General features: G+C 41.9%; 4 protein-coding genes and 1 long non-coding RNA gene across 8 annotated transcripts in view; 3 read left to right on the top strand and 2 right to left on the bottom strand.

Annotated features, from left to right (window-relative positions):
• The first annotated feature begins 12,754 nt into the window (after positions 1 to 12,754).
• On the top strand, positions 12,755 to 15,970 carry LOC115796316 (uncharacterized). Its single transcript, XR_004021297.1, has 3 exons — positions 12,755 to 12,876; positions 15,116 to 15,199; positions 15,351 to 15,970. It is a non-coding gene; the product is annotated as an uncharacterized LOC115796316 (long non-coding RNA).
• On the bottom strand, positions 15,298 to 36,164 carry LOC115796315 (uncharacterized). 4 transcript variants are annotated; one of them, XM_030752655.1, is made up of 9 exons: positions 36,099 to 36,164; positions 33,915 to 33,958; positions 33,624 to 33,813; positions 33,433 to 33,538; positions 32,828 to 33,039; positions 32,495 to 32,697; positions 31,596 to 31,755; positions 30,756 to 30,899; positions 15,298 to 15,425 (listed from the first exon to the last, which is right to left on the bottom strand). In XM_030752655.1, the coding sequence occupies exons 3-9, from the start codon at positions 33,808 to 33,810 to the stop codon at positions 15,361 to 15,363; spliced, it is 1,077 nt and encodes a 358-aa protein (XP_030608515.1). In that variant the 5' UTR covers positions 33,811 to 33,813; positions 33,915 to 33,958; positions 36,099 to 36,164; the 3' UTR covers positions 15,298 to 15,360. The 4 variants fall into 4 exon arrangements, with proteins under 4 accessions (XP_030608515.1, XP_030608519.1, XP_030608518.1 ...); XM_030752656.1 differs by lacking the exon at positions 15,298 to 15,425 and adding an exon at positions 29,755 to 29,874; XM_030752659.1 differs by lacking the exon at positions 33,624 to 33,813 and having other exon boundaries at positions 36,099 to 36,154.
• Positions 36,165 to 40,543: 4,379 nt separating this feature from the next.
• LOC115796493 (histone-lysine N-methyltransferase, H3 lysine-79 specific-like) lies at positions 40,544 to 42,217 on the top strand. The gene is made up of 2 exons (XM_030752922.1): positions 40,544 to 40,683; positions 41,152 to 42,217. Exon 2 carries the CDS (start codon positions 41,157 to 41,159, stop codon positions 42,174 to 42,176), a length of 1,020 nt encoding a protein of 339 aa, XP_030608782.1. The 5' UTR covers positions 40,544 to 40,683; positions 41,152 to 41,156; the 3' UTR covers positions 42,177 to 42,217.
• A 12,390-nt stretch (positions 42,218 to 54,607) lies between these two features.
• Positions 54,608 to 57,228, bottom strand: LOC115795778 (small ubiquitin-related modifier 3). Its single transcript, XM_030751853.1, has one exon. It carries the CDS (start codon positions 57,135 to 57,137, stop codon positions 56,853 to 56,855), a length of 285 nt encoding a protein of 94 aa, XP_030607713.1. The 5' UTR covers positions 57,138 to 57,228; the 3' UTR covers positions 54,608 to 56,852.
• Positions 57,229 to 58,816: 1,588 nt separating this feature from the next.
• Positions 58,817 to 71,302, top strand: part of klhl20 (kelch-like family member 20) — a 22,102-nt gene continuing 9,616 nt past the window's right edge. The window contains exons 1-7 of the mRNA XM_030752227.1: positions 58,817 to 58,946; positions 61,999 to 62,062; positions 64,667 to 64,924; positions 65,038 to 65,146; positions 65,845 to 66,051; positions 70,747 to 70,905; positions 71,115 to 71,209. Coding sequence (XP_030608087.1) covers positions 62,040 to 62,062; positions 64,667 to 64,924; positions 65,038 to 65,146; positions 65,845 to 66,051; positions 70,747 to 70,905; positions 71,115 to 71,209 — 851 coding nt within the window. The 5' untranslated portion in view covers positions 58,817 to 58,946; positions 61,999 to 62,039. The remainder of the gene's footprint in view (positions 58,947 to 61,998; positions 62,063 to 64,666; positions 64,925 to 65,037; positions 65,147 to 65,844; positions 66,052 to 70,746; positions 70,906 to 71,114; positions 71,210 to 71,302) is intronic.

Below are 71,302 nucleotides of genomic sequence, written 5' to 3'. Positions count from 1 at the left end.
AGTACAGGGCAATCCACATTCTGAAAAGCAAACAGTGATAGAAACCATCAGGGGTTGGTGATTTGGGGCTTTTAATGATTTCTTTGAACTGTTCTTTTTCCAGGTTGAAATGTTTGTACAGCATACATCTTTAATGACTTAACAAAAAATAAGAATTTGGTGCATATGTTGGACTTTATTTTGTATTTTCTCTGATTCACACAGGGTCAAAAGTATACACACAGGTTCCAACATATATACTGTTATGTCCGGCGGGCCTAGGGGACAAGGGAGCAACATACGCTTTAAAAAGAGGAAAACACCACACAGCTAAAACCAGCCCAACACTCTCCAAACTGGAGATGCTACCTGTCCCGGTAAGGGGCTAAAAGTGTGAATAGCGCTAAACGGACACAACTCTCAAAGAAAACCCATTTCTCCGGATCCCTGGACCACGTCTGTTGTCGGCCAACAGATAAGCCACCCTCCCACAGGGAGTAACGCAACCCTCACACGAGCACTTGTCCGCTGCACCTGGCCCTCGCCACGCTTTTTCCTCTCACCCTTTCCACGTCTCGCATCCACCTCTTTATACCAGGTGTCCTTAATCGGAAGTGGACACACCTTGTGTTTGGCCCGGGCTGGGAAGAGAGAGAGAGACTGCGATCCCACGCACACAACACGGCACGCAGCCGTAACAATAGACACTTACTTACATCTTTTAATAAGTGGTGCTGAAGGTTTTACAATAGGCCTGTTAACTTCTTGTTAGTGATCATGATTGACTACAACTGTTAATTTCCCTTTGCCAGCATAAAAAGGATTTGTTTGTGAGCAATCATTGGACTGACCAATGCTTGAAAAGGTCTCGTGGAGCCATTAATAAACAACTGCAAATTCCAAAATCAGTTCAAACAATGTGCTCTTTGCAGGATGCACCAGCTTATTTGGATGTGTCCCCACTTTGCCATGGTCTGGAAGAAGACCCATAATGTCACCCTGAGGAACCACCCCAGGAATCACCAAGCCTCAAACATGCTGTGAACTGGAAACTGCTGGAACACCAGCGTCACTATTCACAGTGAAGTGAGTTTAACATCGTCATGGACTGAGAGGGTGCCCCTGCTCCAAAACTGACACCTTCAAGCTCCACTGATATTTGCAGCTGCCCACATGGTCAAGCCAAATCCCTTCTGGAGAAAGGCTTTATGGTAAGACATGACACAGATTGAGCTATTTGGCCACAATGAGGTATGTTTGAAAGCCTCACCTTTACTCCTCCAAACATAAAAACACTGTACCAACTGTTAAGCATGGTGTTAGCATATTGCTATGGGGCTGAATTGCTGCTAGTGGTACTGGCACAACGTGGATGGAATGATGAATGGGAGAACTACCTCCAAATAGATCAGCTTCACCTCAAGTCAACAGCTAGACAGTTGCAACTTGAACATAATTGGGTGTTCCAACAGGACAATGACCCCCAAACACACATCAAAAATGACTTTGTAATGGATAAAGCAGCTAATATTAAACATCTGGAATAGCCTTCCCAAAGCCCCGACCTCAACCCTAATGAAAATTTGTGGACTACACTTAAAAGTCAGGTCAGTGCTAGGAAACCAACCAGTTTACATGAACTCTACAATTCTGCCAAGAGGTCTGGTCAAATATCCATCCAGGATTATGCCAGAAGCTTTTTGATGGATAACAAAAGCATCTGGTCGAGGTGCAAGGTGCTAAGGGACATTTAACCAAATATTACTGGGGGTGTATGAATAATTGAGCCTGTGTGTATAATTTTGACGCTGTGAATCAGAGAAAATAAAAAACTAAATTTAAGCTTAAAGTCCTTGATGAAGTATGTTGTACAATCCACCCTAGAAAAAAGTTCAAAGAAATCACTAAAAGTCCCAAACTGCCATGATACCCATGCCCATGATGAGTGTTTGTAAACTTCTGACCTCCACTGTACCTCCAAATCTACCCTTCAGGAACATTTAAATACAGAAACTTAAGTTTTATTCTTTTCCATATAAAAATTTGATGAATTTCAAATCCAAATGTTCAGACTTATCTGAAGATTTATGCAAATTAGCACACTTTTGTAGGCTAATACCTCATTTGCATATGTAAATATACAATTTTAGAAAACCTGTAATACTAGCACAGGTATTACAGGTAAAACAGGAAGTGCACTTTCCTAATGTGCTTTCGGCCTTTAAATGGAATAAAGGCATCAAATCTATGAGTTGACTGAAAAAAATGTTTTGTATTGTCTTTGGAAACATTTTTCTTACCTTCAGATGGGCTGCTGAACCTTTAGCTGGTGTTAGCGTCTCTCTGTGTTTACGCTCCTCATCGGTAGCTAAAATGTTTTTCTGGGTCAAAATCTGGAGGCTGACTTGAGCAGTTTGTGTATCTTATTAAAGCCCGTGTGGCTCATTGTCGTGTTGGAATAAAGTATAGTTTGGATCGCAGAACACTTCTTAGCTTTTCAGCTCTTTTGAACATTTTTATTTTAGATTACTGGTAAATTTCAACCTACCCTTTGGCTTCTTGCTGCTGATCAGAGGCAGATATTATCATATCTAATAATTTATTCTTATTACCTCCTAATTAGGCCTTGTCTTGTTACAGTGTCACTATAGAAACAATAAAATGTCCTGTGTTTGTACTGGTATTTTAACTGAGTGTAGCAGGGCTGCCACTATAGAACCGCCAGCACATGGACAAGACCACTATGTTCTTAGTACTGTATGTTCGCTTATTTCACAAACTTCTGTATTGGTCACTGGTTGTATGTAACCAGTGACCAATACAGAAGTGTGTTGGTCACTGGTTGTATGTAACTACCCGACCAGCTCCAGCAGGTACCTCTCTGCTGTCAGCTTCGGCCTCCTTCTCCTCCCTTCTCGTCCTGGTGTGCTGCTGTGCATATATGGGGAGAGACATATTGATGCTGACCAGCTGACCAGCTGTTATGAGCCCTGCCACCACAGTGTGTTTTTGCTGCAGCATATGTGGGGATTTTTCTTTAAGCCACCTGTGAAGATAATAATGCCCGAGTGACACTATTGTGTTCAGTTTTATCACCTTTCCTGCTCTGGCTACCACAGCCTTCATCTGCTCAGAGATGTACATCCTGTCAGACACTCGTGTCAGCAGATTGTATCTGTCAGTCCCTATGCACACAGATTTCTGGTAAAATATAGCCAGCACTGAAACTAGAGATGTCCAGATGCTGAGAGTGAGAGGCAGGTGACAGACAGGCAAGAAGGATGAAAGGCAGATCAGATATGTTGCTTCTGGTGGTGAGTTTGCTGTGCTGGATTAAAGCTGAAGGTGAGTCACTGTAAATGAGGAAAAAAAAAGGCAATGGCCAATTTAGTTATAAGCAACCATTGTTTAGTCTCTATCAATGTTATATAAACTAAACTAAAAACTGAAACTAGCAAACGTAATATTTAAGCTAATTTATTTTGTAAATGCACATTGTCAGTCTCATACAGATCTAGAAGAAACTGTTTAAATATGTACCTTTTACTGCTGGTCCAATAGTTGGCCTTAGGGGCTACATTCATATAAATTGTACTTGTGGGTGCAGAGATGGGCCCTGTTTCTGAGAGAGAAGTACTAACTAACTAAAATCTACTGACAGGACTCATTCCCTCAGTGCTGAACAAATGAAACTGCAGTCAAACTGCTCTACAAAGCTGAGGCAAACTGATGGACACAGTGTAGGTTTTAACAGGGCATTTTAGATCAATCTTTGTGTGTGTAGGTGTTTGCAGTCAAGCTGGAGTGAATACTTCAGGAGACATGAAGATATCACCCGGAGAAGCCTTCAATCTGAGTTGTACTTTCACATGTTTAACAACGCGCCACGTTGCACAGCTGTGGAGGGTAACAAACCTCAGATATTATTATACTTTTAGGATTATACTTTGACATAGTGTAGTAAAATGTTGGAATTAGCAATGTGATGCATAAGCTGCTGATCTCATTATCTGAAACCTTCATATGAAAGGCTGACATTGTAACATGGGTGTGACCTTTCTCGGGTTAAAGTAACTGCAGTACCTGTTTTCATCTTTTAGGACAAAGAGGTCCTTGTTAATATTTCCTCCTCTCAGCCTGATGTGACCCTGGCCCTGAATGTCAAGTCTTTTACAAAGGCAGACACTGGTCTGTACCAGTGCAAGACTGACCCACCCAACACAATTAGCCCATATTTTAGTATTACGATGACAGGTAAGGAGTGTGTGTGTGTGTGTGTGTGTGTGTGTGTGTGTGTGTGTGTGTGTGTGTGTGTGTGTGTGTGTGTGTGTGTGTGTGTGTGTGTGTGTGCGTGCGTGTGTGTGTGTGTGGTTATCTTAATTCATCATCCACTGCATTTTATCTCATTGTGAAATTTCCAGATGACACTTTCATTTTTCGTGTTGACCCCGCGCTTCCTCTTAAACCTCACGGCCTTAAAAGGAAAAGGTCTCAGTCAGGGAGACTATGCTGTAGTCACGCGAGACTTTGTGAATCTCGGCAGTATCGTTAATGGCGGCGTGACTCTATCAGCAAACATTTGCGTGATTAGCCTTTTTTTTTTTTCGCCAATTTATAACTAGACAGGCTTAAAACTAAAAAAATATAGGTAGTTTCTTAGCCTAACTTTATTAAATTATCTAAATTAAATTATCTAAATTATTTTCAACAATCTGGAGGACGGTGAAGAGGACCTGGATAGTTTGCTGCGGTACATCGACGGGTGTTTTGAGCGAGTGGTCATGGGGAAAACAGACAAGACGCCGACTCCCTCCACCAGCAAAGCAACGCCGTCCACAAAAAGAAGCCGCCCAGAAGATTCCCCAGAGGCAACTTCGCCACCCACCACCAATATTGTGGACATTCTGGAGTCCATTAATAACAAATTGTCCAGCTTTGACGCCCGCTTGGCCCTGGTTGAAATCCTTCACAAGGAGTTTCAGGCCCTGCGGGAGTCAGTCGAGTTCAGCCAGCATCAGGTGGAAACACTGGCTGCTGAAAACGCTGTCCTCAGAGAGTCGGTGAATTCCCTCACCGAGGAAACGACCCGGCTCTCAGAAGAAAATAAGAAAATTAAAGAATCGATTATCGAGCTTCAGGCCCGCAGCATGAGAGAAAATCTTGTGTTTTCAGGTATCCCGGAGAAGGCAGAGGAGGACCCGGAGGCTACAGTGAAGGAATTTATCCAAACTCACCTGAAGCTCCCGGAGGACGCCGTGAAGACCATCGCCTTCCATAGAGTCCACCGCCTGGGAGGGAAGCGACCCGGAGCACGCAGACCCAGACCGATAGTGGCCAAATTCGAACACTTCAAAGAAAAAGAGCTGGTGAAGAGCCGCGGCCGGGAGCTGAGAGGGACGGACTTCAGCGTCAACGACCAGTTTCCAAAGGAGATTCTGGAGCGACGCAAGGCCCTATTCCCCATCCGGAAGAAGTTCATGCAGGGAGGCTCCCGGGCTGTCATCGCCGTGGACAAACTGTATGTAAACGGACAGCTTTACCGAGACAAAAACACCACGCCATGGCTCAGCTGATCGATCAGGTGATCTGTGTCCATATTAACGTTCTTTTCTGAGTTTTTTTTTCAACCATCTAAACAGTACCATTAAATAGTCTAAATCTGTCTAAGTAGTACCATTAACGCCGACGAGTCAGCATAGTACCGTGATCGTTTGTTTGTTTGTTTGTTCTGTTTTGTTTTCCCCTCATCTAATTTCATTCTTATGTCACTTAGGTCACTTTTTACACGTCTTTTTTCTTTCTGCACTCAGCAATATGTTTACGTCACTTACAATGCTACAGTTTACTACACTAACATACAGCGCAGATGCACACACACCAACATACAGCGCACATACACACGCACACATCAATATAAAGGGCACACGCCAACATACAGAACATATGTACACACACACACACATCCTTAGTGAGCACACAACAGTCCATCAGTTAGTTTAAATATGAGCACACTCAGATTTGTCTCATGGAATGTGCACGGGGCTGGTTCGAGGGAAAAGAGACTAAAAATTTTTAATCGGTTAAAAGACTTAAAAGCAGATGTTGTTTTTCTACAGGAGACACATGTGTCCAAAACATCTGTGCTCACTCTTTCCTCTCCACAGTTCCCTCACACGTACTCAGCCTGCTATAACTCCAAACAAAGAGGTGTAGCTATATTGATTAACAAGAAGATAAACTTTAACATTAGCAACAGTACAATAGACCCTGAAGGTAGATTTATAATACTTAATTTATCTATACAGAATACAGATTTATGTATTGCTAGTATATATGGACCAAATGTTGATGACCCCTCCTTCTTTCATGCTTTGTTCACTTCACTCTCAGATCACTCTGACACCACACTTGTAATAGGAGGAGACTTCAACCTGGTACTTAATGCAGATATTGACAGGCTCAGTACAGCAGTGAGTCAGAGGAACTGGCAGTCTGCAGACATTCTTAAACAGTACATGAAGGATTTTGGACTTTGCGATGCTTGGCGTTCACATCACCCTACTTTGAGAGATTATAGTTATTTCTCACCAGTACACAAATCTCATTCCCGCTTAGATTACTTTTTAGTTAGCAGCTCCATAATGATGGATATCACAGACACTCAGATTCACCCTATCACTATTAGCGATCATGCACCGGTGTCTATGTCTCTGACACAGAAAAGAGTCACACCACCAATCAGGAACTGGAGATTTAATACATCATTACTTAAAGAAGAAGATTTTATTAATTATTTCAAAAAGGAATGGTCAGCATACTTAGAATATAATGATATTCCAGGAATATCACCATGTGTTCTTTGGGAAGCAGGAAAGGCAGTAATGCGGGGCAAAATAATATCTTACTGCTCGCATAGGAAAAATAAAGAAAAAGCACTTGTGTTAGAATTAGAACAAAAAATTAAATCTTTAGAAACTGCTTATGCCGCTTCACCACAAGAACATACAATTATCAGCCTGAGGAAACTGAAACTGGAGCTAAATGAAATAATTGATAAAAGGACACAATTTATGTTGCAGAGGCTGCGTTTGGAAAACTTTGAGCATGGAAATAAATCTGGAAAATTCCTGGCCAAGCAATTAAAACTGAATAAAGAAAAAACAGCTATTTTTTCTATTAAAGACTCGACTGGTATTATTACTCATGACCCACAACAAATAAATAACTCTTTCAGAGACTTCTATGAAGCCTTATATTCACCACAGATTAACCCATCTGATACTGAAATTGAAGAATTTCTTAATAATATAAATCTACCAAAACTAAATGACAGCCAGGCTGCAGCTCTGGATTTACCTCTTTCATTGTCTGAACTTAGTGAAGCCCTACAGCATCTCCCAAATAATAAAGCCCCAGGCCCAGATGGTTTTCCAGCCGAGTTTTATAAAGAATTTTGGTCTGAGCTAGCTCCCATTTTTTTCAGAATGGTAACTCAGATTCAGAATGACCACATCTTATCTCCAACCTTAAACTCTGCTAACATTAGCCTGCTTCTTAAACCAGGCAAAGACCCCACACTCCCATCCAGCTACAGGCCAATCTCTCTCATTAATGTAGATCTTAAAATAATTTGCAAAGCCCTTGCCAAAAGATTAGAAAATATTACTCCATTTATTATACATCCAGATCAAACAGGCTTTATCAAGGGTCGGCACTCAGCCAATAATACACGTCGACTGATAAATATAATAGACTATTGTTCTATTAACAAATTAGAGACGACAATCGTGTCTTTAGATGCAGAGAAGGCATTTGATCGGGTAAATTGGAAATTCTTACTAGCAGTTCTGCAAAAATTTGGATTCGGTTCATCCTTTATAAACTGGATCAGAACACTACACAGCTCTCCGAATGCGCGTGTTAGGACAAATGATCTCATTTCACAAAGTTTCAGTCTGCAGAGGGGCACTAGGCAGGGCTGCCCACTCTCTCCCTCTCTTTTTGTAATTTTCATTGAGCCGCTAGCAGCAGCAATCCGTCAAAATGCAAATATTAAAGGGATTCAAACTGAAAATATGGACCATAAACTTAGCCTTTATGCTGATGATGTATTACTTTTCCTTGGGAATTCACAAGGCTCTCTTTTGAAGACTATCACACTGATAGAGTAATCAGATATAGATGAGAACTTATCTATCAATTGGAGTAAATCAACAGTTTTGCCTCTGAATTGTAATTTCCAGAGAACCTCTAGGACCCCACTAAAGTCAGGAAATATTAGATATTTAGGCATAAATTTTTCCGCCAGGCTCTCAGACTTGGTACGATTAAATCATATCCCCTTATTAAAAACAATAGAGGATGATCTCACACGTTGGAACAGTTTACCTATATCACTCATGGGGAGAGTTGCTGCCATTAAAATGATGGTTTTACCAAAAATTAATTATCTATTTTCATTGATCCCTAATAAACCTTCTATTCCTTGGTTCAAGTCACTAGATTCAAACATCTCAAAATTTTTATGGAAAAACAAACCGTCAAGAATAAGCTTAAAAACTTTACAAAAGCCAAAACACAGTGGAGGTCTAGAATTACCAAACTTTTATTACTATTTCTTAAGCAGTAGATTGCAGTATATTTCAAAGTGGATCAAATCCAATTCATTAGACAACCCATGGCTGGATCTAGAACAGGCGTTTTGTGGAAAAATAAAAATCTCAGATTTACCTTTCATTAGTTCCAGTATTAAACATCATAACTGCTATAAAGTCCTTAGTATAAATACCTCTCTGACAGCCTGGTGGGAATTTTTAAAAATAACTAAGTCTTCACTCATCCCCTGTAAACTAACACCCATTTGGAACAATCCAGATATTTGTCAGAAAAAGAAAATGCTGAATTTTCCGTTATGGCGTGATAAGGGTATAAATAACTTAGAACATATTATCCAAGATGGAAATTTTATCACGTTCCAAGAACTTATATCAAAATATAGAATTGGCAACGGTAGATTTCTGGAATATCAACAAGTTAAGTCCGTCCTACAGGGAAGATTTAACCTTAATCAATTGAATCTAGAAATGCCTACTTGGGTAACAGAATTTCTTAACCTCTGTACCCCAAAATTGTTATCAAAATTATATAAATTATTAATAAAAACTGATGATTCAGTTTCCCTCCCAATTACAAAATGGGAGCGTGATCTTTCTGTCAACCTGGATCAAAATTTATGGACAGAAATATGTTTAAATATCTTCAAAATGACTAAAAGACCCCAAATACAACTTGTACAATATAAGATTCTCCATAGAACATACTACACTGGACAAAGGATGTTCCAAATGGGCCTTACACACTCAAACATATGCACCCACTGTACAAGCAATTCAGAGGATAATCATCTACACGCTCTGTGGTCTTGTGTACCAGTTCAGAGATTTTGGCAGAGGATTTGTGAAGATCTATCCACATGGTTTAGCTGTCATATCCCAACTTCCCCCAGACTATGCATCTTAGGTGATGTCAGTGAATTAATTATGGAGTTAAATATATCACACATAGTTCTTACTGCCTTGTGCATCGCTAAGAAGATGATCCTCATGAACTGGAAGACAAAAAATAAACTATGTATTACTCAGTACAGAAATTTATTAGTAGATCATGTTAGTTTAGAGAGAATGTCTGCTTCTTCTAAAAACAAATTGGAGGAATTTGACTCTCTTTGGTTCCCACTGCTCAGCTCCATTACTTAGTGGGGGTGGTGGGCTGCGGGCTCTGCTCCTGATGTGCTTTGTGGGGGGGTGGGGGGGGACTCCGGGGGCCTGGGTAGCTGGTAGCCTCCTGAGGCTGGGGTCCTGGGGCGACCTTCTGGTGATGTCTGTGTGCCTGTCCTGGTTGATGGTGGTGGGGGCTTGGATGGTGCTGCCTTCGGTCCTGGGGTGTGGGCGGGGTGCTTGGGGGGGTGGTGCCGGCCCTCGGTCGGTTGGCTGGTCTTCCCTGTGTGGCTTGGGGCTGGGGTCTGGGGCCCCGGCACTGGGGCCGCGCCGGCTCCCGGTGGGCCCCCCCGGGCGCGGGGGGGGCCTCCGCTGTCCCGGCCGCGCCGCCGGGTGGGGTGGGTTGGCCTGACGTCGGGATGTCCGGTCTACGCTTTTGGGGCCCTGGGGTGCCTGCATTGCGGGGGGGTGGGGTGGGGGATGGGGCCGCGGTGGGGTGGTTGGGGGGGACTGGGCACTGCATTTCCATGCCCAGGCCAGTATGTCCTGTCGCCTGTTTGTGTCTATTGTTGAGTGAATGGGCATCTAGGAGGAGCGGGCCGCCCTCTGCGGTGGGGGCGAGGGCGCCAACCTCGGGTGCTGCAGTGCTCCGGGATGCTGTCACCGCGGCCCCGGGCTCACCTCCCCCTGCCCTGTGCTGGGGTGTGGGAGGTCGGGGTGCCTATTGAGCCAGCGGCCAGCTGGCTCTCTTCTTCCAGGATTTTTCCTGGTCATATGCCCCCCCCCCCCTCCCCCTCCCCATACACAAACACACACACACACACACACAGAATACACATCACTCACAGATGTAGGATGGAGAGGCCACGTGGAGAGCTGCACCACCACTTGCCTCTCCGTTTTAATTGCACTTTAGTCATTATAACTCACAACACATACACACTTACACCCTGATACACATAGGACCTTTGGGGCAGGCATGTTACTCAGAGGTTGATGAGATGGGCCGCTGAGGTGGCCCCACTCGGATCCTCGTCACTGTCTGTCTCCAAATTTTATTTGCACTTTAGACATGGAGGGTTTTGGGGGGGCAGTGTGGGCAAGCGCTGACGACCAACAGTTGGCGCTTGTGGCATAACTGTCCCCTCAATTTTAACTGCACCCTATACACCTCATTCACTCACAAACATTAACACATAGACCTACAAGTTGGGGAGGAGGAGGGGTGGATGGGTCATCTTACACCCCGATTTCTTGCGTCTCGCCCGGGGTAGGGGTCGGGTGGTTCCTTGGGGACCGGGCTGGTGGCGTCCTGGGGTCGCTGTTGGCCCTGGGGTGGTTTCCACTTGCCCCGCCTTCAGAGGGTGGGTAGCTATGGATGAATGTGTGTCTTTGTGTATTTGTCACCGTCTCCGTGAGTATGGGTGGGTGAGTGAATGTGTATGTATGGCATATCTGTGTGTGGGTAAGTATGTATGGGCATGTATGAGTATCTGTGTATAAATGTGTACACGGGTGTCTGGGTGTGTTTGTATGTATGGCTGGACCTGGGTCTGGGCCTTGTGCCTTGCCTCCTGGCCACTCCTTGCTGGTTGCCTCCTCCCCCCTACCCCCCTGGGATGGGGGTGCCTCGGGGTTCCTGGGTGGGGCTGGGTGTTCTGGCGTGGGTACTGGCCTGCCCCCCTTGGGGGTGCGGTGCGGGGCTGCGTTGGCTTCTTCGGCGTGGGGGGGGGCTCTGTGGAGGGTCGGGCGGTCCTTGGGTGCCGTGGGCCCGGGAGCCCTGCCGCCGGCCAGTGCAGGGGGCTGGCCGCTGGGGGGGGGCTGGCTTCTCATCGCCTTGGGTTCCCTGGAGCCCTCGCTCCTCGACTGGGGGGGCTCCGTCTGAGACCACCCTCTCCCGTCTGCTGGGGTAGGTGTGCGGTTGTCTTTGGACTGAGTGGCCGGGGGTCTTCCTGGCTCTTGGTGGGCTGCTGGTGGCCTGGGGTTCCGGGGGCTTTCCGTACCTGCCTCTGGCTTCTGATGGGTGGAGCTGCAGCGTTTTGCCCTCATTGGTAAGTACGTTCCATGACACAGACACAAACATGACACAGACACAAACGCCCACTCAATCACAACTCAACAAAATTGTTGGTGTGCGTAACATGCTTTGTTAGTTTTGTTTTTCACACACAAATTTATTTTTGCAAGTATTGATAGTATTTTTTATATGTTAAAGTGATGAAGTATCTGATTAATAGACTTGTGCTCTTTCCCCTTTTTTTTTTTTTTTTTTTTTGCTCCCTTTCTCTCTCCCTTTTTCTTCTCTTTATTTTCCTCTTCTTCAGCCTGTCAGCTCTGGCTGTTACATAGTATGTGGAAAAATAACTCAGATAAATAAAATAAAGGGTTAAAACAACAACAAGAAGAGCCTATTGAGAACCTATAGAGCTCATCTTGAAATAGCAAATATGTTTGGCACAACAACGCATTCAGATCACAGTTCTGCTTGCAAGATCTACCAGACATGACAGGCTAAAAAAAAAAAAAAAAAAAAAAAAAAAAAAAAAAAAAAAAGGAAAAGGTCTAAATCAGATTACACACTTTTCCGCAGGTCTGTTTGCCCGTCTTAGTCAGACGTGCAGCGCTGTGTGATATAAAGTATCGGAGCGCAACAGTGGCGCGCATATACACGCACACACGCATGGTAGAGCATGTAAGCACGGTGGTAGTTTACATACATTAGTTAGCTATAACTGATCACATGCTCAAAGGTTAGTCTGTCTTCATGCATCCATCTGTGTACAGCTTCAGCTCCACCTCTGCCTGTCTGACCATCTTTCCCAGTGGGATGGTGCCCTCTAGCTCACGCTCTCATTGCTCCTCTTTTTTTTTTTTTTCTTGCAGAATATGTGAACTTGTAGCATCCAGGGGTATTATAAATATTATATTTACCCTTTTTCTTAAACGGTCGTAACAGTTTGAGTTTCATACAAGTTCCTACAAATATTTCACTATAAAAGCCTTGTTAAGCGTTTTTGACCAGATCCTAGAGCTTTTAAGTTGAAAAGATCCAGGAAATGTTGAGTTTGTATAAAGCAGAAGTCATTCTTTTTTAAAGGCTAATGGATTGTCTTTACGTGTCTGACTATTACAGAAGGAAAACCAGAAGGAGAGCCATCCTCAGCGGCTGATGTGAATGCAGGTCAGTGACGTTGAGATGACTCGCACTGTTCTGACTGCGCTCCTAATTTTGGTTCGCTGTTTGAGTTGCTCCAAAACCCCATTTATTTATACTCATTAACATTTCTTTCAAAGTTACTTCATGGAAGAGTTAACGGGGCAAATTAGCGTGAAGACGCGAATGCAATGATTGGAGTAGAAAGTAGAAAATTCTCATTTATTCAATTATATGGACAAAGGTGCGAGCGCTTTATTTCCAAAACGACGCTCATTCTGTCTACAACAGCGCAGATTAGCGGGTCAAAAACAAGCAGACCTGATGAGGGAGCGAGTAATCTACTAACAAAATGAACACGTATACGCACTGGATTTGCGCATGGGTACAAAACATTTGAAGGAGAGTCAATATGCGGTATATGAGGGCAAACTCGTTTGTCAGAAATTGGGCTGTGCGGTGGTGTTGGTGTTACAGCCATTCACGAGAGACAAGATTCACCCAGAAAATGGCTTCTTTATTAGCGGTTCGCTGTATGACCACCCAGGAACTGCGCGCAGTGGCTGGATCTCTGAACAGCTGGATGTAGGGGAACAGCCGGACCACACCGTAAATGAGCGCATTACTGTTTTTCTCCTGCAGGCAGGATTTGTTCATGCTAATGTTGTTTAGGTCCAGAAAATGTGTTTCTCTGTTCTAAACACGCAGTGTGAGGACTCACGGAAGAGTTAGAGGACAGAGCCAAAGCTATGGCACTGCGCGCACGGTCCATCCACTCGCGCCAGTTAGATAATATTTCCCCCTCCAATTCCAAATAAATGAACTCGACTGTCGCAGCCACGTCACCCTGTTTTTGTTTTCAGTGTTAAATCCAGTGTAAATTTGCAGTAAATTACACGTTGCAAACCTCAATAAATCATATTTGCATTTAAACACAATACTTTACTAAATACTTTAACCTCCAAATCTTTTGCAACTTTTAACCCTTCATTTTGGTTTATTGGCTGTCATTCATTAAATACTTTTGAGCGACATTTGAATTGTAACCAGATTAGCTGAATGTGAATATTTGATTTCTTCACGTGGAGAAAAAAAAAAAAAACCTTGGTTTGAGGCGCCCAGGTTGGGAGATTATGGGTCTTCTCTTGAACCAAAGCTGGCAACAAATGACCTGATTACTTCATGTATTCATGTGGGAAATGTTTCTATTTTCCACACGTGACACCCAAAAGAAGTGTGCAGCTGATTAGCGTTACAGTAACACTATCATGAACATGAGCCCGTAGATGGCATGTGATAGGCTGGTCGGTGTAGTTTGGTAGAAAGAAAAAAAAATCCTCCATGAAGCTGCTCACTAAGAGGCTTCAGGAGAGTCAGATTTAGCTCCTGTTAGCTCAGGTCAAAGTAATTATGGATCTATGAGAGTGTACTATAATAAACAAAGCCTCGAACAGGTTTTAAGCTGAAGTTAGCGAGCAGTGGGTCCAACAGGGGGCAACTCTGTCAGAAAACAAGCTTGGTTATACAGATGTGGGGAAAATGACCCCCAGCTCTCTTGATCTATGACCTCAGTAAACACCTTGCTAATGAGTTAATGGCCTTAAATCCAATGGAAAGTTCATGTGGTAAATGGAAGTCCTATTTAGAGGAAAAACGGAGGCAATCTGTGGCTGAATTGATCCAAATATCGATAGTATCGATTCCAACACCGATATTAGTACTGAATCAGTACTAGCGTGATAGGATTGATACTGTAGTTCCTCTCCTGTACCTTCAGTATGCTGCTCCTGTTTCATCAAATAATAGGCATGACTGTGCAAACAGCGCTCCTCTCACATCGTGCACACACACTCTGCTCCCTCCCCTCCTCTGCTCTGCCCTGAGCAGATGTGTAGGCTGCAGTGAGTGAGAGCAAAATATTTAGCCCACTGAAACATGTTAATTATTTAATTGGAACTGTAAAACATAAACTTCAAAAATGAACTATGAAAATGTCAGACTATAATAACCTTTTACTGCTGTCGAGTTAGGTGAATTTCATTCATATAGTAGAACAACAGAAGTTGACCTAAAGTGTTTACCACATGCATTCATATTCCAGCTTTCCCAATAAAACTGTAAAAATGTGACTAATTAACTCATTAACAGTGGAAGCAAAGAACAGCCATTTAGTGGTCATTAAAACGTATTCAGATTCAGCATAGATATTGTGTTTTTATTAGGCTCTCATAATCATTCATTGTTTGATTAACTCTACTGTATCCAGATAACTTCACGAGGAAAGCGCCTTCCTCGACCACAGCCAGTTACCTGAAGTGTAACTGCACGCAGCAGACCCACAGTGCAGCAGGTCAGAGCTCACAAAGGCTTTATCTGTTTGTGCTTATTTGTTTTTGCTGGTTGTGGTCACCTTGTGTCCTTTTGTGTGCTCTGAACAGTCAACAGTGCTAAATCCAATGCATTTCTTACTCAGGATTTCTCTGCCTTTGTTTCTTCTGTAGGTCTGAATGGTCAGATGTGGTTCTGGATGCTTCTGGGAAAAACTATCATCCTCCTCCTGAGCTTGGCCTCCCTGGCTGTGAAATACAAGACAGGATGAGAAAAGAAGGACCCGTATATCTCTGCACAGCAGTGCATTGTTTGAATAATTCACAGTTCTTTTTTTTTGCACCATTTAGTCTGCAAATAACATCATTATTTGTTCAAAAACCATAAATAAAACATGAGAAAAGTGTTTTTAAAACAATTTGATGCATTGAAACAGTAAACGATTTACTTTGTGTGTGTGTCAGAGAAATCTGTGCCAGCTGTGTATCCACTGACAGAACTCCAGTAACTCATCAATAGTTTGCTCCAAAGTTGCATAACCGACACCAGATGCTGTTAACCTCTTCAGTGGGGGGATTTTAAATGCATTTTCTTCTTCTCCACTTCATTATGTCTTAAATATTATTGTCTGGACATAGAGAAGGTTAATTGCTTGTCGACCATGTTGTCAACATGTTCTTGTGTACTGGAGCACCAGTTCAGCAGGTGACCCATGGATAAGACTAATGCAGACGCTTTTTACTGCATGTCTTTCTTCCAGTTTTCCACTGTCCTATCACTAAATAAAGGCTAAAAGCCCCCAACAAAGTATATTTAAAAAAAAACCCCATGGTGTTGTGTATTTGCTTTAGATGTTATTTTGACAAAAATGTAGAGAAAGCTTGTTTAAACAGAAGGTTATTAAGATCATGAGATGACATGTTGGTATCTTGCAGTTAGCACAAGGGCCTAAAACAAAATAAATGTCAAATGTGTTCTCCATCAAATGTAGCACAGTTGGCTGAGTTCAGGCCTATTATTCAATTCAATTTAAATTTTATTTATATAGTACCAAATCACAACAAGCAGTAGCCTGAAGATGCTTTATATTGTAAGGTAAAGACCATACGATGATTACAGAGAAAGCCCAACAGTCAAAATGACCCCCTGTGAGCAAGCATTTGGTGACAGTGAGAAGGAAAAACCCCCTTTAACAGGAAGAACTGTGGAAGAGAGCCAGAGATTATAATATCTAATGATTAAATTCAGAGTGTGGTATAAACACATAGGCCCAGTTTCCCGTACAGGGATTATGTCTAATTCTGGACTAAATACTTTTTCCTATTTTGGTCTTCATTGACTTTTTCCTTTTAGTCTAGGACCATGCTTAATCCATGACTGGGAAACCGGCTGATAGAAAGTGAAAAGAGGTGAATGAAAAAGAAAGACTCACTGCATCATGGGACCCCCACCCAGCAGCCTAGGCACATACAGTAGCAGTGTAATTAAGGATGGATTCAGGGTCACCTGATCCAGCCCTAACTATAAGCTTGATCAAAATAGAACATTATTATCATACGTCTTGACACATGTGCAATCATCCAGGTAAGGAAATTCCGTAGAGTTGATTTTGTTGATCTGGATGTAGTGTTTTCAGTGGGAGGAACCTTTCATCACTCATCCAAGTGACTTCCTAGAAGCACTTGGGTATGAGACCAAGGATGGATAGATTAAGCCCCACATGAAGCCAAAATCAGGGATGCACGTGTGTGTGTGTGTGTGTGTGTGTGTGTGCAGTTCTAACGACTTTCATTCTTCTATGCCTCCTGAGCTCTCTTCAGCAGCTTTCTTGTAATTTTTAAGTAGTCTTCAGGAACAGGTTTCCAGGCTTCTTAAAGGCATTCAAAACTCTTCTTGGGATGTTTCTGCCTTTTGTTCCATTCTCTGTCAAGATGATCCCACACTGCTTCAGTAATGTTGAGGTCTGTGCTCCTATTGGGTGTTTTTCTAACTAGTTATTTTTTTATTGCATTGGCAGTGTATTTGGGATCAGTCATACTGAAAAATGAGGCAGTTGCCAATCAGATGCTTTCTGGATGTTATTGCATGGTGGATTGAAGTCTGAAGTGCAAAGCCTCCACTATGTTTTACAGATGCCTGGAGTCACCATTTCTGCAGCTCTCTCTTGACCTCCTTTGTATATATTGACAATTTTAACCCACAAATTTCAAAATTGCCATGAGACCTTTTGCCACTGATTTTCAGTTTTTTGTGTAATTTGGCATTCCTCCACTTTTCCCTTCCTTAAAAATGGCTTCCTGACAACCATCCTGCCACTCAGATCATTTCTGATGAGGCTTTGGCAACCAGTAGATAGATCAACTGAAGGCCAGTTATGTTTGTGCTTTCATTTTTACAGCATTTTTAATGAATTATCTGACAAATATAATGGCTGTGTGATACAGAACCCCCCCCTGAAAAAATTGTTCCAGTTTTTCTGGAAGTGGGAATATATTTTTATTGATTTGTTACTTAGCATTATTAACAGATATGTGTTTGTGCTGTGCACCTGTGCACCTTATGGATGCAGCTTGCTAACCTTTCTTGCGTGTGTTAGCTGGATGCCAACCTCTCTTCAAAATGTGGTAATTTCACCAAAAACACAATAGCAGCTGCAAAAATACATCAAAAACTACAAAATGTGGAGTCCAGAGTGGATGACTTCAAAAAAATTTGAAACTGAAAAATGATTTTGAACCAGAAAAAAAATGTAAACAGCAAAAAAAAAGTTTTGCAACTGAAATAAAAGATGGGAAATTGGAAAAAAAAAAAATTTTTTTAAACTACTACTCTCAGCAAACATTATTTTAAAGGTTTCAATCTGCTCTCAAAAGGAAAGTTTGAAACACACGTATTGTTGATATTTCCAAGATGATAAGGAATCTTAATGCATTTCAAATGTATGCCAGCGTCTCAGGCTGTGTATCTGTGGGAAAATGCACACAGATGTTTTAATAAAGGCTTTTTATTTTTTACATTTACGGATGAAAAAATCCAACTATTTCATTTCTTTCACTGACTGCATCACTCAAAAGTTGAATTCTTTAGGATGATATTCTTATATATTCATTGTTTGTGCAGTAATGTGGCCTCTGAACAGTGACTCTGATGTTTCTGGATGTTGTAGCAGTGCTTGAAGAGCACAGAAGTAGCAGGGAGGCTTCTACACTTTGAACTCTGTCTTTATGTTTCTCAGCAAATCTTCTTCGGTGCATTAAAGCCTTCTTCACTTTCTGTAAAGTCCCCGCTTTACCCCTGTTTACTGACAGAATTGTTCATACATTTCATGTGCAGTTCATCATAGTGGACAAACGCTAACCTGCACACATCAGTTCAGGGAGACAGGGACCCTGCAACACATAGATTGGGCAGCACAGTCCTAATAGGCTGAGGCCAGAGGTCAAGAGGTTATGGTCTTTCTGTGGGAGCCACCTGGATTGAGACAAAAGTTAGAGAGGCTGAGCTGGTTTGGACATGTGTTGAGCATGGAGTGTGGATACACTGCAGGACCTCAGAGTAGGTTCATGGATTAGGTGGAGGAGAAGATTACTAGGGACAGTGGGATATAGATGATGAAAGATATTTTAAACACACTTTTATTTAATCACCAGACATATTTTATGCCGACCTCTTGTAAAAAACACAATTAAAGCCTGCTGTGTACACCCATTTTGTTATTATATCTACAACAAACACCAAGGATTTATTGCAATCAGAGCAACACTCTTTTTATCAGTTACATCTAAGCATCTGCATTTAATGTCTCTGTGACATGAAGGGAAATAATCAGTGCTTTGGATGTTTTAGGGGGTAAACAGTGTTAGCTGCATAGTTTGTTTTTCAGAGACACTCATTATGTTTCAGAAACTGTGAGCATAGAGACAGAACTTCAGAAATTCAGACTTTTGAGTCAGTGCAGCTTATTAAAGTTATTGGGTCAATTTAATGTTTACTCCAAGAGAAACTCCGAGATAAAAACCTACTTTAATTAAAAATCACATTAGTAATAGATATTTTATTAAGTTAGGGTTAGTAGATAGTGTCAGGATACATTCAGCCGCCCACCTCAAAAACTGTAGCATATAAGCCATATTCTTAATAGTCAGGTTTGTAACAATGATTGAAAACAAACAAAAACTCCATGTCAGCTGATCACCCTGCCCACACTCCATGCTTTAACATGGAAAAACATTGTACTGCTCATCGCTCTGAGCTTATGCAGAAGGTTATGATAACCATGAAATTCTGTTTTTGCCTTCAGCAGAGGAGAATCGTTGATGTAGGGCTGTTCATGAGGGTTGCATAGTTTGAGCATAGTCTGACATTTTTAATCCAATCGGGGGGGTGCAGGGCCACCTACCTATTACTACTAAGAACAGTGCATCTCTAAAAAGTGGAGACAAAGAGATCAGGAAAATATCCTCTTTTTGTCTCTTTGATGCATTTAAGAGAAAATCAGTGAGGAAGCAGAATTTCTCAGCATACAGCAGAACACTTCAACCTTTATAATTATGAGGAAAAAAAATCACATTTGGAGAAACTTTGTTTCAACTTCACTGCAAGGACATTAAGAAAAGTTCAACTGAAAAGCAGGAACTAAAGCTGTCATACAAGTACTAATGAGTGCACCATTTCAGTCTGAGGAAGTGGGAAAGAGCCATAAAATTTAAATCATTATTTTAGTTCAATATTGAAGTAAATGTATTTCTTTTTATAGCCTACTATTTGGCTTAAGCAAAGCTTCTATGTGTATAAAGTAACTCCCAACCTGATTTTAAAGTTCTTTCTGTTCTTTTGTTCCAAAATGTGATTTTTCCAGTGGCAAAATCTGGAATGAGGCGTGGGAGCCTGCCAGCGGAGCCTGTCTGAAGTGCCGCCTCCTTCAGCCAGCCAGCAGCTCTTTGCATGATATTATTCTGATAGTTTTTTAAAATGTTACAAAGAAGTTTGAAGATGTGTGCTGTCCCCTGGGAACAGTGTTAAAAATATGTGGAACCAAAGATCCATCCATAGTGATAATATTTTACAGTTCTTCAGGTAAAGATGTCCATATAGAGCGCAACAGGAGGCAGGAGGCTGTCAGCATATTTAAAAGAATAAAAAGATAGGCAGCAAAAAACAGTGTTTTCATGTGTTCCAATTTGTGTTCAGTCAGTTAAAAAGTGGAAGAAGATAAGCAAATGCTAGGCTTAAAAATAATTTGATACAATGCAAGGTTTGCTGTGCCTTTGCTGGAATTTGTTCTATTTCTTAATAATAGGACTTTCAGATACTGTTTTTGAGGCCTGACACTTCTTCGTTCCTCCTCCACTTGTCCAGTTTCCTCATTTTTTTAAGAAGGCACTGGACACCATGCTGAGATATCCCAAGTTTTTGGGAATCACCTTGTTGTGGCAAAAATACAATGTTATTCCTGTCAAACTCCATTATCTTCATAGATGAAGCTAAAAGTATGGGGACAGATTGTAGTCCCTTCAGTTTGCACACTGAAAGCATCCACTCAGACGGCTTTTTGCCTGCAATAATGTTGCAGCAGGCTAAGCTCAACCAGCTGGCTGTAAGTCATCTACACTTCATGAATCCAGTCATGGTTAGTCTGATTTAGCAGCCAGATCAGCCCCAGAGGTAAGTTAACCTTACTCATGAGACAGCTCATAATATGAATGACAGTAATCAGGTTTGTTTTTACATCACAAAAATCAGTGTTAAAAATGCTTTACAAAAACACACAATACACATAATAAAATGCAAACTGAAAAAATGTTGGAATAATGAAAAACACAACTGTGAGGGCCACTGGGCTGGCCTTGTTTTCTTATTGCTGGTGTCTACCTTTTTCAGGTAACTACTGGGTGGAGCCCACCCAATTTCAGATGCAGCACACCTGAGCATGTCGAGCTGAGCTGCTCTATAAAGCAGCCCTGCCTGAACCTACGGGAGACTCCTTTTTGATCCTCTTGGAGGCTGCTTGGCTGACAAAGTGTTCTGGTACATTCTCACTCATACATCCTCTATGCATTCAGACATGGGATGCACACTGATATGCTGACAGTCATTCTTTATCTTTTTTTAATTGTCAAATTAATGTTTCTGTAAGCTGTAATTGTTCAAATAATACTTTGTTTTGTTTTAACACAGCAGCAAATTGTACCTTTAAAGTCTTATTCAAACTAAACATTTCTGTAAAGGCTGTGGACAGAAAACCTGACTTTTCCATGGAGTGGCTCTTAAAACAATTTATCTGAAAATACAGTTTTTTGGAACTTGAGTTTCTTTCCCGATACACACAGTTCTGCATATTTTCAAATATCTGCAACTACCCAAGTGGTTACTCTTTCTGATTTGAAGACTTTGATTGTGAAAGATTAAATCTGTGTTTTCAACTTTGGATTAAATAATAAATTGACCAAATGATATTGTGACTCCATAACAGGCATCTGTTTCACACATGCTCTACGATAAGTAACAATTAACGAGTGAAACATTGAAGTCATACAACAAGGGTCTTTATCTAAATGGGCATTTTTCCATGCATCCCTTCATGCTGATATTTTTATGTTAGACTGATACAGCTGTGTTCCTAAATGAACCTCTGTAAAACACACATCTGGAAATGCTGGAAGATGTTGATGGTTCTTATCAGCTTTGCAGAGTGTAAATGCTGCTTTTACTCATGTTCCTGAGTCCTGATGAACATACTGATGTCCTGCTATGAGCAGGATTTAATTCTAGACACTAACTAAGCAAACAATTTCAATGTAGCAGATGTGGAGTAATATTAACATTAATTCAATTCGATACAATTCAATTCACTACAATTCAGTTTAATTCAGTCAAATTATAATCAGTCGGTTGCTTTGGGACTGATGCAACAGCACAGTTCTGAGGAATTTACGGAAAAATCCCATTTTTTTCTTCTTCTTCATCTTCAGGTTCCTCACTGGGAACACCCTCAGATGAGGAAGGAGGTTCAGCAGGGCGTTCCACAGTGGGATGACCCTCAGATGAGGAAGGAGGTTCAGCAGGGGGTTCCACACTGGGATGACCCTCAGATGAGGAAGGAGGTTCAGCAGGGGGTTCCACAGTGGGATGACCCTCAGATGAGGAAGGACGTTCAGCAGGGGGTTCCACACTGGGATGACCCTCAGATGAGGAAGGAGGTTCAGCAGGGGGTTCCACAGTGGGATGACCCTCAGATGAGGAAGGAGGTTCAGCAAGGGGTTCCACACTGGGATGAGTCTCAGATGAGGAAGGAGGTTCAGCAGGGGGTTCCACAGTGGGATGACCCTCAGATGAGGAAGGAGGTTCAGCAGGGGGTTCCACAGTGGGATGACCCTCAGATGAGGAAGGAGGTTCAACAGGGGGTTCCTCACTGGGCAGAACCTCAGATGAGGAAGGAGGTTCAGCAGGGGGTTCCACACTGGGATGACCCTCAGATGAGGAAGGAGGTTCAACAGGGGGTTCCTCACTGGGATGACCCTCAGATGAGGAAGGAGGTTCAGAAGGGGGTTCCACAGTGGGATGACCCTCAGATGAGGAAGGAGGTTCAGCAGGGGGTTCCACACTGGGATGAGTCTCAGATGAGGAAGGAGGTTCAACAGGGGGTTCCTCGCCTCTCTTCCACAAATGAATGTTTTTGAGCTTTGAAGCAGAATTCTAGAAGTTCTCTGTTTATGACACAGCAGGTCATCGTGGAAAGACTTCATGCAAGTCTCATGTTGTTACATTAAACATTCTCTCTTTATTTTACACTACATTTGATTTCTTTATCTCATAAAAATACATGTATAAATAAATAAAGTGTAGACTACAGCTGTACTTAGGTCACTAGTGTGGAAAGATGCATAAAAATGGCAGCTGCTCAGCTCCGTTTTCTTATTGTAGATGTAACCATGAGCAGTAAAACAACGGCTTACAAGATCTCAGTGAAACACTGGGCCGTGGACTGTGGAGGGGAATGATGTACATATCTGAAGCCTGACAGCAGCTGCTGTATATGCAGCTTTGGTCATTTGGATAAACTGGCCCTTTAAGCAGCCCAGAGGTAGAGACCTCTGTGTATTCTGTCAATCCTAAAGCCCCACAGCAGTAATACCTCAAATAATTCATTCTGTAATTACCAGGCTTCCTGTTGCCACATTCATTACAGTAAACACACATTTATAATGATAGCATAATCGTGCAGCAGATACGGACTCTAGGCGGGAAACAGGACACGTAAACCTAACAAGAAATCTATTTGTGGGTTTAGTTTAGGGATCAGCATTTCAAAATAAAAAAAGTATTCTGCCTTTTGCCCGATACCTGGGACAGGCTGCAGCCCCCCTGCAACCCTGAACTGAACAAGTGGTTAAGAAAATGCTCAGATGGGCAAATGAGAAGAAGTTGCATTGTGTTTTTGTGGAACAAGAGAAAGTATATGACAGAGTGCCAAGAGAGGAACTGTGGTGCTGCATGAGGAAGTTATGCAGAGGAGTATGTGAAGGTGGTGCAGGGCATGCATCTACGTATCTATGTCAGTGTATGAGCAGTGAGACAGTGGTGAGGTGTGCATTAGGAGTGACCGATGGATTCAAGCCGGGGGTGGGATTATATCAGGGATCGACTAAGTTGGTTCTTGTTTACGATGGTGATGGACAGGCTGACACGTGAGGTCAGGCAGGAGTCTTCACGGACTATGATGCTTGCAGATGACACTGGTCTGTAGTGAGAGTAGATAGCAGGTGGAAGAGAGCCTGGAGAGGTGCAGGAAGGGGTGAAAGTAAGCCGGTACAGTCCGGTACAGTCCGGTACTGCGTACCACTAAAAGATTCTGTGCCGGTACACAGTACCTGGAAGAGGGGGAGGCTGTCTGCTGTAAAGCTGTCATTCAGAACTAGTCATGGCTGCACTTTAGGTCAGAATAGATCAGCTAGCAATAAGCAGTCTAAAACACAACTTAATCAGTTAATAAATAGCTCTTTTTTCTCATTTCAAATTGTTTCTGAACTGTTCATGCTGTGCTGGAGCCTCAAATCTCTAGCTTCTCTCCCCTCGGAGCTAGGCTTTCATCAACAGCCAGCCTTTAAACCGTTCACTGATACGTTTAGCCTGTTTACTGGCCATGTTATGAAGTTATATATCGCAGGCTAGACCCTCCCATTTTGATTGACATCTCATTCAGCCAATCATCTAATTGGCCATACCAAAATCACCTGGATTATATATGATATATATATGAGAGATTAGAACTTTATTAATCCCTTTGGATATAGATATAGTTGGAAATTGGTGATTTCTCACCATCACCACCTTCAGAAAAAACAAGGTAATTGATAATGTTGATGTAGCTGACTTTGGGCCGTAATTTCATGTCATCTACCCAGTCAGTGAGAAGTGACGGGTGAGGCACTGTTACTGAATTGTCCTCGCTGCTTTTTAAAACATCCTTGCAATGTATCCACCTCCGATGTGGTACCATTTACACCAGGTAAAAGAAACCGCAGTGTCAAAATGTTTAAATGAACAGCAAGTGTGTAAGCCTGCAACCATAAACAACAGCGCAAACAGAAGTAAAATACCAGCTTTCGCTATGAATTGGGGGTAATGGCGTGAAATCAGGTGCATTTTTAGCCCCCCTCTTGTGAGGCGCCCCTATGCATTGCATATAGTGTGTAAGATTTGGCACATAGTGCATTCCCACTTTTTGCACCACTGTCTCCCATCTGAGCTCGGATCCATTCTGTAAGTGGGCTCTCTTTCTCCCACTTTTTATTATATTTTTTCTATATTTTCCCCACTTACTGGAGCTCATTCTTACGCTGCCTCCTCACTCTGGGTTGTTATGAGTGTTTGGGTGTGCGCCCCGGTCAACATGGGCGGGAGCGATAAACAGGAAATGGGGGTTTGGAAGGGACAAACTACCTACCCCTCGTCTTTTGCTTTATTATGGGGCGCCAAGAGACAATCAAGGAGTTTAACTCAGAAAGAAAGTCAACTTGATGTTCAAAAACAAGCCCAAAAAACCGCAACCTGCGACTCACGAGATTTGCAAGCGACTTTAGAAAAAAAGAAGCCCAAAGTCGCTTATAATATGCAGACTTGGCAACACTGAGTGCTTTCATATGGCAGGCTAGACCCTCCCATTTTGATTGACAGCTCATTTGGCCAATCATGTAACTGGCCATACCAACATCACCTGAAAAAGTTATGTGATGCCCTCTGGTTATTATTGGCTCTGGAAAACCCATTTCTTAATATGATTGGCTGAATGAGGTGTCAATTAAAGAGGGAGAGTCTAGCCTGCCATATTAAACTCACTACCTATATGTCCCGCAGACAGGTCGTGGCTGTTATGACATGGGGTTTCAAGAGCAAACAATAACCAGAGGGTGTTTTTTCAGGTGATTTTGGTTCGGCCAGTTAACAGGTTAGTGTCTGTCTGCGATACAAAATATCTCAATTAAAAGCAACAAGAGATTAACTATTTGTGTTTCATGTTATTCTGCTAATTTCAACAACACAGCACAGCTCGAAAACACTGCTTATGACCAGAGATTTCATTTACGCTACATGAGAGTGCATTCACCTCCAAAACACAGTGGTTGCCAAGGGGATTGAGGTTTAAGAAAGTTTGGTGATTATTTCTTTCCAAAAGTTTTTTATTAGTGGACAGAGGCAGAATGCATGGAGGTGGTCATCAGTTGTTTTAAGTGTAAAGTGTGTGAAAACATCTGTTTTTATGGAGCTAAATTGGGGCCATAAAGTTTGTTCGAAAAAAAAAATTTTTGAAACTGGAAAATTATTTTGCCGGCTGCGGCTCACCATCCTCGGATCCACAGCCAAGGAGCCGGTTAGCATGCCAGTGCTTGTGCTGTTCCCAATGAACCGGCGAAATGCTTAAGACGGGCCCGCGTTCCCACTGCGTTTCTGTGAATTGCTCCTTTACGTATGAGTGTGGGCAGGTCCTCGTCTGGACACGGAAGCCGAAGCGCACAAATGTGGGAGAACACGCTCCTTTTTCTTGTGCTGCAAATACGTTTTACGGTCTAAACCAAACTGCAGCATCTGTGTGCAGCACAGAGGTAAACACAGACAGCGATTAGAGCAAGACGAAAAGTACGCACTTTGTGTCCTTTTATCTGTGATATGAACTGATACAAAGCAGCAAGTTCAGCCTTAGAGCCCAACCTAATTCACAGCCGTGAAAATCGCTTCGCTTTTCTCATGTAATACACATGTAATATGGTAGAAAACTTGATGTTGAGACGGCAGAGTCACGCCCTTCTGCCGCTTTTGTCATGTGTTCTTGGTTCGAGACCAGCTAGTTTGCGGGGCCGGAGTTGAACCCGTTTTTCGGCCAAGCACCGGGTGCTTCCGCGGTGGAAAACCCGCCTAAAGGTTCAAATTAAAGCACCGGCACCGGAACCCTGTTGGCGGGAAAGAGGCCAGTGTGTGGCCGTCCTGATCCCTCGATATGAGGGACCGGGAAGGCCCTGCCAAAGGGAAAGAGGAGATGAGGGACCCGGGGAACCGGCCCGTTCACTCGCACGTCCCCGCCTCCCTGACCTCCACTGGAGGGAGAGGCACACATTGTATCTGAGGGAAGTGAGCCATGGCCGGTTGAAATCATTCAGCATCCCGCCCTGGAGCTCCGAGCTCCCCCAGAGCCAGAATGACAGCATTTTGAAGGGGAAATAGGACCCGAGGTAGCAGCCCTCTCACTTGCACGGCCCCCTCCCTGAAGAACGGTAAATATTTCAATGGGCGTCGGACCATCTAAAATATGAAGTTAAATTTAAACGTCAGTTGTTTTATTCAGAAAATCCACTCCCTTTGCATGTGGTTTCATTGATTTAAGGCTGACTTGCCACTTTCAATATGGCGGACTAGCCAATGTATTGCAGTGACACGGTCCATGTCATGCTGTTTCTGTAAACTGCTCAGGTATCAACAGTGAATGTGTCTGTTTTCTTTCCATCTCTTTTTATTACCTGATCACTGCTAACGCCCGCAGATGAAGACGAGGCTTCTGCTTTACTTTGGGAGCATGGGAAATCTTCAACATGGACTTAAAATGCTGTGCAAATCTGTCAAGATCATATTTTTTCCTCTGAGATTTGAGTTGTGTATTCATATAAGCTGCTTGTATCGGTGAAAATCTGAAACTGCGAAAAAAAAAAAAAAAATCTGAAACTGCGAAAAAAAAATAAAAATCTGAAAGTGCAAAAAAACCCTTGAATCTGAAAAGTAGTTTTGAATTTTTTTTTTCAGTTGTAAAACTTTTTTCATTTTCAAACTATTTTTTTTCAGTTGCAAAACTTTTTTTCCCTGTTCAAATTTATTTTTTTTGGGTTCAAAATAATTTTTTCAGTTTCAAAATTTTTTTTTTGAACAAACGTTATGGCCCCAATTTAGCTCCATAGTTTTGTCATAGTACCAGTAAAACTACTTTCACCCCTTGGGTGGAGGTATGCTCTAGAGAAAAGAGGAATATAAAAGTCAGTAGATAGAAGACAGAATACATGCATGTGAATGAGAGGGAGACAGGCGGAAAGGTGAACACGCAAGGAGTGAAGGTAGATGAATTTAAATCCAAAGCAATGAACAGTACACAAGGGAGGTGAAGAAGAGAGTGCAGGCAGGATGGAGTGGGCAGAGATGAGTGTCAGGGGTGATTTGTGACAGAGGGATGGCAGCAACTCCTCTGTGAATCGCCACCATGATAAGGTGGCGATTCACAGAGGGATGGCAGCAACTCCTCCGTGAATCGCCACCTTATCGTGGTGGAGGGGTTCGTGTGTCCCAGTGATCCCAGGAGCTATGTTGCCCAGGGGCTTGTCCCCCTGGTAGGGTCTCCCATGGCAAACTGGTCCTGGGTGAGGGTCCAGACAAAGAGCGGTTCAGAAGACCCCTATGTCTGTAACAACGAGGGAACAGTTTACCCTGCCTGGGATAGGGTTACCGGGGCAACACCCTGGAGCCAGGCCTGGGGAGGGAGCTTGAGGGAGAGCATCTGGTGGCCGGGCATTAGCCCGTGGTGCTCGGCCGGGCGCAGCCCGAAGAGGTTACATGGGCCCGCCATCCTGTAGGCCCACCACCTGCAGGAGGCGTTGTAGGGGTCGGTGCAGTGTGTGGCCGAGGGCGGAGGCTCTGGCGGACCGATCCCCGGCTATCAAGACTGGCTATTGGGACACGGAATGTCACCTCTCTGGTGGGGAAGGAGCCTGAGCTAGTGCGTGAGGTTGAGAGATACCAGCTAGATATAGTTGGGCTCACCTCAACGCATGGCCTGGGCTCTGGAACCAGTCTCCTGGAGAGGGGCTGGACTCTGTTCCAGTCTGGAGTTGCCCTCAGTGAGAGGCGACGAGCTGGGGTGGGTATTCTTGTATCCTCCCGGCTTGCTGCCTGCATGTCGGAGTTTTCACCGGTGGACGAGAGGGTTGTTTTCCTGAGCCTTCGAGCCGGGGAACGGGTCCTGACTGTTGTTTGCTCTTATGCGCCGAATGACAGTTCAGAGTACCCACCCTTTTTGGAGTCGCTGGGTGGGGTGCTGGAGAGTGCTCTATCCGGTGACTCAATAGTCTTGTTGGGAGTCTTCAACGCTCACGTGGGCAATAATAGTGAGACCTGGAGGGGCGTGATTGGGAGGAACGGCCTGCCCGATCTGAACCTGAATGGTGTTTTGTTATTGGACTTCTGTGCAAACCACAGTTTGTCCATAACGAACACCATGTTCGAACATAAGGATGTCCATATGTGCACATGGCACCAGGACACCCTAGATCGCAGGTCGATGATTGATTTTGTAATCGTATCATCAGATCTGCGGCCGTATGTTCTGGACACTCAGGTGAAGAAAGGAGCTGAGCTGTCAACTGATCACCACCTGGTGGTGAGTTGACCCAGATAACAAAATTCTGTTCGCCCATATCTGGCCCACATCATACGTGTTCATCTGGCCCACATACCGCATGGAATGACGGCACAGAGGCGGTCCGCTCCTGTTTGCCAAAAGCGGGCCACAGCTAAGCCATCACAATGCCAGATGTCAACCATAAACAGGCCAAATAAACCAGAACTCACCCAAATGTGGGCCACTATACACTTTTATTCTGGCCCACATCCTGCATGGAATGACGGCACAGGTGTGGCCCACAGCTGTTTGCCAGAAGTGGGCCAAAACCAAACCAACACAGTGCCAAATGTGAGCCAACACCAAAGAAGCCAGAACTCACCCAAATGTGGGCCACCACTATACACTTTTATTCTGGCCAACCAAGAGCTAAATATTAGAACTCACTCAAACAGAGCCAGTTAGCTCTCATCTTGTGTTGCCTGCCCACTTTGAAGTCACAACCAAACCATGACAAAGTTCTATGTCAAATATGAACAAATCGTACAAATAAACCAGATGGTACCTCCAGATACTGTGTTAAATGGTGGCATGAAGTGGTCCAGCCTTGTTGGTCTCAGGGACAAAGATGAAGATACCTACTGAAGAACTGAAGAAATAACCAGACACGAGAAACAACTTGTGAACAGTAAACAACTATAATTCTTTATTTTTTAAAATGTGCCACAAAACAGGAAATTAAAAAAAAAGTAACAAACAAATTCAGAACTATCATGGAATGACCTCCAAAGCTCTCTCCAAAAAAATCTCGTCTTCATCTGGCCCTTTAAGAAATGCACAAAAGAACATATATTGCTGACACAGAAAAACAGTACAGTGGTTACTGTATATGGTTGCAGTGAAGTGCAAAACACTAAACCTTATTAGGAGACCAAACAAAAATGGCCAAGTAAAGTGATATAAAGTTATAAATATTGTGTTGATGTCTTTCAACACTTAAATCCAGTCTGTTTTTAACTACAATTAATCTGAAGTGATAACTGATATTGTGTCTGATCATTGATATTTGCTTGTTCAGCCTCATTCTGTTCAGACGACAATGAAAGATACTGGAGTCAAGCAGCTTCATCAAACACTCTGACAAACTTCACTTTTAGCCAAATTACACTAGGTGGAGGGCAGACAGCCTCCATTTTCCCTGGAACAAACCAGCAACATTACTCTGAAGCTGTTTCATTAGGTTAAAAGTTTGCACATTTTCTGGACCAGAGGTCTTTGTACTAATGGCACAGTGCTCTGGCATGGCACTGGCAGAACATTTGTTTTGCTGATAGAGTATTACACTAAAGTCAAATACAGTTTCAATTAAAGATGTGTTTATAACTGGAATGTAATTTCACTACTTTTCAGATCCATGTACTGGCTTTTAAGAAAGGAGTGGGTAACAATTACAGCATTACTGTCCCATAACTACCAAAGAGAAGTCGTTACATCCACAGGAAAACGGCTATGCTTGCTGCATGGTGGCTGAACAATTCTCTAATTCCTAAGTGACATAGCGGAAAAAAAAAAACTTTTTTAATTGTATTTGTTCATTTCGAATTGGAGAGATTTGTTCTGTACTTTGCCCTACTTTTTTCATCTTGATTTCTGCTATAGAATCACACATACTGTTTATTACAAAATAAGAATTGAACTGACTTACGTGCGAGCTGTGTGCAACGCCTTTTTTCCTCTCTCTCTCTCCTTCCACCATCTCTGTCTCCAGCGAGATGAAGCCACCTTTTTATAAAGGTCTCCACCTCCTGCTCTGTTGCAGTGGCCGTTAAGTGGTTTCTTCGTACGGTTCCTAAAAATTGAGAAAACTGTAAAGCTTTGGATAAATTGTACAAAATAGTGAAAAATGGCTAACTGCGTGGCATGCTCTATTCTACCCGTAGTTGGGCAACAATGCAAACAGTCTAGCCATGATCAGCCAATTACTTAAATTATAGGATGAAGACTGGTGCATCTTAGAGGAGGGCACAGATAAACAGCTGGAGAAGATGGTGAAGTAAATAGTTTTTGAAATTTTTATCAAGTGATACTGATACCTTGGCACATAGTATGTCTTCTTCAGAACAAACAGAGCATTTTAAGAAAGGCAGCATTACACTGGTACCTCATAAAATGTGATAGGGTGTACATGTATTAGTGTTTTATAACAAGTACTAGACTATAAGAATTTTTATTGAATTATATTACTTAAGTGTTTTGTCGTGACATACAATCAGTTTTATGATGCAGCTTACCTGCTCCTCAAATTAGACATTTCACTGAGCTGGCACTCTAGTTAATATGAAAAAGACTTACTAGAACAGAAATGTCACCAACCTGCACATATTGTCTGCTACTACACTGATGCATAATCATCCACATCTGCAGCTTGAGATATTGATTATATGACTATTTACGAATCTCTATCTACTCACAATCTTGAAAACAAAGGAAGAAAGGATTCATAAGACAGATAATTAATAAATATAACCCACAATTACACACTTACCAGCAATCACATCTTTTAATTGGAGGCTGTGGAATGCTGTTTTCCCATTCACGCCACGCCAGTTCAGTTGTTTGGCCAGGGAGTTTGTGAATATATTCTTCATGATGCGCCACACGGTGTCCTTAATGTTGACCCCACCGATGACACTCAAAGCAGTAATCTTGGCAAAAAAAAACAAACAACATACATGGTCAACAAAAGCAGTATTAAACTAGGCATACAATGTATGATTTTTTTTTAAAAAATCTTGTTATTTTTACCAGCACTGCACACTGTGCAAGTAAATTGTCTATGATTTATGGTCAAAGCTAAGGATTTATGTTGTCAAACTGTACAGTCTGATCATCGAACATGACCACAGTGCTCACACTTTAAGGGTGAAAAATGTCCAAAGACTGACTGTCCTGTCTACTGACAGCTGTCAATAAAGATTTATTTAAAATAATAATTAATTTTCAGTTAAGTAATTTCGGTGTGCTGTGGTTTATCTTTATTTTTCACCTGAAATTTCCCTGTAACCAGCTGATCTTCAGTTTGGCTGTGCAGGAGGAATTTTGTTTCCCACAGATATACAAAACATGTATTTAAACACTCTTTACTTTAGAATAGTCTTCACTCTAATAAAGAAAAAAAAATCGATCATAAACACAATATAGCAGCTGGATAGCGTAGTGGTAAAATCTGCTGCCTTTGGAACAGCACGTTGGGGGTTCAAACCCTGGCTAAGGCAACTATCCAGTAAAGGCCCTCAGGCTAAAACCTGCATGCTACCCTAAGCCTACCCCAATTGTAACAATGTGTATTGTAAGTCACTTTTGATAAAAGTGTCTGCTAAATGCATAAACATAAATAGTAATAATAATAATACAAAAAATTAGGAGTAAGAAATGCATTGTTACCATTTTCTGTTTAAAGTCTGCCTCCTCTCTGACTCGCTTCTCCACAGCCAGTAAAGTGCTAATGTCCTTCAGTGGAAAGATATCCTTTTCAAGGACCTCCTCACCACCACCAGGCTGTCCTTGGACCTTGCTCAGGGTCAGGGTTATAATTTTGAGCTGTTCCATGATAAGCTCCTGGTTTGTGACGAGCCTACGCAGAATAGCTAAATATAACGACATACAGTAAAATAATTAAAACCAAAAAGGCATTGTAAGTTGAAAAAGATAGTGAGACAGAGATGGTATGTACATTAATGTGCAAATTTAATCACTTATGAACAAGGTCTGAAGTACCTGCAGTTGAAAGTTCATTGCCCCGACTGGTCCCTGGTTGATGTGGGCTGGCAGTGGGCCGTGGGCTTGCCAGTGATGCAGGTCGTTGGGGGCTAGGGGCCCTTCTCTCTGATGTTTGGAAACCTGGCTGTTGAATTTTTGGGGCTGGTGGCAGTGATGACTTTTGTATAGGTGTGTCGCTGTCACTATCACTTGGAATGCGAATGTTTGGTCTGTGTGTGTATAGGGGATTGGGATGGGTAGAGAAAGAAATAGAAAGTATTTGTCATTGGTAAGTTGTTGCACTGAACTTGTATTGCTTAAGATATACTGACTACTTAGCGCTATTAGCATTAGCATGGGCAGGGGAATGTGCCTGCCATAACCATTGACGAGGCGTGAGTAAAAAAAACTATATTGAAGTCAATTCAATTTAATTCAAAAATACTTTATTGATCCCTGATGGGAAATAAAATATGAGGATTTATATGAATTACATCAGCTGAAAATTTACTTTCTAAACTTAACTGAAGTAGAATTCACTCTAAGTGAGGTGGTAGTTATTAACAGTGGATAATGTCTTAATGTCTCACAAACATGTTACTGTAGTGGCTTTGAATGCTTACTGTCTTTTTCGCTTTCTCTGCGGTATGACATCACCTTCTTCTGCCGTCTGCAGGTCAGTGTTGGTTTCTGCCTGTGGAAGTTTGAGGCGGGCAGTTGTGTATTTTGCTGTAAATAAAGAGATTCCGATGTCATAATTAATAAAGTGTATGTTTTTAAATGACAGAATTCAGGTATGTGGTGATGTGTATACCTGCTTTATATAAAATTCTAACTTTAAATTCTTCCCACATCATTCCCGGCTGCTCTTCATTTTTTATAGCCTTTACAAGTTTGTCACGCTTGTAATAAGAGGGCCACTGACAAATGTCATCAGCCACCCATGCTGCTGGCACCACCTCAACCTCGTGGGTTTTATAAAATTCTACAATGTAAAACATTTTCTAGAAAAGGAAGATGGTATAACAACACAAAGTTAGTTTTACAAATACTAGACAAATTTATGCACATTCCCAGCTGAATAATTACTGTAATACACACTTACACATAGATGGGTGAAGGTTGACTTCAGTGTAACTTGATGCTGAGCTGCGCACAAAAATAACAAATAATAAATCAAACTGAAAATGAAAATACATGCTGTGTGAGGCTAAGGTATCATCAATCTACATGCAGAAGAGGCACAACCACAAACCCTGCCTGTAAAGGTAAGCGAACACACTTCTGTATAGTGTCCAACCTTAAGCACATGAGGTGTGAAGAGAGATCTGACACAAAATAAATTCCCAAATTTGAAGAGTCAAATGGATAGTCAAAAAAACTTGTTATCTTTCTGTATTCTTTGCAAACCAGGTATTCCTGAGCCTCAAAAACAACTATATTCTGGACCAAAAAATATCTGGCTATTGATTTTAATGCATCTGTCCCTCTCTGATGAATTTATAACAAATTCATCCATTTAAACTGGGAGACAGTTCCCATAAAACATTCTGGGCCAGGTCCATCTGAATGCGGCATTTTTAGCATTTTTCCAGTTTTCTAGTTTTCTGAGTTTCCTCTGGTAAACTTGTTGCATCAAATTCTGAAATCCTACGTATCACTTGTTGCAGTGGTGAACTAGGCTTTCTAACCATACCTTTAATGTTTTTTTAAATAGTTCTCAAAAGGAAATCCAGATATTCGGTCCAAGTTCCCATGTACCCTTAAATCTTCACTGAGATGAATCAAGCCATGTATGTTGTATACAACAAATTCCTGGCCATAGAGTTGCCCAAAATGTTTAACAAATGCTCTGAGGAGTGTTTTTGCCAAGTCATTTAGCATCAAACAATAAGTTGGACTCGCCAGAATGTAAATACTAACAGATATTTATTGTTTTTGAATTTTTATGCTGAAATAGTTTTTTGCTGATTTTAGCTTTGGTTTTTGGTGGTCTGGGAGCAGGCACCGACTCTATGGGGATGGGGTTTTGGGGGGATGGCAGGAGGAGAAGCTGCAGAGAGGAGTGTAAGACTGCAGCTCTGCTTCCTGGTCTCAACCCTGGGCAGTCAGGTTTTAGGAGGGTTAATAAAATTGGCCAGATTTCTAGAAATGAGAGCTGCTCCATCCAAAGTGGGATGGATGCCGTCTCTCCTAACAAGACCAGGTTTTCCCCAGAAACTTTGCCAATTATCTATGAAGACCACGTCATTTTTTGGACACCACTCAGACAGCCAGCGATTCAAGGAGAACATGCGGCTAAACATGTCGCTCCTGGTCTGATTGGGGAGGGGCCCAGAGAAAACTACAGAGTCCGACATTGTTTTTGCAAAGTTACACACCGAGTCAATATTAATTTTAGTGACCTCCGATTGGCGTAACCGGGTGTCATTACTGCCGACGTGAATAACAATCTTACCAAATCTACGATTAGCCTTAGCCAGCAGTTTCAAATTTCCATGAATGTCGCCTGCCCTGGCCCCTGGAAGACATTTGACTATGGTCGCTGGTGTCTCTAGCTTCACGTTTCTCAAAATAGAGTCGCCAATAACCAGAGTTTGTTCCTCGGCGGGTGTGTCGCCGAGTGGAGAAAAACGGTTAGAGACGTGAACAGGTTGGTGGTGTACCCGGGGCTTCTGCTTAGGACTACGCTTCCTCCTCACCGTCACCCAGCCGGCCTGTTTTCCCTGCTGCTCGGGATCTGCTGGGGGGGAGCTAACGGCGGCTAAGCTACCATGGTCCGCACCCGCTACAGGGGCCTGGCTAGATGTAGGATTTTCCAGGGTGCGGAGCCGAGTCTCCAGTTCAGAAAGCCTGGCCTCCAGAGCTACAAACAGACTACATTTATTACAAGTACCGTTACTGCTAAAGGAGGCCGAGGAGTAACTAAACATGTGACACCCAGAGCAGGAAAGTGCAGGAGAGACAGGAGAAGAAGCCATGCTGCTAATGAGTCGGCTAAGAGCTAAGCTACTAGGTGCGCTAAGCTAGCGAATTTCTAAAAAGAAATAAAGTGAATAATGTGACTACAGATGATTTAGCAAAGAGTGTGCTCTAGATAAAGTAGGCGAAGATTACACTAAAATATGTTGTTATCCAGATAGATCGAGTTAAACAGCTAACAGACAGCAAAACACGACTGTGCTCCGAAACAGGAACAGGAAGTGATACAATACCGCAGTGAGAGCCAACACCAAGTGCATTCATCTCTTTTTCAATAAACACAATTAAGATTAATCGCCATACTTACTGCAAAATTGCTCAGAGCGGGTTTCCTTTCAAAATCAGCGAAAAACGGTAGCGGTTCTTGTTGGAACATACCACTCCTGAAAATAGGCGGGAGGTGGACCGCTCCACTCCCTGTAATGACTTAGATGTTTCTATGATAACATATTACGCACAAACAGTATATAAAATTATTACAGATGAGTAAGAAAAGGTACAGGGGAAAAAATCAACCCACTGTCCTTAACATATGGTGCTTAATTTATAACCTGATAAACGCCTGCCCAATGATATAATGGGCTCACCCAGAGTTCATTGTAGAGTGGAAATGGGGAGGCTAGGCTGATGGGCAAACAGATTCAACATCAATTAAACATTGGCATTTCAATCATTAGAATTCAACCAAAACACCAGCATTGATTCAATTGTATAATTAATAACATATAATTATATAATTAATAATTGTATAATTAATTAATAATTATATATATATATATATATATATATATATATATATATATATATATATATATATATATATATATATATATATATATATATATATATATATTAAACCCCAACTGGTGCAATTTGCATGTCTTAAACAACCATGTGGAAAGACACATCACGTGGCCATGGAAAAGATGTTAGTCTGTTTGAGAAGGGTCAAATCATTGTCATGCATCAAACAGAGAAAACATGTAACGAGATTGCAGAAACAACTAAAATTGGGTTAAGAACCGTCCAACACATTATTAAAAACTGGAATGAAAGTAGGGACCCATCATCCTGAAGTGATGTGATGCACCCATCTTGCTTGGTACTGACTGTACAAGCCCGTGGAAGTGCTCTGATCTGGGGTTGTTGGAGTTGGTCAGGTCTGGGTTCAGTAACATTATGTGCTCAAAAATGTGGTCAGCTGACTACATGAACATACGGAATCACCAAGTAATTCCATCAGTGGATTTTCTCTTCCCTGATGGCACGGGCATATTCCAATGCCAGGATTCATAGGGCTCAAATGTTGAAATAGGGGTTCATTGAGCATTTTCACTCATGGGCTGGCCACCACAAAGTCCAGAACTTAACCCCAATGAAAATCTTTGGGATGTGCTGGAGAAGGTTTTGCACAGTGGTCAGACTCTACCATCATCAATGCAAGATCTTGGTGAAAAAGGAATTCAACACTGGATGGAAATAAATCTTATGAGATTGCAGAAGCTTATCTCAACAATGCCACAGTAAATGTGTGCTGTAAAAATATAAATTGTTTATATTTTATCAATTTACAAAAAGCAAAGTGAGCAACAAAATAAATATCTAAATCAAATTAATATTTGTTGTTGCTATACCCTTGCCTTCAAACCAGCATAAATTCTTGGAAGAAGAATTTATCTGTATCAAACAGGCTTGCCATGGGGATGTATTTTTCATGACAGACATTAGCTTAGATAAAATTCACCTCCCACATCTATAGTGGAGAACACAATTGAGGCAGTTAAAGCCTACAAGTCTTCTGTCCTTTCATTGCTTCCTTAGCAATCGCCAAGAAAGCTTGACGGGTTGATACTTGCCATCTTTTGGCCAAAAGTGGCCCAAATGTGTTTTGGCAAAGGTGGGCCATGTGCGTTTTTTCATATGTGGGCCACTTCAGGCTCACATCTATTTTGTGCGGGCCGGAAGAATGCCTACAGTGCCAGATTATTGCCTGAAGTGGGCCACTTCCGTATGCTATCTGGGGAGCTACAGCCAAACATCTCTGATAAACGTGAGGTCTGCTGTAGCATGGCTGTAATCAAGTCCATTCCCTCCTGCTAAACTGGACCTTTACTTGTTCTCAGTTGTAATTGTTACAATGACTCAGATACAGCAAATATTTGGTTATTGTTTAGATAAGTGTAACCCTGATGTCATAAATAGGCTGCCAAGGACATTCTGGTTTTAGGGATTTAGTGAGGCCCAGTCACACACCTATCAGGTCATAGTGTTTGTGGGATCCATGGTAACTAAATTATATCACTTTAATTTAATTACATTTATTTATATATAAAAAGCATATATAACATGTCCCTGAACACGAGCTCAGTCCCCTTCTTACCAATCATTTCAGCTTTAGGCCACAGGCTGAGAACAATAAAGGTTTAGTTTGGCAGGAGGAAACTGACCTGTGACCCAGAGCTGAAATGACTGCAGGAAGACAGCTGAGCTGATGTTCAGTGACACGTGTCACACATGGTGTTTCATAGGTTCACGGGCTGAACAGATGCAATAAATGCCATTAAATATGTGCATATGATTCAGTTACCGGGGTCCCCCACAAACACATCAGACCTGATAGGTGTGTGAAGCCAGATGACACACATCAATTAATTAAACTGCAGGAATGTCTTAAAGATATTAAGGCCTGGATGACCTCTAACTTCCTGCTTCTAAATTCAGATAAAACTGAAAGTCTTGTTCTCGGCCCCACAAATCTTAGAAACCTGGTTTCTAACCAGATACTTACTCTGGATGGCATAACTTTGGCCTTCAGTAACACTGTGAGAAATCTTGGAGTCATTTTTGACCAGGATATGTCCTTCAATGCACATATTAAACAAATATGTAGGACCGCTTTTTTGCATTTGCACAATATTTCTAAAATTAGAAACATCCTTTCTCAGAGTGATGCTGAAAAGCTAATCCATGCATTTATTACTTCTAGGCTGGACTATTGTAATTCGTTATTATCAGGCTGTCCTAAAAGCTCCCTGAAAAGCCTTCAGCTGATCCAAAATGCTGCAGCTAGAGTACTGACAGGGACTAGAAAGAGAGAGCAGATTTCTCCCATATTGGCTTCTCTTCATTGGCTCCCAGTTAAATCTAGAATAGAGTTTAAAATTCTTCTCCTCACATACAAGGTCCTGAATAATCAGGCCCCATCTTATCTCAAAGACCTCATAGTACCATATCACCCCAATAGAGCACTTCACTTTCAGACTGCTGGCTTACTTGTGGTTCCTCGGATACTTAAGAGTAGAATGGGAGGCAGAGCCTTCAGCTTTCAGACGCCTCTTCTGTGGAACCAGCTCCCAGCTTGGATTCGGGAGACAGACACCCTCTCTATTTTTAAGATTAGGCTTAAAACTTTCCTTTATGATCAAGCTTATAGTTAGGGCTGGATCAGGTGACCCTGAACCACCCCTTAGTTATGCTGCTATAGGCCTAGTCTGCTGGGGGGTTCACATAATGCACTGTTTCTTCTCATTCACCTTAGTTACTTTGTTTATACTCCACTCTGCATTTAATCATTAATTGATATTAATCTCTGGCTCTCTTCCACAGCATGTCTTTTCTCTCTCCTCAGCCCAACCGGTCGCGGCAGATGACTGCCCCTCCCTGAGCCTGGTTCTGCTGGAGGTTTCTTCCTGTTAAAAGGGAGTTTTTCCTTTCCACCGTCGCCAAGTGCTTGCTCATAGGGGGTCGTTTTGACTGTTGGGTTTTCTCTGTATTATTGTAGGGTCTTTACCCACAATACAAAGCGCCTTGAGGTGACAGTTTGTTGTGATTTGGCGCTATATAAATAAAATTGAATTGAATTGAATTGTATGACCGCAACTCATTAAATCACTAAAAGCAGGAAGTGCTTGGCAGCCTGTTCATGTTTTATTGTTCTCAACAAATCCAACATGTACAGTGATGTGAAAAAGTATTTGCCCCCTTCCTGATTTCTTTTTTTTTAATCATATGTATCACAGTCACATGTTTCATTAGCAAAATAAGCCAAGAGCAAAAACCACTGGTTCCTAACTTTACAACAGGCATTAGTGCTGTGATAACACACATTTATTTAATGAGGTGGCCTGTTTCATATTCAGGTGCTGGTTTTCATCACGTGCTGTGTTTCACTGACTGAGTCCTTCAGACTGACTCGGTCAATGAAGTCGATGGTCATCCATTAAGAGTTTACCTGTCAGTACCTGCAGAAACAGTACCTGCAGGAACAGTACCTGCACAAACAGTACCTGCACAAACAGTACCTGCATGGCAGTGTCCATTGGTCAGTAAGAGCTGTTGTTGCTAGGCAACATGAGCATCTGACAATACTGTTCTCTGTAGGCGGGGCTTGTTACAAATTTCAAAACACAATGTTCAGTAGAACTCTGATGTCATCACATCGCTTAGTTTCAGCATTTTTAAACAAGACAGACAACACAACACTGCAGACAGCAGACAACACAGCAGCCAGCAGACAACACAGCAGACAACAGACAACACAGCAGCCAGCAGACAACACAGCAGACAACACAGCAGCCAGCAGACAACACAGCAGACAACAGACAATACAGCAGACAACAGACAACACAGCAGACAACAGACAACACAGCAGCCAGCAGCCAACAGACAACACAGCAGACAAAAGACAACACAGCAGCCACCAGACAACACAGCAGACAACAGACAACACAGCAGCCAACAGACAACACAGCAGACAACAGACAACACAGCAGACAACAGACAACACAGAAGAAAAGACATCTCAGCATCTCAAATAAAACAGAAATTATCACAGTGAAAGCACAACAACAAAATACTGGAAGAACACAGCTTCGACTGTGAACACCTGAAAGGTAGCTTCATTTCCTCTTTTACAAATTTCTTCCTCTGATTAAAACTTTTCTCAGTTGATTTGGCCCAATTCTCACAGCACAAAAGTGATTTTCACTACTCTTAATGCAGTTCTCCAAACAGTTAAAGCATTTTTCATAACTTATACTCACCTGTGCAAAAGGCAACATGGCGTCAACTACTACATAGTCCATAAAGACATGCTACATACATTCAGCAGCCACTTTATTAGGTACACTTGTTGGTTGCTCGACCTCAAAAAAAGTTTGAGGTCATTTGATTGAAACACTAACACAATGCTGGACAGTATTTAGGAAAATGAGAGCTTTAAAGTTGTGAGTGACAAAAGTGTGAGAATTGCTCCAAATCGATTGAGAAGAAACTGTAACAGCACTTTAAAAAAAAAAGAGATTTTCATGGGAGGCTAATAATTCAGTCCTGATCTGTTGCTTCATTTCTTGGTGGAAAAGCCGCAATGAACAGGCCAAACTCCAGAGCAGGACTGGTGAGCGCCTCGGCCTTCACAACCGTCTCAGAGCTTATCGTGCTGCGCGAAGCCTTTAAGTCCCTGCAGGTGGAAAACTACAAGCTCAAAGAAGATGTGCAACAAGTTCAACATCAACTTAAAGAGGAAGAAGAAGGGAAAATGGAGGCAAAGATGGAAGTAGAGAACATAAAGAAGGAACTGAGAGCAGTAAAGAAAGAATTAGAAGAAGAAAGAAAAAGAAAAGAGCGTGTGGAGAAGGATGCAGAAGATCTCAAAAAGAAACTACAGGAAGTGGAAGAAGCCCTAGAAGTGGAAGTCAAAGGAAGACTGGAGGCTGAAAATGAAAATGGGAAAATAAAGGAGGACTTGTTAGAATTATTCAAAGCAGTTGAAGAGGAGGAAAGGGAGGTGCAAAAAACAAAACATGACTGTGAAAATGCAAAGAACGAAGAGTTAAAGGTGAAGAACACATTAGAAAAAGAGAGAAGAGAAAGAGAGTGGGCAGAGCACAAAAAAGGACTAGAAGAGGAAGTCAAAGGAAGACTGGAGGCTGAAAATGAAAATGGGAAAATAAAGGATTACTTGTTAGAATTATTCAAAACATTTGAAGAGGAGGAAAGGGAGCAGGCAGAGGACGAAACCAAAACTGCGAAGCAGAAACTGCGGGAAGTGCAGCGTGTGCTCCAAGAAGAAATTAAAGAAAAGCTGATGGCCAAAAAAGACTCAGAAGATCTAAAAAAGGAATTATTGGCCACAAAACAAAAACTAGAGGAGGAAAAAATAGAAGTTTCTATAAATACAAACATGCCCGAGACTGAAATGACAGCAAAAGACTGTAAAACAGCTCTCAGACAGCTCAAACTAGAACACAAAGCAGCCAAGAAGAATTTGAAAGTGAAAGCAAAAGAGGCCAAAAAGAAACTGAAAGGAAAAGTGAAAGAGGCCGAGCAGCAGCTGCTGAACACAATGAAAGAGCTGAAGAAGCAGAAGAAATCCACTAAGACATGAAGTCCACTTCCTCCTTCTCCTCCTTCCCTCTGTCTCCTCATCCTCCCCCCCTCTCCTCATCCTTCCCTCTGTCTCCTCACCCCCCCCCATCCTTCCCTCTGTCTCCTCATCCTCCCCCCTCTCCTCCCACCAAGCCTTTCTCTTTAGCACCCCTAACCTTCCATTTTTCCTCCCTCCCTTTCCCTCTATCTTTCCCATCTCCTTTTTGACTTGTTTCAAGTTATATTTCCTCCCATTTTTTAGTTATTAAGTTTCCTTTTTTAGTGATTGAGTTTCCTAAATTTTAATTGTTTAGTTTCCTTTTTTTTAGTGGTTGAGTTTCCTAAACTTTAGTTGTTAAGTTTCCTTTTTTAGTTGTTAAGTTTCCTTTTTTAGTGGTTAAGTTTCCTTTTTTAGTTGTTAAGTTTCCTTTTTAGTTATTAAGTTTCCTTTTTTAGTGGTTAAGTTTCCTTTCTTAGTTGTTAAGTGTGATTGAACTGTGTTGTGTTTTGATGTCTTCATATAATAAATGAATACAAAGTAAACAAAAGAGGTTTCTGTCAGTATGTACAACAGGACGAGAGGAAGCACTAACTCTGTTTGTGTTTGTGTGTATGTCCTCATGGCTCCATTAATGGTGTACAACTCATTTTATTCACAGTTGTGTATCACAGAAGTTACATGTAGCGTGCCCCACAAAAACTTTTGAAATTGCATTTTTTCACACAAACATCATTTAATTCTTCTGCTTTATTTTCAAACACATTCATCATAAACCATCTCAGATAGTAAAGAGACTCGGGACCGGATCCATCCTGATGTATCACAGACTCTGTAATGGATCTGCAAACTGGGTCCGGATCGGAGTCCATTTGCACAGCGGGATGAATCCAGAATGGACCAGATTTATGGATCAGGATCGCTCCTTGTAGTTTGCTGCACAGCTGGTTATAAGCTAACGTTATGGCAGCTAACGTTAGGCTCGAGTGTCCTAAAAACCCACTTTGTCTCCGATACAGTTTGATTAAATCATCACTTTGTGTTACACGACAGGTCAGTTGGGAAAACAACAGATTTGTGTTCACTCAAAGTTTTTGTTTTATAAAGAAATCTTTATTTCACATCATTTCATTCAGGAGTAAGAATAAAACTCCCCACTCCACAGAGTAGGTCTGGGGACAATTTCACTGCAGCCAATCAAAGCATACGAGGTGAATAAACCCCTTCAATGATCTTTAACTCTAATTAGCATCACACTAAATCTCCAAAAACAATTCTCCACGGCAAGAGCAGCTAGAGGCTCACAGGTGTGCTGCAGGGAGAGAAATTTACACTATTAAAGGTTTTATTAAAGAGACATTTAAAAACAATTGTAAACAGTTTAACTGATACACACTAAAATACCTGGTACCTCGATCTGCCCCTCTATTGACTACCAGCTTCCTCTACTACTGCCTCTACACAGATCTGAAATTAGGTCATCTATAAATACACAATTTCACAAAAACGTCTGTAAGACATAAAACTTGAAAGCTTCAAATATTCATGCCCAGGATTATGCCGCTCACATGGAGTGAGGTGTGCACCCGCCTCACGCCACTGGCCTGATCCCACTCGTAAAACTGTTTCTACGTGCAGTTGATTGTATATTTACCCCTGGAAGCACTAATTAAAGGCACAACCCCCCCTTTTTCCTTCAGTACCAACTGCCACGTTCGTATGAGTTTATTCTCCAAGTGTCGCAGGTCAGTGATGATGGATCTTCTTCACCGCTAACAGCAGCAGAAACACCAGGGCTCACTGACAGAGAGGTCAGGATGTCCTCAGCAGCTCACCTCAGTATCACTGGCACTGCTCAGCAGAGCTTCACTCACTTGTATTGAACTCCTTTTCCAAAGTTTTCCAGCCTCCTCCAGAGTAACATCTGGAAGCTTCTCACCGGCTCACTGACAGCTGAGTTACTGACAGCAGCACTGACTACACACAACATTTAAAGGAGCTTGTTGCAGCCCATCAGTGTGATGTTCACTGAACAATGACTTCATAAAGGAAATGGTCATAAACTGTGGCAAAAGCTTCACCTTAAGCATTTGAACTTCAGCAACAGTTGAAGACATTCAGACATCAGTTTTAGGCAATTAAGCTCAAACTCATTATTTACATGAACCAAACTAAGGAAACCAGTCAGACTGTCTTAAATTCAAGTTTGGAGTTATGAAACATCCTCATAACTCCAAACACAAAAAGAGTGCAAATGTGCGGGAACCACTGAGAACTGTGTTTGACTCACCGAGTAAGCTTCTGTTTGGATGTTTCTAATTTTGAAAATATTGCGCAAATGCAAAAAAAGCGGTCCTACATATTTGTTTAATATGTGCATTGAAGGACAAAAATGACTCCAAGATTTCTCACAGTGTCACTGGAGGCCAAAGTAATGCCATCCAGATCAATCAATCAATCAGTTTTATTAAGTCTAAAATGACCCCTTTCAGGGTATGAGAGTACAGTTAACAAATGTTTTAACCTTTAACCTCTCTTCTTCCTCTCTCCTCCTCCTTCTTCCATCTTTCTCCATCTCTGAGTGAACTTCTCTCTCTCTTTTCTCTCCCTGGAAACACAGCAGCTGTTCTTTAAGCTAGCAGACACACTGTGTGACAAACTGCACACAAACAGTTTTTGTGTTTGCTGATATTTGAAATTACCTGCAACACGTTACTTGGGTCAATGTCACCAAAAAGTGCATTTGGGACTTTGTAAATCGCCCCCAAAAAAGTTTCAATTTCCCAACTAATTTCATATCCATTGTATCAAGTTGACCTTTGGCTGTTGTAAATACATTTGGGCCAAAAGTGGCCCAAATGTGTTTTGGCAAAGGTGGGCCATGTGCGTTTTTTCATATGTGGGCCACTTCAGGCTCACATCTATTTTGTGCGGGCCGGAAGTGTGGTGTTCCAGACACAGAAGCATTGAACCCATAGAGTAAAGAGGGTTTTGAGTTAATGTTGTAGTGACGGTGCTCCTGTGTGGTGGAGGTTGGTTGTATTGTTAAGTTGTAGTTGGAAGAAAATAACCAGTCGCCACAGGAGGGCGCTTTGGGGTAGAGAACCGCCTGTGTGAAAAAAACAATAAATCATGGTTGCTGTGTGAAACTTCCAGTTGTCTGCTTGAAAAGTGTTTATGGGATCCAATATCATACACAACAGACTTTTGGCGACGAGGATGGGATTTTCAAGTTGGAAGACACAGAGTCCGCGGACGGAGCGACTCCATCGAGGCAACCCAGGACTGTAAAACGAAAAGCCGAGCTTTGGTGAGTGAAAGGACCGCCGAACCGGAGCTAAGAAAATGGCGTTTGGAAAGCCAGAAGACTTTCACTTCGAGGAAAGTGAGGAAAGTTTTGACAACTACCGTGCACGTCTCGAGCAGTATTTTGCAGCAAACGGCTTGGACACTAAAGAGGTGAAAACTAAGTCAGTGTTTCTCACAGTGGTAGGGAAACGAGCACATAGCTTGTTGATGGATTTATGTGCACCAAATAAACCGTCGGAAAAAACCTACGAGGAGTTGGTGAATTTGCTTCAGCGGCACTACGTACCGAAGACCAATTTCATTGCAGAAAGGTGCAAGTTTCACGGGAGAAACCAAAAAGACAACGAGACGATCAGTGAGTATGTGGCCAGCTTAAGAAAGTTAGCGGCTACATGTAAGTTTGGGACCTTCTTAGATGAAGCACTGCGTGATAGATTTGTCTGTGGGGTCAAGAGCAGTGAGCTGAGAGATCGGCTGCTCAGCACCGCGCACACCAAAGACTTGACACTCCCGCTTGCTGTAGAAATGGCGCTCTCTTTTGAGGTAACCAAGGACAGTGCACAGCAATTTGCACAGAAAGCTTTCAAGGCTCACATAGTGGACAAGAAAGCTAAGGCAAGGTACCGTGAAGCTACGGAGAAATGTGCAGCTGTCGGGAAGCCCTGTTATCGTTGCGGTGGAAAGAGTCACAGCCCGAACGACTGCAGGTTTAAGGCAAGCGAGTGTCATGAGTGTAAAAAGAAAGGACACATAGCCAAAGCCTGTCGCTCACGCAAGGAAGGAGGCTATTCCACGACGACCAAGGGAGCCATGCATCTGGATATGGAGAAAAGGCGTCCCAGCGTTTTCACGCACCAGTCCTGCCTTGGTGTCAGTGATCTTAAGCCGCCCCAGAGTGCAGATCGAGGCAGCGCTCACAAGTTTCAGGGAGATCGAGATGGCATGCAACTCCTGTCACACCACAACAGAGAAGACAGACTGGCCAGCGATGTTTTGGTGCAGGATAAAATGGAGGCTGCACCGAACTCTGACAATGATCCAGTTGTGACATTAGACAGTCCCGATTTTGGTCTGTTTGAAATTAACACAGGTAATGGTGATGTTGTAAAACCTTATTACGTGTATGTCAGTATAAATGGTTCAAGAGTGAAAATGGAACTAGACACTGGTGCGGCAGTGTCAGTGATATCCGAAAAGCTGTACAAGCGCAGATTTAAGTCAGTTAAACTTAGTGCAGCAAATTGTGTACTTAAAACGTACAGCCAAGAATCATTGCAACTGATGGGTAAATTTATGGCAAAAGTAAAATGTCAAGAGACCACTAAAAAACTAGAACTGCTAGTTGTAAAAGGAAGCGGCCCCACTTTGATGGGTAGAGACTGGATTAGCCAGTTGCAGCTGGACTGGTCACAAGTGAATAGAGTGGCTCCAGAAACAGTGGAAGACGTATGCACCAAGTATGCATCAGTGTTCAAACCTGAGCTTGGCAAGTTGAATGGTATTAAAGCCAAGTTGTATGTAGCACCCGAAGCAGTACCAAAGTTCCACAAGCCCAGAAATGTGCCTTATGCACTGAGAGAAGCTGTGGAAAGGGAACTGACTAAATTGGAGGCGGAAGGGGTTATTTCACCTACTAATTACAGTGAGTGGGCCGCTCCAATAGTGTGTATACCTAAAAAGGATGACAGTGCAAGATTATGTGGAGACTACAAGGTCACCATAAATCCCTGGTTAAAAGTGGATCAGTATCCACTCCCAAGAACTCAAGATCTGTTTGCAAAATTAGCAGGAGGTCAGAAATTCACCAAACTAGACTTATCCCAGGCCTACCAGCAAGTCGAGTTGGAGGAAAGCTCTAGGCATTACCTGACAATAAACACTCACAAGGGGTTGTATCGATACAACAGGTTGCCCTATGGTGTTGCAAGTGCCCCTGCAATTTTCCAGAAAATAATGGATCAGGTGCTTCAGGGCATGGATGGAGTTATCTGCTATCTTGATGATATTTTGATAACTGGTAAAGATGCAGAAAGCCACCTGGCTAACTTAAAGGAAGTTCTTAAGAGGCTAGAAGGCTACAATCTCAGAGTAAAGCAAGAAAAATGTGAGTTCATGCAAGACAGTGTATCCTACTTAGGACATGTCATTGATGCCACAGGTATTCATCCTATGAAGGAAAAGACAACTGCCATTCAGAAGGCCCCAGTCCCAAGAAATGTAACTGAACTTAGGTCGTTCTTGGCTCTGTTAAACTATTATGGGAAGTATATTCCAAACTTATCCACCCTGATCCAGCCGATGTCAGCATTGCTGCACAAAGATGCAGACTGGATTTGGTCAGAAAACTGTCAAGATGCATTTGAGAATGCAAAGAAGGCACTGCAATCTGACAAAGTTTTGGTGCATTTTGACTCAGAGTTGCCAATTATCTTAGCATGTGATGCATCTCCTTATGGAGTTGGTGCTGTAATCAGTCACCAAATGAAAGATGGAAGTGAAAGACCGATTGCATTTGCATCAAGAATGTTAACCAAGACTGAACAGAACTACTCTCAGATTGAAAAAGAAGCACTTGGGTTGGTGTTTGGTGTTATGAAGTTCCATGACTACCTTTTTGGAAGGAAATTCACTTTGGTGACAGACCACAAACCATTACTGAAAATTTTAGGACCAAAAACAGGTGTACCTACACTAGCTGCTGCTAGGTTGCAAAGGTGGGCTCTAATCCTGGCTGCATACAAGTACGAGATTCAGTACAAGAGATCTGAACAGCATAGTAATGCAGATGCCTTATCAAGGCTACCAATGAAACTGAATGTAGATGTGGTGTCAAACCCCATTTACAAAGTATCTTACCTTGAAGAGTTACCTCTCACTGAAAGGGAGATAGCGAAAGAAACAGACAGAGATTCTGTATTGAAAGTGGTGAAACAGTTGGTGTTGACTGGCTGGCCTAAACATGTACAGGATGATTTGCTGAAGGCTTATTTTCAGAGAAGATTTGAGCTTACAGTTGAGGATGATTGTCTGCTGTGGGGGCTACGTGTCGTAGTTCCTGAAAGATTCAGAAACCAGTTGCTCGCTGAACTGCATGAACACCACTGGGGAATAGTTAAGATGAAATCCCTTGCCAGAAGTTTGTTTTGGTGGCCAGCAGTAGATGAGTGCATTGAAAGGGAAGTCAGTGAGTGTGCCATTTGCCAAAAGCAACGTAGTGTGCCTTGTACTGCACCAGTACATTCATGGAAATGGGCTTCCAGTCCGTGGGAAAGGATACATCTTGATTTTGCAGAGGACCGCAAGCAGATGTTCCTGGTACTGATAGATGCCTATGCTAGATGGCCAGAGGTTATTCCTATGCATACTACTACATCTGCTAAAACCATTGAAACATTGAGAACGTTGTTTGCAGCTTACGGGTTACCAAAAGAAGTTGTAACAGATAACGGGCCTCAGTTTGTGTCGCAAGAGTTTGAGTCATTTCTAAAAAAAAATGGAGTGCAGCACATTAAATCGCCTGCATACCACCCTGCCAGTAATGGATTAGCTGAGCGATTAGTCCAAAATCTTAAGAAGTCACTGGCAAAGAATCGAGCTGTTGGTGGCATGACACTGGAGCACTGTGTTGCAAATTTTCTCTTAGGGTACAGAAACATGCCCCACACAACAACAGGAAAAACTCCAGCGGAGTTGTTTCTGAAAAGACAAGTTCGAACGCGACTGTCACTAATAAGACCTCAGTTTTCCCAGAGAATGCAAAACAAAACAGACCCAGTTTTGCCCCGTGTCAGGGTCTTCGCTGTAGGTCAACCTGTCTTGGTAAAGAATTACAGGGGAGGGGAGAAGTGGTTGAATGGAGTTGTACAAGAAATTCTGGGTCCTGTAACTTACAGTGTTGAACTGAATGGGAAATGTGTAAAAAAGCATGTAAATCAGATGTTGGGGGTAAATGGAAACGCAGCTCAGCTGACCAAAACAGACTCTTGTGGTGGAACTTTTTGGGATTGTGATGATCTCGATACAAACGAAGATGTGGATCAACAAAGGGAAGAAAGCACTGTGGGAACACAGCCAACTGAGTTGCCATCACCTACAGTCGAAGGGAACACTCGCCCAGTGAGAAACCGGCGGCCTCCTGAAAGACTGAACTTGGAATTGAGATTGTAAATGTGAGAAAAGAAAGGAAGAGGAAAAATAAGTTTTTTTTTTCTGTTTGTGTTAAAAAAAAACAAAAGAAAAGAAAAAAAAAAATCAATAACTGAAAATGTTCAATGGATGGAGAAGTATTGATTTTACAGGGGAAGAGCTGTGGTGTTCCAGACACAGAAGCATTGAACCCATAGAGTAAAGAGGGTTTTGAGTTAATGTTGTAGTGACGGTGCTCCTGTGTGGTGGAGGTTGGTTGTATTGTTAAGTTGTAGTTGGAAGAAAATAACCAGTCGCCACAGGAGGGCGCTTTGGGGTAGAGAACCGCCTGTGTGAAAAAAACAATAAATCATGGTTGCTGTGTGAAACTTCCAGTTGTCTGCTTGAAAAGTGTTTATGGGATCCAATATCATACACAACAGGAAGAATGCCTACAGTGCCAGATTATTGCCTGAAGTGGGCCACTTCCGTATGCTATCTGGGTTGGATCAGGTGGTGGGGGAAAATGCTGGACATTGTGAGGGTGTGCTGGGAATGTCTGGCAGAAGCCCCAGTCCGGGAGATCTTCAACTCCCACCTCCAGCAGAACTTCGACAGCACTCCAAGGGAGGCTGAGGACATTGAGTCCAAATGGTTCCTCACCTCCATTGTTGAGGCTGCTGCTCAGAGCTGTGGCTGCAAGGTGGTTGGTGCCTGTCGTGATGGTGGTCACCGGAAGTGAAGGGAGCCATCAAGCTGAAAAAAGAGTCCTATCGGGCTTGGTTAGCCTGTGGGACTCCAGAGGCAGCTGACAGGTATCGGCAGGCCAAGCGAAATGCAGCCCAGGCAGTGGCCGAAGCAAAAACTCAGGTGTGGGAGGAGTTCGGTGAGGCTATGGAAAAAGACTTTTGGACGGCATCGAAGTGATTCTAACAAACCGTCAGGCGACTCAGGAGGCGACTCCACTCACACAGTTTATAGTGCGAGTGGGGTGCTGCTGACTTCAACTGAGGCTATAGTCGGATGGCGGAATGAATACTTTGAGGACCTCCTGAATCCCAATGACATGCCTTCTGTAGTGGAAGCAGAGTCTGGGGACGAGGGAGATGACTTGACCATCAATGGGGGTGAGGTCACTGAGGCAGTTAAACAACTCCTTGGTGGCAGGGCCCCTGGAGTGGACGAGATTCGGCCCGAGTTCCTGAAGGCTCTGGGGCCCCGTTTACACGAAGCCGTTTTCACTGGAAACGGTGTTGTTTTGATGCGTTTCAGCCTTTCGTTTACACGATAGCGTTTCAGAAACAATCCGCGTTTACACAATGACATGTGAAACGATGAAAACGATGTAGTTCCCATGCCAGGCCACAAGTTGGCGTTGGTTTTCTCTTTGCAAAGTTTGTTTATGCAAGACGCGCATGCGTGGAGTGACACAAATTGGCAAATTGTTCTTTACTTACAAAATGACCAATGTGAGAGGTTTTGTGTGGACTGACGATGAGGTTGGATCGCTGGTGCACACAACGCTGAATTACAAAACAGTAAAAACACAAGAAAAGCATAAGAAGCACTCGTGAATCCGCGAGTACGGTTTATCAATTTGCGCGTGCGTGAAAAACTGTGGCCGTCGCAACCATAATGTGCATGTGCGAGTCGAGCGTTTTCAAATCACCCCGGTTTCAAGTGTTTACATGAGAACGCAGGCCGGTGCATTTCTGAAACGCTCCACTCTGGACCCTGTTTCCGAAACACATCGTTTTCACTCCGTTGTCGTGTAAACAGAAGGGTGAAACGCATCAAAACGACACTGTTGTCGTGTAAACGCAAGGCCGAAACGCATCAAAATGATGCCGTTTCAAACTGAAAACAGTTGTGTAAATGGCACCTGGATGTTGTAGGGCTGTCTTGGTTGACACGCCTCTGCAACATCGCGTGGAGATCTGGGGCAGTGCCATTGGATTGGCAGACCGGGGTGGTGGACCCCATCTTTAAGAAGGGAGACTGGAGGGTGTGCTCCAACTTTCGGGGGATCACACTCTTCAGCCTCCCCGGTAAGGTCTATGCCAGGGTGCTGGAAAGGAGGGTCCATCCGTTAATCGAACCTCGGATTCAGGAGGAACAATGTGGATTTCGTCCTGGTCGCGTAATGCTGGACCAGCTCTTTATCCTCTCAAGGATATTTGAGTGGGCGTGGGAGTTTACCCAACCAGTCTACATGTGCTTTGTGGACTTGGAGAAGGCATTCGACCGTGTCCCTCGGGGTATCCTTTGGGAGGTCCTGCGGGAGTGTGGGGTGTCTGGCCCGTTGTTGCGGGCCATTCAGTCTCTGTACAACCGCAGTGAGAGCTTGGTCCGTATAGCTGGTAATAAGTCGGATTTGTTTCCTGTGGGTGTTGGACTCCGTCAGGGCTGCCCTTTGTCACCGATTCTGTTCATAGTTTTTATGGACAGAATTTCTAGGCGTAGCCAGGTGGTGGAAGGCTTCTTCCTTGGTGGCCTCAGAGTCTCATCTCTGCTCTTTGCAGATGATACGGTCCTGTTGGCTTCATCGGGGGGGGCCTCCAGCTCGCAGTGGAACGGTTCGCAGCCGAGTGTGAAGCGGCCGGCTTTAGAATCAACACCTCTAAGTCTGAGGCCATGGTCCTCAGCCAGAAAAGGGTGGAGTGCCCTCTCTGGCTCAGGAACGAGTTCCTGCCCCAAGTGGAAGAGTTCAAGTATCTCAGGATCTTGTTCACGAGTGACAGACGGATCGGGGCCCTGGATAAGCGGAAGAGAATGGATGGATGGATGGATGGAATGGCAGCAAGAGTGAAAGGGAAGGTTTACAAGATGGTATTGAGACCTGTTGTGATGAAGGGAGATGGTGGCACTGACAAAAAGACAGGAGGGCAAGCTGGAGGTGGCAGAGTTGAAAATGTTAAAATCTATTTAAATCACAGGGACAGCTCATGTTGAGCATTTTGGACACAAATTTGGAGAGGGAAGGCTGGGATTATTTGGACGTGCGGAGGAATGATAGTGGATATACTGGACAAAGGATATTGAATATGGAGCTGCCAGGTGATAGGAAAAGTGGAAGACCACAGAAAAGATTCATCATTACAGCAGCTAATTACATTATTGTTGATAAGGAGGTGATGCATGCTTGCTAATGCCAGAGGATAGCTGTCTTTATTTTTCAATAGTTTCTTTAAAAGGTGCTGCGATGTCTTTCACAGTTGGCATATTTGTGAATTCCTAACGGTTTCATTTATTCCACTTCAGTTTCAACATATTTCATCTAGCTTCTGGGGATTTATGCAGTCATTTTACCATCTGCTTTGGACAATCAAGCTCTTGGAGCTGTACCAAAAATGAAAAATGAATCAATAAGGACAGCTTTAATGTGGGCCAAAACATGAACAGTGTTCATGTAAGATTTTGCCAACTAATTTTTTTTTACAATTTTTTTTAAATTTCAAATCAGTGTCACTGACTTCATCATATGCGACCATAACAAGAGTGCTCGGTGAGCAAAAACTTGAACCTGTAGAGATTTTATATGAAACAAAAAAGAACCCAGAAGTGTACGCTCACAGATTTCTTGTTTGCATTTTTAGGAGTGAAGGGTAGCAATTTTGTGGAACAGTGAATGATTTAAGACATTTAAAAATATATTTTGCCACAGTACATGTGCGGTAAGCTAGCTAAGGTGGTTGCTGTTAGCCAGTCAAGTTCACGTTTGGCTTACCTCTTACAGGCAATCATCCAGGTACAGTGACAGGGAGGGTTTGCTCATGTATGCTCCGTTACTCACATTACAGCAGCCCACAACAGTTTGTAAAGTTTAAGGATTTTAATGCGGATCAGTGTTGCCACATTGGGTTGATGCGTCAAATCTGTCCAGATGTATATTGTATAATCAATACAAGTAAATCATACTTTGATTCATAACTGTTCAGTATTACACAATAAATAAAGAGCTGACCAAGAGGCCCCTCTGCTGCACATAAATAAAACATCAGTGGACAGTAAGTGGATTTGATCCAACTTGTTAAACTGGATTAGGATTCAACAGTTTGCCAGCTGAATGACTGGGTGTGTTCAGATCACTTAGAATTGAATGTACATATTGATTCATACAGTTTTCCTACTAAAAGCAGGACAAACTTGAAAAGAACACCCAAAATCCTCTCCACCTATCTTTGCCAGGTGGTCCTTCTGTTGTCCCTCTCTCTGTTTCTGTCTCTTTGTCTCTGTTATTTGAGAATGTTTTAGTGTATTTGCTTTTTCTGTCCATCACCATGAGTGATTCCAAGATCCTTTAATGATCCTGGATAATAAGACTGATCAGCATGAACACTGACTGGTCTGCAGCTATCCAGCCCCATATGCAACAAACTGCGATTCATTGTGTATTATGACACCTTTCTATCAGAACCAGCATTAACTTTATCTGCAATTTGAGCTACAGTAGCTTATTTGTTTGACCGGACCACATTGGGCCAGCCTTCACTCCCCACATATATCAGTAAACCTTGGCCACCAATGACCCTGTTGCTGGTTCACCACTGTTTCTTCCTTGGACCACTTCTGATAGATACTGACCACTGCAGACTGGGAATGTCCACAAGAGCTGCAGTTTTGGTGATGGTCTGATCCAGTCGTCTAGCCATCACAATCTGGTCCTTGTCACACTCACTCAAATCCTCACACTCTCCCATTTTTCCTGCTTCTAACACGTCAACTTTGAGGACAATATGTTTACTTGCTTGTGTACCACCCACTAACAAGATAATGAAAAGATAGTCAGTGTTATCTACAATAACAGTCAGTGGTCATAATGTTATGCTTGATTGCTATATATAGTCTTGAGTCACCCTTCATTTCTTTATATTTTGCTTCAATTGAGCCAGATGTCCTTGTATTTTTTAATTGGTCTGGAAATTGTTGTCAGGGCTTTCTGAAGACCTTTCAAACCTTTTCTTTTGAAATTGCCTGCTTTTCACAAATTTTGACCATGTTTTTTTTTTTTTTTTCTGAGTACCAAACTATATTTATTGTATACAGTAGTAAAAGACCACAAATAATGTACAAATCAGTAGAGAAAACATAACATGACAAGACCTGGTCCCCGTTCTTCGTACTTTACAGTTAAGCTCAGCTGATCTTCGTCCAGCTCACTCAGTTCTTAAAATGCGAGCGGAGGGCTGACTTGTTGGTGTTGTAAAGTGTGCTCTTACTTTGTGTGACAAAAGCTGAAGTCATGATCGCTGCTTGTGACTAGCTTGTGCAGATGCAGGTCACACAAAAACTCAACATGTCGCTGTGCCACACAATATTGACAGATGCTTGCTGATGGCCGTGTAAGGAAATAAGATTTCTTTTACTTCCTCACTAAAAAGAAACGTCTCGGTACTGGCACTGACTCGTAACTATTCAAATAAAAGATGAAAAACATGTATTGTAGCTGCTGAAAATATTCAGATATAGCTTTTGACACAAAATATAGACTGTAGGTTTTAATATTAGCTGTATTGATTTTATTTTGATGTATTTTAACATGTACTTAACTCTGAAAGATACAGCCTTTCCTAATAACCATTTTAAATAAACTTAGTTCTGAACTAACTTCAAGAAAGCTGGGTGTTTTTTGCAGGAATCGTGGCTGAACTGGAAAAAAAAATTAAGCTCATTTCAGACTATTTACATTCAAAGCTAATTTGGGCTAATTTGGTTACCCACATACGAAGAACGGGGCCCTGTGGGTATAGAAGACTTATCTCCCAAACTCCATTGGCTGACCTCCCTGACCTGATATGCAACAAACTGCATGCTTCACTCTCCAGAATGTAAAAATAGTGAGACACTCATCACCACTTGAAAGACTGCCACTGTAACACTGCAGCAAAACACACAGGCAGACAGCATCTCAGCAGCTGGCGTAGCAGTGGAAAGTGTTGGTGTCTTAACAAAAACATTTCAACTTTTGTTGGGCGTTGCTCGAATTTGAAGCTGTTCATCCTCAAATATCTAAAAATCCCTTTTCTTGTCAGCCTACTTGTCCAAGGGCAATACAGGGGATGAGACACCTGAACTCAAAATAGCACTGAGGAAGAACCTTTCAGTTATTCCCACCCACATCCCGCCCTCTACCACAAGCAGACCTTTTAAAATTATCATAGACTGGTCACTGGCCCACTTTGAAAAACAGAACAAAAAAATAAAAATTTTTTTTAAAAAAGTTACATATTTTGCACCAAGAGACTCTTTACCAAATCAAATGCCAAATAACTCCACCTGTGGCTGCACTTGTGTGGTATTAATGAATTCTCTCCCCTGAAACAAGCATTTTTCTGAATAAGCATTTATCTGTGTACCGCAGATACAATCGTTCAGTTAGTAGCCATCTAGGAGGAAGCAAACACTGATGCAATATAAACGCCTTTAAATATGACAGTTTTCACCTTGAAGTTTGCTTTTAGAGAGAAGCACGTCAAATATGAAGCAGACGTTCAGTTTTTTGGAGTATTGGTCCAAGCCCCACAACATTTATCTAACACCCATTCTGATACTGCTGTATAGGAGGGGGTGGAAAAGTAAAAAAAAAAAAAAGATGCCGATCATATGCCCCATGGGTGTTACACTTAAAATAACTGACCAAAAAAAAAAAAAAAAAATTACAAAAGAAGAAAAATTGCAGAAGCACCTAAAATGCAAAGAGAATTAAAATGCATTTGAGAAAAAAGCAGGAGTCACCATTCAGACAACAAACACACACACAAAAATAAAGTGAAATGGAAAGCATGTGTGTATTAAGTTCAGATAGTGCTTCCACTTCAAACCATTTTCATGCCCACTGACAAAATACTCGCAGAGCCTCGCGTTCAACCCTGATGGATGAAAACAGTGAAACTACTGGATACTAAGCTTTCACTGCACTGTGAACCAAAAGCAGTGACAAACCAGGAACAGCTGTGATGAGCTGTTGGTCCAATCACAGCCTGCGGTGCCAGAACAAAATCGGTGTCCTGACTGGCCAGCAGAGAGACTGTTGACACACACAAATGTTCAGTCCTGACTGAGACAGCACATAAACAGCTGACGAGGCCCCCGCCCACACCTGACGAAAACCATGACAGACATCTTTAAACTGAAGGAATAATAATAATAATAATAATAATAATAATAATAATAATAAGCTGAGAGGAGTGGTGGGGAAGGGATGAACAGTGAAGGTGGTTGAGGGCGTTGTCTGAGGGTGGCCATCAATGAGGTGGGTAGGGCTTAGCAATGCCCGCCTGTCTGCTGCTGGAAAACATCTATGGTGTCTTCATCTTCCATTTCCAGCTGTGCAGGTGTATCCGTCTCATTGATCGGCTGGCCATCGAACCTGAACCTGATCTGCCTTATTGAGAGTCCCTGTCGTTCACAGTACGCCTTCATTAGCTTACTGAGAGGTGTGTGTCTTTTTATTTTGAACTGAACCACCGACCCATCTTGCCCTGCAACCTTGAGGTTGATGTGGTCATTCTCAGTCTTTACTCCTTCCTTTGGCTTTTCCTCTGACATCTCGACTGGGTTTCGTGTTGCGGTTTTCTGAAAAATCTGCTAGTTCGGCTTTATTTGTCTTTCTGCCGCCTTCTGTCCTCTCCTCTCCCCTACTGACCCATGTTTTTTGTTTGTTAAAGAAAAGAACTAATTTTAAATTGTATCTTTGTGCACTTTGTTAACAGCAGCCTGTTCAAAAACACACAGTTTGTTCCCATTTCTTTAGTTGAATCGAAGATAACACAATTTGGCAGACATAAAATTGTAATTTTGCAGCACCAAGGTGATTCCAAAAGTGCTATGAAAACTTTTCAGCTCACATATCAGGCCGATGTGCAGTGTGTCCTTTAAAAAAATGAGGAAACTGGATAAGTGAAGTATAATAGAATAAGTGTCAGCCCTAAAAAAAAGATATCTACAGCAGATGAGCAGTATTTGAAAGTCATATCCTTAAGAAATAGGGAAAAAATCCAGCGCAGATCTGACAGGACCTGAGATATGCATCTGGCTCTTCAGCTGATCTCTCTACTGTTCACTGAAGCCAAATGATCTCTGTGCCAGAGTGGCTGTCAAGAAACTATTCCTGAGGAAGGGAAACATGGAGAAGAGGCTGAGGTGTGCCAAATTACACAAGAACTACATCAGTGGCAACAGATCTTAGATTAACCCGTAACTTTTTCAAATTGAACAGTGATAAAACCAAGGTTCTCCTCACTGGCACCAAATACACCTTGACAACCTCCTCAATTTCTCCCTCCCCTCAGGTTAAGTGTCTGGGTGTCATTCTTGACAGCACACTTTCTTTCCCAGCTCACATCAGTAATGTCACTCGGTCCTCATGCTTCCATCTTCGTAACTTTAATTGCATCCCTCCATTTCTCACACCTAATAATACCACCACTCTTGTTCTTACCTTGGTTATGTCCTGTATTGATTACTGTAACTTCCTTCTCTTTGGTCTCTTTGCTCTCAAATCTAAACTTGAGAGGAAGACCTGTTGAAGTCATAAGTTTCAACTGTTCAGAACTCTGCCACTCACATCACCACTATAAGGCTCTCCATTAGTCAAATCACACCTGTCTTTCAGTATCATCACTGACATCAGTATAGTATTGATTTCAAGATTCTGCTGCATTTCAATCAGTGGTTGGGGCTCTCGTCAAAATTGACGGAATTATGAATGCAGAAAGCACCATCAGATTTTGATCCACCATCTGGAAAGTTTCTGATTAGCAGTGACTTTAGTTTTCAGCATGAAAATTATCCCAAACACACTGTATAAAACACAATAGAACATTATCAGTCATGGACTGGCCTCTCCAGAGCCTGGGCCTCAATCTTATTGAGGCAGTGTGGCATCATCTTGACAGAGAATAGAATAAAACACAACCAACACCTCCAAAAAGAGCATTGGAGCTACAAAAGAAACTAAAAGAAAACTTGCCTAAGGCTATGTTGAAGAAAAAATATCATCATACCAAATATTGACTTTTAAACTCAAATAGTAAAAACTAATTTTTGCCTTATCTGTACGTTTACACATTTCAATAAATTGCTGCACCTATTTTCCATTTTTTCTAACATAATACATGTGGCTCGAGACTTTTGCACAGTAGTGTAAGCGCATTTTATTTTCCTATTTATGACTACACGCGATACCATACCCTCCTACTTTTATTTTGAAAACACAGTAACAGGAAGTGGCGCTTGGCATTCGGCATGCGCATATTACCGAGGAAGAAAATCTGCGGAGTTAACTAACCGAGGCTTAAAACTGTAAACATAAAGAGCCCAGGCGACTTGTGTCTATGCTTGGGATGGAATTCTAAGGTAAAACCTGTCTCATAGACGCCTGCTTCTTTACTACGTAGTTGTCACTACTTACACTATCCGCATATGCCGCGCACTGCTGACTTAATGTTAGCACTCCAGTTTATAATATTCAATCCGTGGTTTGTGAGCTGATGCTAAGACAGCATCTCCGACGGCTAGAGATACTCTAAACGTGTTGGTTTACGGGTAAATGTTTGTTTATAGTTGGGTTTTGTTGCTTTTGCTTTTATTGAGTCCTTGTAACGTTTGTATTGAGATCGGAATTGCTTACCTCAGTGCTAGCTGTAGCACTAGCCTTCTTACATATTCTCGGGAAGTAAATTAGCGTTAGGGAGCTAGTGCTGATTTTCACAGTTCTTTTGGGACACATTCAACATCGGAAGACGTCAGTCTTTCTGTTTATTTCTGCTTTGGATAGACCTCGCCTAAGCGCAGGTCTTACCACAGCACTGGAAATTATTATTCGCTAACTTGTATGATAACTGCTAAAGCAGCTATCAGCCAACAATTAGCGTGTCTTAGCTAAGCTACATGGCGAAGAGCTAGAAACAATTAACTCTGTGACCTGCCTTGTGTTAACGTACACTGCTAGTGACACTGGGGATATTTTTGAGATAAAGTTTATAATAAAAGCCCGCTAATGGCTGGCTGATCCCGTGCAACGCTATCCATTATGCCTTCCGTCTTCCCACTTGTCTCTGATTAGGATAATCTAATCTAGTCCAGCAGCTGGCTGAAACACTGAAAACCTCAGTGTTTACATGCTACAGGAATGAGAAGGAAAAAAAAGAATGTGTGTAGATGTGCAGGAGGGACTGTGGTTGTTGAGTGAGTGGCATCAGCTGGAATGAAGGCCATGTTGCAGCACACGAAAAATGAGCGTGTTTGATATTATTATATATTAACTGCCTATGATGAGATTTAATTGTTCATTAACCGAGGATACCAGAATTCCGTTCACCCATCCTTGTAATTAGGGATGTCATGAAATGTAATTGTCGGTACCTATACCAATAGCAGTTAAAATGTTAGCATTATATTTTGTTGACAGGACATGGAGTAAACTGAACTATTCTATTCAGTCTTTTTACCTCACTAGATACTGAACACACAAAGCATGTTATATGGGAGTAGTACACTCCAGAGTACCAGTGTTTGGGTCATAAGACTGTCAAAAAATTTAAATGGACTATTGGTATAAAAAACAAACACAGAATAGGCATTACGTAGAGCCCAAATGATTTAGTATTTTAAAAATTATCCAATATATAGACTTATGAGTGGGGGTCCTTGGCTATCGGACATCTGTTTGTTAGTGCTAATAGTAAAGCCCGCTTGCTAACTGTTGTGATAGCGATCAGTTCCGATAGGGAACTGGTGAAATTCTCAGCCCTCAGCTCCAGGTGATCAACTGCCGGCTAGAGCCCAGAAACTGCAACATCAGCACTCATAACATGGTTGAAGGGTGTCTCTCCTTTACTGTAGTATTGTTAATTTGTCAGGCGTTACAAATGCAGATACTGATAAACTGGCAAATAGTTAATATCTGCCTACTGATAAATCAGTCAGGCATAAGTCAAACTTATGCCTGTTGGCAATAAGTCAGACTTTTGGGTATTGGAGTCGGCCAGGGCTGCCCTTTGTCAGTGTCGAAGCACTGGTTCATCGTGGTAAAGAGGGTGAAAGCTGTTGATTTACTGGTCAAAATATGTCTCTGCTCACCTTTTCTGCAGTGATTTGTTGACATAATCGATGAACAACATAATGATAGTGGAACAGAGGGGAGGATGGAGAAAATGAAAGAAAATGGAGACAATAAAATAAAACAAAAATAAAGTTGAGCACAGACTGTGCAAAGCAGAGCTTTCTTCCACGGCAGCATGACTGCAACGCTGTACGTTTAAAACGATTACAGTTATGTTAGCTAACAAGTGAAGGACAATGGGAGCAGCTACGTTGTCTCCAATTTTCTTTTTCTTTTTTTTTTTTTTGCATTAATATTAGTGTTCATACTGAATAGTAAACCTCTCCATGAACCAGATTGTCTGTAAACTTTTCAGGTGTTTTGGATGGAAAAATGTTTTTGATTTAATTTGAAGCCTTATTTGAAATTTTGGACGGAGGCCATTTTTATTTACTTATTTGCACATTATATTTACTTCAGATGACCGGGGTGGCCCCATTGGATTTTCTGGTTTTTAAGTGTGTCGTAGCACTCTTGACTTTGGGAACCACTGGTATTTACCAATTGTTGAACATTAATAGAAAGGTTTACATAAGTGTACTAATGATAGAACAGATGTGGAAAAATATCTTTCAATATTATCCATCCATCCATCCATCCATTTTCTTCCGCTTATCCGGGGCCGGGTCGCGGGGGCAGAAGCCTAAGCAGAGAAGCCCAGGCTTCCCTTTCCCCAGCCACCTCCTCCAGCTCATCCGGAGGGACCCCAAGGCGTTCCCAGGCCAGCCGAGATACATAATCTCTCCAGCGTGTCCTGGGTCTACCACGGGGCCTCATCCCGGTGGGACATGCCCGGAACACCTCACCCAGGAGGCGGCCAGGAGACATCCTAATCAGATGCCCGAGCCACCTCAACTGGCTCCTTTCGATGTGGAGGAGCAGCGGCTCTACTCTGAGCCCCTCCCGGATGGCCGCAATATAATTGAGTGCAAAATGTCCCCACACCTAATTATAGCCTCCAGCTGACTACAGAGTTCACTAAGTAAGCACGCATGCACGCAGTGTCAACAAAACCCATACAAAGACAGGGTTTTATTGCAGGGTCATAATTTGATAGCAGTAGATTGCACCGGTCTGGTCTCAGTCTTGTTGACAGAAGGGGCTAATTTGGGATGGAAGGATGGTGGTGTGGCATACAGTGATTAATCTGCTGTCACAAGAGGATGTAATTGTTTTTTTTTTTTATTTTCATCAGCAAACAGGAATAATAAATCACATTTATAAGCATACTTGTCTTTCTCTTGTATTTGTGGGAGGTCAGACCAACTGCAGGAAATGTTGATGTGTATTGTTTTTATTTCACAGATTAACTTGAAGGTGTGGGATCAAACATTGTTCTTCAGTGCATGGATGCAAAGCCAATGCGCAGGTAGGTGTGGTGGTAGTTTATAGGAAGGATAAGCAAAAATATGTTGCTGTTATTTACAGATTATTTGATAACTGTTTACCAGCCTTTGTTTTAGTGGTCATATCATGGCAGATGTGGTTAAAAAAATTCTGCTGCTTTTGTTTGTATTGGCAACATTTAGGGAATGATATAGGTATATGGGGATTCTAAATATCACATCATGGTGTTCATCCAAATATGTCACAGTTGACCTCTGACCTCATTTTTACATTTCACATCTGCCTCTTTTTCAATTTGACCTTAAAATAAATTTTAAAGTATTGTTGAGAAAGAGAATGAGCTGCCTAGTTAGGTAGAAAAATACTGTACTATACTTTTATATAATAAGCTCAAGCTATCCATGTCCAGTTAATTACAAATCATTACCTATTATCCTTGACCTGCTCCTATATAATGTTTGTGTAATCAATCTGTCATGCTGCCCTTACTTTACTGCACTACAGACTTCTTAAAGTATGTTTAAAAAGAACAAAGTAAACAAAATAAATATATTCAAAATACAATATTTTTCCCTTAAAACTAAATACCGCCTAGAGAGTGAGCTGCCTTGGTGGAGGTTTGTGCTCTCAGAGGGATTCTTGTTACTAATTTGCTGCTCGCCTATTATAGCTATGTTATTTACTGTACTACTCTGACTCCAGTCTTTAAAGGGGTACACCTACTTAAGCATTTTAATTTTATACTTCCACTATGTTAGGGCACTTAGAATGACATAATGAAAGGTCAGCATGTTCTGAGTGAAAGCAGCAGGGGTCCAGTGTATCTTGACCTTTTTCTCTTCTGTAAAGTGCCCTCAGTCCAACAGTTTCTGGGAATATAGATCAGGTATTTTATTAGATCCTTTCACTCTGCAAATACAAACTTTTCTCAGACTGCACAGCTCCAGGTTTTATTGCTGAGTCGTAGTAAAAAAAAACTTATTTGATGTTCATCTTTTAATACCACAACTGATTTGTCTTGCTGATGACTGCTGAGTTGCCTTGGATTACACTGCATTTTATATTTTCACATTATAATGTCACTGAATAGATATTTTTTTATTCATTGCATTTGATAGTTAAAACGTAACCATTTTTTTTTTTTTTTTTTTTTTTACACAACTAAGATTTAAATACCTGGCTTGAATATATTGAAAATATTAAATGATTCAAAAATATCTTTAACAAAGGTAACAGATGTATAAAAATATAACTTCTCCCATCTGTAATAATAATGTCACAAACTAAACAGGATGTGTGAAATTTTTGGCTGGTACATGAGCTGAAGTGAATCCCAAACCCAAAGTGATTCTGTGTCCATGACTCTAAAAAGATGCAGGGGTACACCAAGTCAACTGATCAGTGTGGATAAGTTTACACTGGCTGTGGCATCTGCAGGGTAGTGACCCAGCTATATTAGGTTCAGCTGATGGCCACAGACTGAGACTGTAGTTCAGGTGTGTGTAATAGCAATAAGCTTATTTCTAATGTCTGTATAATATACATTCTTATTTTATGATCCCTTAAAGTCCATAAGTATCTAAATAACGCAGCACATACCCCAACGTCACAGGGACATTGTTCACAGAAGGAGACAAGTAACAAAATTGTTACATATTCTTTTTTATGATTACTTTTTTGATAAAGCCCATTAACTATTTTGAAAACTCAACATGGCAGCTGTTTCCGAGAAAAATGTTTAGAAGTCTGAAGTCTGTTTTTGTTTTTTGTTTCTTAAATCATTTGCAAATGTAGTTGTGGTATGCAGTAGTACAAGTAATACTATTTGTTCCAGTCACATCTCCTGGATGGATTTGTCACTGGTTACTCAGTTCTCACCTATGACCCCAAAAATCTTGTTGTTTACAGCAGCCCAGGAGTTGGAGCAAGTTGTCTGCTATTTAGAGCAGCAGTGGGCAATTAGTTTTCCTGAGAAGCCACGTAGAGACTGTTGTAGAGGGCTGCACCAATAACCTGAACTTAATTCTGCTCAATATTAATCTTATTTCTTTACTAGCTTCCTGGTGAGACCCTCCACAACAGTTCCAGTTTCTCATGTGACTCCTCAGGAAAATTAGTTGCCCACAGAGTTTAATTTAGGTGGTTTGATCTCTCCTTCTCCGATTGCTTGCTGAAGTGTCCTTGGGCAACATCCTATGGTACCTTAAATACCCTCAGATGCCACACACCTGTGTGTGTGTGTGTGTGTGTGTGTGTGTGTGTGTGTGTGTTTTAATAAAGTGTCTGGCTGTAGCTTGCAGTGTAAAAAGTGCTTTGTGTGCTAGGTAAGAGTAAAAAGGCGCTATATAAATGACAGTCCATTTACCATGGACTAAACTAGGATGAACAGACCACAGAGGATATTAACTGATCTTACGAACTTGATAGTGTAGTTAGATCAGTTACATGGTTTTGCCAATAAAACAAACAGCTGTGAAGCAAAGTGGTGCATCGGTTGCCTTACAGCAAGAAAGTTCTGGGTTTCAGGTCTTTGGACTGATGGCATTCTGTTGAAAAGTTACTATTAAAATGAGCTGTTAAGTGGTCAAATGTAAACTAAGAATATGTTGATGTATGCTGATTTCAGGGCCACCAGCGCACGTCAGGACGCCACTGGAATGGACATCACCAGCCGCTGTACTCTGGGGGACCCCAACAAGCTGCCTGAAGGGGTCCCCCAGCCTGCACGCATGCCCTATGTCTCAGACAAACATCCACGGCAGACCCTGGAGGTGATCAACCTGCTGAGAAAACACCGGGAGCTCTGTGACGTCGTGCTGGTGGTGGGCGCCAAGAAGATCTACGCACACCGTGTGATCCTCTCTGCCTGCAGCCCCTACTTCAGGTATGAGGCAACACTGTGTGGATCCAGATCAGACTGTTTTATTTACAGCAAAGTTCACTTGGAGTGACAGCTGTCAGACCAAAAAATAAATAAAATTTCCTTTTCTTCTTCAGGGCAATGTTTACTGGAGAGCTGGCAGAGAGCAGGCAGACAGAAGTGGTTATTCGTGATATTGATGAGAGGGCCATGGAGCTACTCATTGACTTTGCTTATACCTCACAGGTACGGATGGTAGTACTCTATTAGAATAAATAACCATGTGCCCCGTGAGCAGATGGATGCAGAAGCTTTAAAAAAAAAAAAAAGATTAATATCGACTGAGAAGGAGGAATATGACAACTGCCTGAACTCCCAGAATCCACAGACTTCTTTCAGCTTCAGTTACCACAGATTGTTTTTATTTAACAAATACTACAGTGGAAGGAGTTTCTTTAAAAATCCACCATGAAAATCAGTGACCGAAAGTTCAACAGTTCAATTTATGGCAAATAAAAATCAAACTCAAATAGTTTTACTAAATTGTATTGAACAGCAACAGGTAATCATTTGTTTTGATAGTAGTTAGTTTATTATTATGTCTGTATTAGCTTTCTACCCAGAATTTCAGAATTGCTGTAGCTCTGAATATGATCAGTTATAGCAATAGAGACAAATGTATGCTGGTCTTTTAAAGATATGAACCTGTTATGTTTTTGATGAAAATGAAGGAATGAATGAAGAAAATGAAATGTAATTTTATTTACATGGCCTTTTAAATGGAATTAACATGGAGGTAGGGATGAACAATGCCAGGGAGAAACTGACATGGAGCCAAAAGATATGAATGCATCAGAATAGAGGACTTGTGCAGACGGCACCATGTGGTCAATCTCCACACTCAAAAAAAACTCTATCTGATGTCCTGATCTGCACCCTCTCAGGTGACCGTAGAGGAGGGGAACGTCCAGACGCTGCTCCCTGCAGCCTGCCTGCTCCAGCTTGCTGAGATTCAGGAAGCCTGCTGCGAGTTCCTTAAGAGGCAGCTGGATCCATCCAACTGCCTGGGCATCAGGGCGTTTGCTGACACACACTCCTGTCGCGAGCTCCTCCGCATTGCAGATAAGTTCACCCAGCACAATTTTCAGGAGGTAAGACCCCACATACAACTATCCACTGTCCTTTAAAAAATAAAATCACTGTATGTAATCACTATATAGTGCTACATGTGACAACGCTGCTACAGGTCATGTTAGAGTGAAGGTGTAAAATTGACATTTGGTCTGTATTTTAAAGCTACGTAACCAAACTTTTAAAAGCCTAAATATGTATAGTATAGGCTTTTAGATTATTGTTTTGAATGGAAAGACATACAGCACTATGTGAAGTATTAGATTTCTTTCTATCATGCCACACTGCTTTCAGAACTATACTTAGTCTTTGTTACCCTTTTATGTTGAAATAGATGTTGGGAACATGATGATTCTGGTTACTACAGGAAAATTGGCAATAATGCAGATCCTGTGTGTGTTCAGCTAACTGCTCCTTAGTAAAAGCAGGTAAAACTGAGCATGTGACTCCTTACAGAGTGTGTAAAATAATTAGCAGAAAACAGTCACATGCTCAAAGTTCGCTTTGGTTTCTGTGTTTCTTCTTCATTGCTTGCTTATCCTTTTTCTATGCTTCAGGATATGTGCACATTATAATTAATGCAGTGGTTTGTAGTTTTTACACTTTTTAAACTATGTAATGCAACTTTTAACACATTATATTGTGACTTTAACAACATGTGAATTCGAGCTGTATTTGCATTTACGTTCTCTAGTGTGCACAACAAGGGAGAAACACACCATCAAGTGCAAAGAGGCTACGAAGGAGGAGATGCTAGAATCTGGTGATGTGCAACCCAGATATAAACAGTTGAATACACAAAGCGTTGTTGGAATGCTCACAACTGCAACTTATGGGTTGTGCTTCATATGAGAGGAAGAGTAAACAGTGGATAGAAATTACTGATGCAGTTAATGGTGGGAAAGCTGGGCTCTAAGCAGCTGGAATAAAAGGCTTCACCCAAGATAGAACATCTCAGGTAGAGAATATAGTTTTATTATTTATTATGTTGAGTTAGTTTATCAAACTAACTCAACCTGGTAAGTTTAATAACTAAATTTGAATAACTTGACACTACATAACTAAAATAATACTAGTGTAAAGGAAAACGTTACCTAGATTGCCTTTGTGCTTTTGCATTTGACTTGTGCTCTCACTACTATTGCAGCATAATGCTGCAGCTGACATCTTGTTTCAATAGATTCACATTTCAGATTCGTACTTCAAGAAGTGTGTCATCAGTGATAGTGGCTCATTTACTTAAATTTATAAATGCTGCTGTTTGTTGCAAGCTTCAGTAAAACATTCAGTATTTTACTATATTGTCAGATCTAATGTTCTTGAAATATTGTGTTATAAAAAAATCCTGGACAGTCATATGACTCATGAGTCAAAACTTCAGTGGGAGACATGTGACTTGAGTTTTTTTTTTTTTTTTTTTTTCCCTGTGTTAACCCAGCATAGGAGTAGGAAGCTGTCACAGCATCACATTTAGATGAGCTTCAGAATTTAATGCATGCAGTCAGTAAGCAGATCTGCCCTCTGGTCATAAAGGTTAGAGAGTAGACTAATATAAATGGTCCAGTTATTATATTTAATTCATCATTTAGCATTTAACAGAATGCTTTTGCCAAAGTAATCATGATATTTATGTATGTATGAATTATTATTTTTTTGATCCCTGAGATTCTGGTATCTACTGACTAGGTTTAGGACTTGAGGTTCCAAACCTAATCTGTTGATCAGTGATGTCATTTTAAAATCAGAATGTGCGTCCTCCCAGAGAGATGGCATCTCATTGAGTTGCGATTGTTGGAACACAGATGCAGAAACTTCACTTTCTGGGCCACAGAAAAATGCTAATGTGCTGTAAGCAGAGTTGCAAATGGTTGATTGAATTAATTGACCCTCGTTACCAACTCCCTGGCCATAAACATCCCTCTCAGAAGGCACTTTGCCAGCTGTCCACAGAATGTAGAGAGACAGTTGAACAGCTGTGTCATACAAGCCTTTACTTGAACCAGCTGTCTTATCTAATTATAGGCCAATCTCCAACCTTCCTTTTCTCTCAGAAATTCTTGAAAGAGTAGTTGTAAAACAGCTAACTGATCATCTGCAGAGGAACGGTTTATTTGAAGAGTTTCAGTCAGGTTTCAGAATTCATCACAGTACAGAAACAGCATTAGTGACAGTGGACTCATCTCTGTGCTTGTCCTGTTGGACCTCAGTGTAGCTTTGATACCGTTGACCACAATATTTCACTGCAGAGATTAGAGGATGTCGTAGGTATTAAAAGAATTGTGCTGCAGTGGTTTTAATCATAGCTAATACATTTGTTCGTGTAAATGGGGATTCTTGTTCACACACAGATGTTAGTCATGGAGTTAGGACCAATTCTATTTACATTATATATGCTTCCCTTAGTCAATATTTCTGGAGGGCATAGCATACATGTTCATTGCTATGCACATGATACCCAGCTTTTTCTATCCATGAAGCCAGATGACGCACACAATTAGTCAAACTACAGGAATGTCTTAAAGACAAAGAATTCCTGCGTCTAAATTCAGACAAAACTGAGATTTTTGAACTCGGCCCCAAAAACATAGAAACATGGTGTTTAACCAGACACTTATTCTGGATGGTATTACCTAGAACTGAATTTTAAATCTTTCTCCTGACGTACAAGGTCTTGAATAAATCAGGCCTTATTATTTCTTAAAGACCTCATAGTACCACATTTTTCTCGTAGAACTCTTTACTCAGAGTGCTTCCTAGAGTTTCTAAAAGTAGAATGGGAGGCAGAGCCTTCAGCTTTCAGGCCCTGTTGAACCAGCTCCCAATTTGGATTGGGGAGCCAGACGCCCTCTCTGTTTTTAAGATTAGGCTCAAAACTTTCCTTTTTGATAAAACTTATAGTTAGGGCTGGATTAGCCCATGAACCACCCTCTCTTAGTTTTGCTGCAATAGGCCTACGTTGCATTATTTATCATGTTCAGCTTCTGTCAGAAAATAAATATTTGAGTCAAAATGAACCATATATATTCACTCTGGAGTAAAAATGAACCCTTAAGCTTGACAGAAATATTTACACTCTGATATATGGTGATACTGACTGACATGAAAATTATTGTAAAATGATTTCATATTGCCCCCGCCATCCGTGGGACTTTTTCTCATTTGATGGAAATCAGAGACGTGCAGGGTTATATGAAGGGTTCATAAGGGTTCAGACCAGCATACATTTGTCTTGTCACAGCAGGACAAATACTAATAACATTAATAACTCTGTTCCTGGCAACTAACTGCAGGAAGACCGCATTACATGTCTTGGTTAAATGTAGATTTTCATATTATTTATCATGCCTTATTTTCACTGATGCTGTGTTGAAATGTCTGGAACTCTCAGCTAAGAAAAGCTGTACTTGTTTCTTTGAAAGGTTATAAATATTTTTCTAGTCTAAGCAGCTCTAAAGGGAACCTACAGCACTGTTACAGTGGTAGATGATCACATGATTGGTGTCCAATAGAGTTTTTTTTTTTTTTTTTTCCTTCTTTTGTTTGTTTTTTTTTTTTAAACCCATACTTCTGCTGTATTAACTTTCATTTTGAAAAAGACAGCCAATCAGAAGAAAGCAACATTTTCTATATGAGTCAAAGTAAAATGAATTAAAATTTAAAAAGTGTGCGAATATTCAAACACAAAGTACAAAATTCACTATGGACAACGTACGGGGGAGTGGTGGCCTAGGGGAGAAGAAGACGGTTCATCACTGAGAGGACCCTAGTTTGAATCCTTGAGCTGGCATCACTGTGGGTCCCTGAGCAAGGCCCTTACCCCCCCCCCCCCCCCCCCCCCCCAGGTTGCTCCCTGGGCACCCCCTGGCTGCCCTCTGCTCCACGTGGTGCTGTGTGTACTATATACTCCCGTGTGTGATGGGTTAAATGCAGAGACTGAATCCCACTGCATGTATATGTATGTGACAAATAAAGCTCTTTCTTTCAAACAGGTAAACATGCAACTAGATTAACATTAATAATATAATAAACTAACTATCATGTGCAAAGAATGCTAGTCAACAGTATTGGAGTGATTTGCTTGTCACCAAGACACACACACACACACACACACACACACACACACACCACTGTGGTTATTTTGCCAGTCATTGCTTGAAGTTGCTGAATGTCTTTGGGTTTCTGTGGTTTCTGGTTGCCACATCATTGTGTGGACACCCTTATTTTAACACAAACAAGAGTAGAGTGCCGATGGAGAAGGGCAGAAAGTAATGTGAATGAACTGAAGAGAGCTATTCAGTACAAAAAAAAAAGAAAAGTCAATATTGATGAACTGACAGCTTTGTAGTACTGGTGGTCCAGAATTTGCTTCACTTGCTCCAGAAAGGAGCGTGACAAAAATCATGAAACATCACTGAAGTCATTTTAACAGCATCAGCTACAGCAGTACCTCGTTGCCAGGACAAGCCAAAATATCTGCTGTGGAGAAATAAATGAATGAAAAAGGAGAGCGATTATTCCCGAGAGAGATTTTGCTTTCATTATTGTAGAAATGAGTTTTCACATGTTGTGCTTTTGTGAGAAAGGTGAATTGCTTTAAAAAGTGGGAATATAATTTGTTCGACATTGATGGTAATGAAAATGGATTTGCTGGCTGATGTGCTGAGATGTTTAATGAACTGTTCTGGTTGTCTGTCCTTTGCACTTCATTGTCAAAGGTAATGGAAAGTGAGGAGTTCATGCTGCTCCCTGCCAACCAGCTCATTGACATCATCTCCAGCGATGAGCTGAACGTGCGGAGTGAGGAGCAGGTTTTCAATGCTGTGATGGCCTGGGTCAAATACAGCATCCAGGAGCGAAGACCTCAGCTACCCCAGGTTTGTGGCTGGAAGCCTGTGGTGCCTTCAGTAATGGGCTTTGTTTTAAATCCTCTCAGATTATTTTGTTTTGTCAGTTTAGTTTTGTTTTTCTGATAGCTTGTGAATTAAATTTTTTTATAACTCTCTCTATTTTTTGGCTAATGTTTGTAGTTTGACTTGATTGTGTGTGTGTGTGTGTGTGTGTGTGTGTGTGTGTGTGTCTGCAGGTCCTGCAGCATGTCCGCCTGCCACTGCTCAGCCCCAAGTTCCTGGTGGGCACGGTGGGTTCAGATCCTCTCATCAAGAGTGACGAAGAGTGCAGGTGGGTGCTGTTTTTAAAGGGGAATAGTGTGAGTGAGGCTTCAAGAAATCGCTGCTTTCATGAACTCTGGCTTTCTTTTAAATAGTTTAAGGG

This window comes from Archocentrus centrarchus, chromosome 17 (genome assembly GCF_007364275.1).
Source record: "Archocentrus centrarchus isolate MPI-CPG fArcCen1 chromosome 17, fArcCen1, whole genome shotgun sequence".
NCBI lineage: Eukaryota > Metazoa > Chordata > Actinopteri > Cichliformes > Cichlidae > Archocentrus > Archocentrus centrarchus.
Note: the sequence above shows the minus strand (reverse complement) of the source record. Positions and strands in the feature narration are given on the sequence as shown.

Excerpts from the sequence above, each read along its gene's own strand:
- LOC115796315 (XM_030752655.1), bottom strand. The coding sequence starts at position 33,810 with ATGTTTTACATTGTAGAATTTTATAAAACCCACGAGGTTGAGGTGGTG. Across the intron at positions 32,698-32,827 it reads CAATGAACTTTCAACTGCAG|CTATTCTGCGTAGGCTCGTC; the intron begins GTACTTCAGACC and ends CGTTATATTTAG. Across the intron at positions 15,426-30,755 it reads GCGTTGCACACAGCTCGCAC|CCAGGGAGGCCAAGCTCAGG; the intron begins GTAAGTCAGTTC and ends TGTATTTCACAG.
- LOC115796493 (XM_030752922.1), top strand. The coding sequence starts at position 41,157 with ATGAACAGGCCAAACTCCAGAGCAGGACTGGTGAGCGCCTCGGCCTTC.
- LOC115795778 (XM_030751853.1), bottom strand. The coding sequence starts at position 57,137 with ATGTCAGAGGAAAAGCCAAAGGAAGGAGTAAAGACTGAGAATGACCAC.